At 46.8% G+C, this 72,089-nt stretch overlaps 1 protein-coding gene, 3 long non-coding RNA genes and 1 pseudogene across 6 annotated transcripts in view; 3 read left to right on the top strand and 2 right to left on the bottom strand.

Moving 5' to 3' along the window:
• Window positions 1–1,232, top strand: part of LOC143109593 (uncharacterized) — a 12,117-nt gene extending 10,885 nt beyond the window's left edge. Inside the window, exon 3 of the long non-coding RNA XR_012983908.1 lies at window positions 898–1,232. This is a non-coding gene — a long non-coding RNA (uncharacterized LOC143109593). The remainder of the gene's footprint in view (window positions 1–897) is intronic.
• A 5,909-nt stretch (window positions 1,233–7,141) lies between these two features.
• LOC143109286 (interferon-induced GTP-binding protein Mx2-like) lies at window positions 7,142–15,044 on the top strand (annotated as a pseudogene).
• An 8,996-nt stretch (window positions 15,045–24,040) lies between these two features.
• Window positions 24,041–32,029, top strand: LOC143110179 (interferon-induced GTP-binding protein Mx1-like). Of its 3 annotated transcripts, none has more exons than XM_076273051.1 (14): window positions 24,041–24,088; window positions 24,213–24,287; window positions 24,374–24,576; window positions 24,853–24,990; window positions 25,363–25,517; window positions 26,107–26,245; window positions 26,392–26,590; window positions 26,800–26,878; window positions 27,443–27,565; window positions 27,714–27,846; window positions 28,350–28,508; window positions 30,668–30,744; window positions 30,882–31,085; window positions 31,284–32,029. In XM_076273051.1, the coding sequence occupies exons 2-14, from the start codon at window positions 24,217–24,219 to the stop codon at window positions 31,446–31,448; spliced, it is 1,845 nt and encodes a 614-aa protein (XP_076129166.1). In that variant the 5' UTR covers window positions 24,041–24,088; window positions 24,213–24,216; the 3' UTR covers window positions 31,449–32,029. The 3 variants fall into 3 exon arrangements, with proteins under 3 accessions (XP_076129166.1, XP_076129164.1, XP_076129165.1); XM_076273049.1 differs by having other exon boundaries at window positions 31,224–32,029; XM_076273050.1 differs by having other exon boundaries at window positions 24,046–24,079; window positions 31,224–32,029.
• An 11,890-nt stretch (window positions 32,030–43,919) lies between these two features.
• LOC143109081 (uncharacterized) lies at window positions 43,920–45,470 on the bottom strand. The gene is made up of 3 exons (XR_012983812.1): window positions 45,324–45,470; window positions 44,993–45,101; window positions 43,920–43,986 (listed from the first exon to the last, which is right to left on the bottom strand). It is a non-coding gene; the product is annotated as an uncharacterized LOC143109081 (long non-coding RNA).
• Window positions 45,471–45,647: 177 nt separating this feature from the next.
• Window positions 45,648–46,350, bottom strand: LOC143110171 (uncharacterized). Its single transcript, XR_012984083.1, has 3 exons — window positions 46,137–46,350; window positions 45,876–45,960; window positions 45,648–45,735 (listed from the first exon to the last, which is right to left on the bottom strand). It is a non-coding gene; the product is annotated as an uncharacterized LOC143110171 (long non-coding RNA).
• Window positions 46,351–72,089: the final 25,739 nt, after the last annotated feature.

Genomic DNA, 72,089 nt, shown 5'->3' with positions numbered 1-72,089 from the left:
AGGTAGACGTAGCCCGAGCCCTAGCGACAGTACGTCACGGTCGTGTCCCTGTGCGAGTGCGTAACACTAAGCCCTATCCAGTCCACCTTCATTGTCATCAAGGTCTGGCTCGCGTTACTGTCGCGAGGCCATCACAGGTGAGAGAGGGAAGGGATGTTCGTTTCACTAGGGTAAGCTCAGGGGTGGTGGAAGTCGGCATTGTTCAGGCCGGGCAAGGGACAGATGCCTCGATTGGGGAAAAACCTGACCATATGTCTTGTGAGTCTCTGCAGGGGGATGGCCTAAATGAGGACCAACAACACCAGCTCCAGTGTTTCCTGTCCAAGTGGCGGCACATGTTCTCTACACACGACGAGGACTATGGGTGCACAGACATTGTTAAACACCAGATCCCCACAGGGGATGCTGCGCCCAGCCGTGAGCGGTACCGACCCGTGCCTCCCACACTCTATCATGAGGTCCGTACCCTACTGCAAGGTATGTTGGAGGGGGGTATCATCCGGGAGAGTAGCAGCCCCTGGGCAGCCCCAATAGTATTGGTGCAAAAGAAGGGGGGAGCCTGGAGATTCTGTGTGGATTATCGTAAGTTGAACAGTGTGACTAAGAAGGATGCTTTTCCCCTCCCCCGCATAGAAGACTCTCTATCCAGCTTAACCCAGGCCGCCTGGTACTCCACCCTGGATTTGGCCAGTGGATACTAGCAGGTCCGGGTGGAAGACAGAGACAGAGAGAAGACAGCCTTCACCACCCCATTCGGGCTCTTTGAGTGGGACAGGATGCCCTTTGGTCTCTGTAATGCCCCAGCCACCTTCCAGAGGCTGATGCAGAGGTGTCTGGGGGGGCAGTTAGTCGATTCTACCCTTGTTTATCTTGACGATGTCATTGTGTTTTCCCCAGATTTCCCTTCTCATCTGCACCACCTTGAGGAAGTGTTCCGGGCGATGGAGAGATATGGCTTGAAGTTACGCCCAGCCAAATGCCATCTGTTCCGGAAAAGGGTCAAGTTCCTGGGCCACTGCGTCAGCCACCAGGGGGTTGCCCCCGACCCAGAAAAAGTGTCTGCAGTACAGGACTGGCAAACCCCAAAGACTGTCAGGCAAGTGCGATCTTTTTTGGGTTTTGTGGGGTATTACAGACGTTTTATTAAGGACTTTTCAAAGGTTGCGAAACCCCTGAACGAACTCCTGGTGGGAACTGGACGTCCCCGTGGCCGGGGATCCCCCTCCGTTGTGTGGAGCTCCGAATGTGACTCTGCCTTCCAAAGACTTAAGATGCAGCTTCTGTAGGCACCCATCCTGGCCTATGCGGACTTTTCCCAGCCCTTTAAACTATACACGGATGCCAGCAATTCTGGCCTAGGTGCAGTACTGGCCCAGCAACAACAAGGGGTAGAGAGGGTTATTGCTTATGCAAGCCGGAGTCTTCACCCGGCAGAGAGGAACGATTCCAACTACAGCCAACTACTAGTTCCTTTAAACTCGAACTCTTGGCCATGAAATGGGCCCTGAGTGAAAAGTTTAAAGACTACCTGTGGGGTGCTAAGGTAACTGTAATAACTGACAACAACCCTCTGGTCCATTTACATACAGCCAAGTTGGGGGCCGTAGAACAGCGTTGGGTAGCCCAACTGGCCAATTATGACTATGAGATCCAGTACCGTCCTGGTAAAGACCATACTAATGCGGATGTGCTGTCCAGACTCCCTGTTGCAGACACAGCTGATCCAGCGCCAACTCCATCCATTGAACCTGAGGACGGACTCCTGGTGGGAGTAGTGGAGGCCCCAGGAGCAAGTGCACATACTGCCCCCATCAGTTGGGGCTGGGACCCAATTCGATGGGAAGAGCTACAAGGGAGGGACGACGACCTGGTGGCAGTCCGTGCCTATCTGAAGCGCCACACATTACCCCCACCAGCTGAGAGGAAGACCAAGACACGAGTGGTGAGGCAACTGCTAAGCCATTGGGGAAGACTGAGTCTACGGGAAGGGGTGATCTGCCGTTCCGTCCAAGATGCTCAGACTCATGAAGAGGTGTTCCAGGTCATTGTGCCACAGGCACGGATCCAAGGTCTTTTAAGGGCCTATCATGACCAGATGGGCCACCAGGGTAAAGAGAGGACCCTGTCTCTGCTAAGGAGGAACTTTTATTGGCCCAATATGGAAGCGTCAGTGTGTACTTTCATCCAGGGCTGTCCACGCTGTACTCAAGGGGAAACCAGACTGCAAAGCCCCTTTGGTACCCATGCAGCCCAAAGCCCCCTTCCACATCGTTGCTATGGACTTCCTGACATTAAGCCGGCCAACCGACCGTTACCAGAATATCTTGGTGGTCACCGACTTGTTCACCAAGTATGCGTGGGCTATCCCCACCACAGACCAGACGGCGTCCACCACCGCTAGGGCCCTTTGGAACGCAGTGGTACAGCCTTTTGGGTGCCCAGAAGTCCTTCACTCAGATCAGGGTCCGAACTTCGAGTCCAAGCTGATACAGGAGCTGTGCCAGCTCTATGGATGTCGCAAGACTCACACCACGCCGTATCACCCCCAAGGGAACGGAGGATGCGAGTGGTTGAACCAGACCCTATTGAGCCTACTTGGGACGCTGGAAGAAGAACAACACAATAGGTGGGTAGACCATCTCCCCTACATGATTCAAGCCTACAACAATAGCGTCCACAGCACCACTGGCTATGCACCCTCCTATTTGATGTTTGGGAGACATGTACGGTTGCCCATAGATCTACTCCTGGGCACTGCACCACCGGATGGAGCCCAGAGCACGACGGAGTGGGTCCAGCAACACCATCAACGACTCCACTATGCCTATGGAAGGGTTACCAAACACCTGGGCGCTGCCGCAGAGAAGAACAAACGCCTGTACGACAGGACTGCCCGAGAGTCCCCACTGTTGCCTGGCGAACGGGTTCTGGTCTGGGACAACCGGAGGCAGGGAAAGGGGAAACTGAGTGGCCGCTGGGAGCGGCAACCCTATGTCATCCTAGAACAACGTCAACCCAATCTACCTGTCTACATTGTGAGACCTGAAGGGAAGCCGGGCCCAGAGCGGGTGCTACACCGGAACCTGCTGCGCCCATGCCCTCACTACCCTGTAGCTAATGGGGAAGCAACAGAAGTGTCCGAAACACCACCCAGGCCACCGATGGGGTGGGCTTGGACTCCTGTGGGCCCAGGGCACCCTTTGGGAGATGGGGACCCTGGACTAGATCCTGGACCAGATCTTCGGCGCTCTCAGAGATACACCCAGGGTAGGCCTCCTGCAAGGTATGGGGATTGGGGGCCCTAGTCACTGGTTCTCGGGGCTAGAACCAATTAAGTGGGGGAGGGTGTCACGGGGTAGAATAGTAAGGGGAAAAAGGGGGGAGGGAACCAAAACAGGGAAACCTCGGTTTACACGGGGACTAAGTCTGGATGCACTCTTTGATTACAAAGTGGGTTCAGGTGTGTAGCGGGAGAAAAACGGGTTGGTGATTGGTGCACGGGGTGTATGCTTGGACTTTTAAGCCTCCAGTTGCAGCCGAGAGGAAGTCGTTGGGGGAACGCAGAGGCACAGGATAGCCGAGCCCCACAGAAGCGTGGCTGGACTGCAGACGGCCTGTTCGTGAGTGGAGTCGGCAAGAGTCTGCACCGGTGTCTGCGAAGTCGGCTGGAATCCGCTCTTGTGAGCACTGCTACATTGGATTTCAGGGGGGTGAAAACGTTCACCCCTCGCAGAGTTAAGTTGCTGTTTTCTTCTGCTATGTGTGTGGTCATCACGTAAAGGAATTATCATTGTCAAGTAATCAGCTTGTGACGAAGCGTTGCCTCTGGTGCCGTAACTAAACATCCCCGTGACTGTAACAACTTTTCCGGCTATTAAGAACTTTGATCGTCCAGGACTGAAACTAAAATACCCTCTGGTTGGACTACTGTAACCCCCCTCTCTACGACGGCGAAATTGTTTTGTGCCTTGACTGGAACTGCTCTCCTCTGAAACCTAACTAAACTCCAGTGCCTAACTCCTCCCTCCGGCCTCCACCGGGTTTGCTGCTCTGTCCTCGTTTAGGATGAACTGTGGTCCAGCGTCTGGCTGTCATGTTGAACTAGCTAGTAGCCTAGCCCTCCTACGTAGTAGCCTCCTTTGTGGTGACTGTGATGTAATTGTGCAGTGATTATTATATAGAGGGGAGATTGGGTGTGCAACTGTTTGTGGTGGCTGTGAGCTATATATTGTGCAGTGATTAATATACATGGGAGAGGTGTTGTGTGCAATTACTTGTGGTTACTGTGTGCTGTGCTGTGACTTACTACATGGACTGTTAGGCTGGGCAAGCCAACCACCACCTAGCAGCTAATTATCTGCCCTTTTACAGCAGCGACCACTAGGAGGGGCACCGGCTCATGGGCCAACTACACCTCTGGCCAGTTGGGGAGGATCTGAGGCACGACAGCGGCCGTGGCGGGTCCACTGGTACTCTTTACCTGCTAGCGACGGAACAGAGTTCAGCCTGAATTTACTGCAGACCTCTTGTGGCCACACAGAGGAATTCTACTCAAGGACCACGTCACTCTTGTGACCATAGGACTTGTGTTATTAAAAATACCTTTTCTAATAAACAAACTTTTTATGGAACATTTGAGTGTCCTGACATATTTGGAGGTTTGTGGTTGCTCCTCAGAGTAGTTTATGAAAGAGGTGGCCGCACAGGCGCCCCCACCTGGTGACAACTACATTAAAGAAAGAGATGAATTGTTAAACAATGCAATGGAAAATAAGTGGTTATCGAAGAACCAATATGAATTTTTGAAAATAGCTCATCCTGTCACCCCAGTATTTTACTTGCTCCCAAAGATCCATAAACGGCTACAAAATCCTCCAGGCAGACCAATTTTTGCCAGCAAAAATTCCTTGACAGAACCCTTGAGTCAGTTTGTAGACATAGTGATAAAAGATATTGTAAAAACACTCCCAAGTTATATTGCTGACACTAGAGATGTTCTTAAACTGTTGGCTGATATTTCCATCCCAGATAATGCTTATCTTGTAACATTTGATGTGGAGAGTCTTTATACGAATATCCCTCATGAAGATGGCTTGGAGGCCATGAGCTTCTACCTTACAACTCAAAATGATTTATTTCAAAAGGAACTGTTAGTAATGATGACTAAGTTTATTCTCAAATCGAATTATTTCATTTTTAACAACAAGTACTACTTACAAATTCAAGGGACGAGTATGGGATCCCCATTTGCACCCAACTACGCAAATCTATTTATGGGCCTATGGGAGGATAGACATATATTCAACAGCAATCCTTTTAGACAAAACATCCTGTTCTTTAAGCGGTTCATTGATGACATCCTTTTGATTTTCACTGGTTCTGAAGATGAATTGAGCCATTTTAATGAACACATAAATGGGACATATCCTACTTTGAGGTTCACTATGGAGTATAGCTCTAAAAGTGTCCATTTCCTAGATCTAGAAATTACAGTCAATAACCATAAATTAGAGACCTCTATTTATAGGAAAGAAACAGATAGGAATACTATACTTCATTCATCAAGTTTTCACCCTGACCATCTAATCAAGAATATTCCTTATGGTCAGTTTGTAAGGCTAAGAAGAATCTGTAGCGATGATGAAGATTTTAAGGTTAAAGCCAAGGAAATGTCTCAAAGATTCATAGAACGAGGATATAACCAGGCAGTGATTAATCAGGCAAGTGAAAAGGCAGGCCAGAAAAATAGGAATGAGCTGTTGAATCCTACTCCTAAGAAATCAGAGAGTAGAGTAACTTTTGTAACCGAATACTCCACAAATTCCACACAGGTGAAAAGAATAATCAACAAACATTGGAAACTCCTTGAATGCGACCCGAGTCTGAGCCACTTACCAACTAAACCACGATATTGCTTCAAACGAGGCAAGAATATCAAAGATTTAGTAGTCAGTTCTATGTACCAAGAACCTCCAGTTACAAATTGGCTGACTAAACAAGTTTATGGTAATTATAGGTGTGGCCAGTGTGCACACTGCTCAAATACTGTTGACATCAAAACATTCACCCATCCACACTCGGGTGAAAAGTATGGCATCAAACAGTTTATCAATTGTCTCTCTACACATGTAGTGTACATGTTAAAATGCCCTTGTGGCTTGATGTATATAGGCCAAACAAAAAGAAATGTGAAGTTAAGAATTGCTGAACACAAAGCCTCTATTAGAAACAACAATATGGATTACGCTATCGCCAGACATTACAAGGACAGAAATCATGGTTCAGCCACTACATTGAGATTCATTGGCATTGAGAGGGTTGAACCTAATGTAAGAGGTGGTGATTTGATAAAACAATTGCTTAAAAGGGAGGCTTACTGGATTCACAAATTGAATACAGTCGAACCATATGGACTTAATGAAAAACAAGACTTGAGTGTTTTTTTGTGAACAGAATAACTGGCTTGTAAAAATTATTTTCTATATTCAAACTAATAAGGTATTGTCTTATGCACATCTTGATATTTTGGTTGATATTTTGATGAACTGTTGATGTTGATGATGAACTGTTGAATTTATGAACAAAATTATTAGGTGGATTTTATAAATTGATGGATTACTATTCACTGAATTACTGATGTTATTTGATTGATGCTGATAATGAACTTATGTACTAAATGATTAGGTGTTTATGAATTACTGGTGTCACCTAAACATATGAACTAATTTCTAGGTGTTTTAAGAATTTATTAACTACTGATGTTGTATGTGAACTTATTAATTCTGTGTTGTTTAAGAAGTATATTGATGTTAATGAAATTATGAACTAATTGATATGTAGCCTAAACATCTCCCAACAAGGTCATGTGACATTACCTGATTTATTCACCTGTGGAAAGGAAGGGGGGATGGTACAGAGCGAACCTGATGAAGCGCTAGGCGAAACGCGTTGTTCGTTCTAAAATAAATATGAAGTTTACAGTGATCAGTGTGCGGTGATTTTTGATCTTTCACTCTTGGATTATACTTACTTGCCTCACCTGCACCTGTTCAACTGAAGGTTTGTGCACAGGGACATCTATGGACATGGATAAATTAATATTTCTGTCTGTCCTCTATGAAATCCAAACCATTCATTTGTCTTCAGTACAATGGATGAGTGGAACCCTGTGGATAGTGAAGAGGAAATCCAATCTCTCTCTGAGGAGGAGATAGGGAAAGGGTATGTATCTCAATCAGTAACACAACAGTGCATACATTGTGATTAACCTGCTTCTGATAGAGTGGTGATTCTTCCCTTTCTCTAGCATCAGTAAAGAAATGGATGGGGTATTCCACAGTTATTTGAGTGGACGGGTACGGCCCTATTTGGACCTCATCGACTCACTGCACCTGATGGGCATCAATCAGGATCTGACTCTGCCTGCCATAGCTGTGATCGAAGACCAGAGCTCAGGGAAGAGCTCCGTGTTGGAGGCGCTGTCTGGAGTAGCTCTCCCCAGAGGCAGTGGTGAGATCATATTGCCAGACTTCACACTTTGTATTAACACATATACTCTGCACACAGTTGGAGGGATAATTAGAGACCCTTTGCCCACAGAGAATGTCCTATTGTTTTTTGTTTGTTTAGGGAGAATGTCCTTGATTTGGCCTAGTTTGTTAGCCTGGAAAATCCAGACCCTGATAATCTAGAAAGATTAAGGGTCTGGCAAAGAGCAATGTAATGGTCCAACTTGAGGGGCGGCAACAAGCATGCATTTAAAAATCTCATTGCATGCAATTGGATAATACTAGACCATGTTTACTGTCCTCCAATGTTTCAGCGCTGTCTTCATCAGTTTAGCTGGTTCCCCGGAATGCAAGGGGAAAAAGTAACGTGCATCATTGCTCTTTGCCAGAGTGTCTCGCAGAGACAATTCCATTGTGCTCTCGCGAGAACTCTGGATTTCCAGGGTATTAGTTTGTGAGGTCTGCTATCAAACATTCTATTAAAAAAAACACTAACCCATCACCCTTATTTTATTTTCCTATGAGAGAAATGTTTTATGCTGTATCTGTCATCTGTACCATCATGTTTTTGCTTGCTCACTACTCGTTTATAGGATGGTGGGCATGCACTCATTTCCAGTAGCATAATCACAAGTGGCTCAATCAGAAAACTCTTTCCCCTCAGGTATTGTAACTCGATGCCCGCTGATGCTGAAGTTGAGGAAGTTGAAGGGAGGTGTGCAGTGGAAAGCCATCATCTCCTACAAAGACACGACTACTGAATTCACTGACCCCACTATGGTTGAGGGCTATGTCGTTGAGGGTAGGATGGAAAGTGTATTGCACATTGATCCTGTTCGCTTGTTCTACAAATATAATGTGTTTGTGTGTTAGACCAGTAGAGATGCACTCACACTGTACATGCCTTTTTGATGACTAACTGATAGAGGGTTGTGGCATGTCTAATAGATCATTATGAAGATAATTGCATGTTATCTCTTTAATTTATAAATGTTATGATCATGGCACTGCCTTGTAATATTGGGTAATTTGTCCAAGAAGTCAAGAATTATTTTGTAAAAGTGAATTTAAATTTCCGTTACATAATTAAACCCTTTCATGTCAGTTATGGAAACTGTTTATTATACTGTCACTCTAAGCTTCCCTTCATCAATGTGTCCATTAGCCCAGAACGAGCTGTCTGGAAATGGTGTTGGGATCTGTGACGAGCTGATCAGTCTGGAGATCATGTCTCCTGAAGTGTGTGACCTCACTCTGATTGATTTACCCGGCATTGCCCGGGTGCCTGTCAAAGGACAACCTGACGACATTGGAGATCAGGTGAGAGAAATAATTTAGGTCTAATAGGCACTTTTTCAACTTTTGAATATTTTTTGATCATTTGAGACCAGGTTAAGGAAAAAACTACACATTAAAAAAACACATCTAATATGATGGAAGGTCTCCAAACCTTTGTTGTTTATTAACTTCATAATAAAGCAATACATATTCCTGTTTGAATTGTAGTTATAAAACTATAAAGCCCTTCTCAATCTTGTCTGTTGAAGATTAAAAGGCTCATTTTAAGCTTTATTGAGAAGAGTGAAACCATCAACTTGGTGGTGGTTCCATGTAATGTCGACATAGCAACAACTGAAGCTCGAAAAATGGCCCAAGAAGTTGACCCAGAAGGGAAAAGAACTTTGGGTAATACTTTTCTCAAACTGGTTATCAATATTCCCTCCAAAAGATGTTAATATCTTGTAATCCAAACATACATTTCTTAAACTAATATTTAGCATCCCCTCCAAATGACATGAATGTACCCTATAATCAGAATATTTTTGTTTTTACAGCTATTCTGACCAAGCCAGACCTTGTAGATCGTGGCACAGAAAAGAACATTTTGGAGATTGTTCACAATGAAGTCATTCCGCTGAGCAAAGGCTACATAGTTGTGAAATGCCGTGGTCAGCAGCAAATTCAGGACAAGATATCTCTTGCAGAGGCTACCAGGATGGAGAGAGATTTCTTTAGACAACACAAGTACTTCAGGTAAATGGGCACATACTTTTGTATAAGAACAATTCTATTAGACTTCTATTAGACTAGAGATGAAATTGGGTAATTAGATATCTCTCCAAGACACAATCTACTACAAAATAATATATTGACTTAATGTTTGGGTCCCGTGTGCCCTTATTTTTACGACAATGACTAGCATACTCCCTTTTTTGGTATGTTTTATCTTCTTATTTTTTGCAATCTGTAATCTATTTTTGCATTTTTCCCATATAGCTGTCTTCTCAATGAGGAAAAGGCCACAACCCAGTGCCTTGCCACTAAACTAACCCAAGACCTGGTGGGCCACATCAAAGTAAGTACTTTTAGATCAGAACAAAACTAACACCTGATGTGATATTGCCTGTGGTAATATTGCCATCTGATGTAATATTGCCTATATATCTTTTTAAATATATCTTTAGAAGCTAGAAAGTTCTGTTTTTTCTTGTCCTGTATATGTTTGTGCCGGTCTGAAAATGGGCAAAACACCATTCCTAAAACAGGCAAATAACTAAAACCTTTCAATCACAGAATACTTATAGTTTAATGATGACTATAATATGTAATATTGATACAATTTGTATTGTACTGTGTGGCAAAAACACTATTAATTTAAAATGGAATTGACATTTTCATGTCATAAATGCTTTAGATATCCCTGCAACTTAGTCTATACTTGTAGTGCCATCTAGTGGTTGTAGCTAGTAAAGCACTGCATCATAAAGAGCAGCTGGTCTGTGATCTTGTCGTCCCCCTCCCCCCCCACAAACATACAGATTACTTTTTGTAATGGTGTTTGAATTTATTTTTGTCCTTGTTTGGAACTGTTTGGAAGTCAGCATGGATTGATGTGTGTGTGTGTGTGTGTGTGTGTGTTTTTTAGAACTCTCTACCAACACTGTCAGAGCAGATTAAAAAAAGAGCTATGGGAGTCAAGGAAAAGCTTGAGTCAGTGTGTGGGAGGTCCTCCCATAGACCCCCCACAAAGAAAACACTTCCTTGTGGACGTGAGTATTAACAGTAGGCCACTTTTTTATCTATTAAAAAATCTTTCTGAAAAATAATTAAATCAGACTGAAAATTAATCAACCATGGTCAGTCCAGATTGCATTGCTGTGCCTCAAACAAACTCATTTTTAAAAAATCTCTTCACAGACTTTAATTCAGTTCAACGACAACATCAACCGGCTGTCAGCTGGTGAAGTTATTAATGACGACAACCTGTTTGTGCTCCTGCGACTCCATTTTCAGAAGTGGAAAGATGAACTTGAGAGTAGTCACTCATGTGAGTTTTGACTCATGTGCTATATACCAACAAAATCAATCTTTACATTAAAGGTGCTCTAAGCGATGTTACGCAGTTTCTAAGCTAAAACATTTTGGTAAGATACAGCAAACATCATCTCACCATCTGTTAGCTACCTATGCTCTGAATCACTGTAAAAAAAACACAGTCTTTGTGGACAGCCCAGGCTCCAAAAACGGCAACAAAAACAACTTGGTCCAACCTGGACCATAAAAACATAATCTGTTCCAGCCAATCACAGACGAGATGCACATTCACATAGGAGAGTTTCCATTGCATGGGAGGAAGGGGGAGTGAGTAGAGAGCTAGTTCTCTTTTTTGTTTGAACGTCAACAGAAGTGACATTACCCAACATCGCTAAGAGCACCTTTAAAAAATGTCTTGAAATTTTCTCCATGACAAAGAACAACAAAAAGAAAAATAGAAAAAAATGTAGTATTCCAAAACCTAAAGCATTTTCTTTAATGTATGAATGATTTGGTGTTCTTCTTACAACAGATTCTAAAATGGTACAGGATGTGGTGGAAGAGTATGACTTAAAGCACAGAGGAAGAGAGCTCCCTGGTTTCAGCAACTACAAAGTGTTTGAGTTGGTCGTACAGAGACTGATGAATCTACAAGGTCCTGCTCTTGACACTTTGAAGGTCATCAGAGGTAACCGAACAAAGCCTCAATGATTCATGTTCACATTACAAGTAGTGAATCTGTGTCACCTTAATAACTAGTTATTTTTTTAAGTGGTCCTTAATAAATGTAACAGTAATACACTTAAAAACATTTAGTTTTAGAAGTCTGTCAATTGTCATACATGAAATATTAGACATTATACTTATTTTTGGTAGAAACCATCGAGAAGCAGTTCAGCGATGTCTCAAAAACCTGCTTCTCAAACTACCCTTTCCTCCAGTGTGTCACAATGGTAAATCTATTTCAATTACCTTTTCACATAGTTTTACTGTTATTGGTAAGACCTCAGTCAGTCATGAATTTATTATATTCCCTGCTTTTCCCTTCTGTTCAAAAACTGACAGTCCTGTCACACAAATGCCCTGATTTGCTTTTGTTTTCTGTGCACTCCCAGAACAAGATTGACAAAATTCAGTCGAGTCAGGAGGCCAAAGTGGAGGAGAGAATCAAGGAGCAGTTTAAGATGGAGCAGCTGGTCTACACACAGGACAGCATCTACTTCAAGACCCTGAAGAAGGAGGGAGATCCGTCTACTGTGAACTGCGCTGAATATGACAGCAGGAGCAAGTATCCTGAAATGCTTCAGGCGTACTATGAGGTGACGATTCAACCTTGCGTTTGAAAATAAAATTAATGTTAAAGTTAAACTGAAGGGATAGCCTATCTGCTTCTGGAAACATCTGAAAAAGTCAGGCCAGCTCAGCTAACTCCAGTTGCTTCTCTGTTTCTCTCTCAGATAGTGATTCAGCGCTTGTCGGACCAGATTCCCATGCTGATCCAGTTCTTCTTGTTGAAGGAGTCGGCTCGGGTGCTGTGCAGTGAGATGCTTGGCCTCATCGAGGGGGTGGACGTGGACAAGGCTCTGTGCGAGGGCTCGGACTGCAGCCGTCGCCGTAACGACCTGCAGGGCCGCATCGAGCGTCTCAGCCTGGCTCAGGAGAAACTCAGCCATTTCCTCTAAATGGCCGAACCATTGACATGCAGCTGTTACAAGAAGTGTACAGTTGAGTTTATGTTATCAAAACATAAAAGTTATGTGCATAATATACTATGACTATGGATCACAAGCCCATAAATTAAACTGGTGCTAGATTGTTTGCAATTCAGACATGGATATGAACAACTACAGTAGCTTTTTTAATCAGGGATAGCATAACTATACACAATACAGCTTTTTTGTTATCATTCTTATTTTTTAGATTTTATCAAAAACACTAAACAGTTTTCACAGGTTACAAAATTTGTCCAAACTGGTAATGTAGTAGTTGTAGTTCATTTATGGACTGAAAAAACATTGTTCCAAATATATCTTAGTCTACATTAAAAACTACAATTTACAAGCCTGGTCGGTTGGTTCTGTGCATATAAACAGAGACGCCACATCCTATCTAATTTAAGGGTAAATAAAGACAGAATACATTAAAACTAAAGCCACAAGGTGATTCTGTCACAGGTTTAGTATCTTGGTTACGCCACCTTAGAATTAACTTGACTTCCTTCCATAATTAGGTCACTCTTTGCTGTAATGAATCACCCCCCTGCACCCACACCAACTCAGGGAAGGATTTAGAAAAATACAAAATGCTGGTGGCGTCATCGGATCACTCCGTCTGAGATTCCACCAGACACCTATCCATAGGACTGTTGCTTTTCTTCACAGGCGATATATCCGCGTCCGACAACTCCTTAGTGATCCACCACCACACCACTAAAACACACACAAACACACCAGAGCCAAGACAGGAATCGCCCCACACATGTATGCTTACATCGGCTTATAAAAGTGCCTCTCGCCTCTACAATTGTGATCCAATAACACAGTGTAATCAGTCATCAGTAAATAGGCTACAGCTAGTTTGTTTACATGTTGGTTCCACATGACATTACCCCTCCCTCACTATGCAGGTTTAGGTATTTTTGATGACTGTAGAGCTTCCTCTCGAATCACAATATATTTATATATAAACTTCTCATGACTTATCCCTCCTGTACACAATGAAAATGCTTTTGTTGTGGAGGTGAAGGATTAACAAAAGGACGTTAGACATTCTGGTGTCCATTCTACTGGAACACTCTTTTCCCATACTTAGTTGTATTTTGTAAGAGGGCATTAAGAGGCCGGGCTATCTGAGAATCCTCCGATGAACCGTCGGTAATACCCGACAAATCCTAGAAATCTCACATCATAGACGGTTGTTGGGATGTTTTTTTTCCGGATCAGGCCGAACTCCTTCTGAATCCACCAGGTGTCCTAGGATCCTGAACAGTTTCAGGGTTTTTTTTGTCCAAAGGACCTCATCCTATGACATACCTCTTCTAGATGTTGTACATGGCTTTCAAAGCTGGGAAAAATATAATCACATCATCAAAATAGAATAATACAGTATCTAAATTCAGGTCCCCCAAGCATTGCTGCATCAGTCTTTGAAATGTTACAGGTCCATTACGTAACCCAAAAGTCAATCTTTGGAATTCATACAGGCCCATGGGTGTGGCAAAGGCTGTTTACATGTTTATCCCTTTTTATCACCAACCTACAGTACATCTGCCAATATCCAGAGGCCAGGTCCAATGTTGAGTGCCATGCCTCTTCAGTTCTAGGGAGTGGGTACACATCTTTGTAGGTTACAGTTTAATTTCTGGTAGTCTACATAAAAAATGAAGACCACCCCCCTTCTTTTGGACCATGTCTTGGCCGGTCTGAAGTGTAATTTAACTATGACCTTACCATAAGTAAAGTTGATGAATTTATTCTGATCGTTTTTCAACTCAATTCTGATGTTCTCTATATGTGACTGGCTGACGGGCATGTGCGGGCGATCGTATTGAATGTTGACGATATCATGCTGCTGACCTTTAATTTCTACTGTTCTGAGGAGAGGGGCAAAAGTGTCACCGACTCTATGGCTATGTACAACGTCGCTGTACACATACAAGTTGTACATTTCGCCTCTTATATCCGCGGGATAGGGTGCGTCGACCAGGCCGGTGCCGATAAGTCCCAAGTCTTGCAACCCGAGAATATGCCGCAAGGTCGTGGAGAGTTGCAGGAATAGGTCGCCATTACCTCTGAAATGAAGTACCTCTGAAATTTTCAGTTAATCTCCAAATTCGCGGATAACTCAACTCCCACAAAGCCGCATCCCATCGTCCAGAGGCTAGGTCATGAGCGAGGTGCATCACATAGTTGGAGCTCGTATTGTTCGGGTAAGTGCCCTGGCTACTGTTGGAGGGTAATGTTAAATAAAAACCGTCATATTCTTCACCCATAACTCGCCCTTCAAAATGTATTTTACCCCACGTCCTTGAGCTCTTTGGCTAGAATCCACGAATTGAATTTGTCAGGCCAGTTTTGCCATTTTACAAAGCAATAACGTTTTCCAGCCCTGGTGGTGGTCTGTAGAACTTTATCCACGTAAAACACTTTGTTGGCCCCCACCATGACTTTCTGCAGCTCTGGCTCGTAAAAAGTACCTTTGATCTCTTCACCGTCAAAATCCTGGATTTTATACGGAGGCTGGCGCTCGTGTCTCTCATTGACAGTAAATAGCTCGGAGGTGAACGTCTGTTTGTAGCGTTTATCAAACACGCCCCTTAATTTAGACAGACGCACTGTGTCACCTCGGAGGAATTTAAACTTTGTTTTTTTTAGCAGGCCCCCTGTCCACACCATACAGCGTTTGAAATACCTCGAGAGTGTTGAGATCTGCCTGGAACTGGTAGAGCGGTCGAGGTGCAAACACTCTGTTGCGCGGAAATTTGAGGCGCGCTGGTCTGTGTAATGTATAAGCATCTTGTTCAGCTAGCCAGCAGGCCACTCGCTGCCCATCCACTTTATGCCCGAGTTTTGCTTCCAAGGCATTTTGCAGGCATTCTTTACCACCGTAGGCGCCGCTGTCGCCCGGCGTGTAATATGTTTGACTCATTAATCTGGGGGTTAGCCGCTAGGGCTTTTTACCCTTAACACCTCCCCCGTCCATGGTCCGGTGTGTAATGATTTTATTGCAACGCTGATACACATGAATGTAAGGAGGCGTGTCATTAGTTTAACACATATTTTATTTTTATCCAGTTTATCCACATCATCAGAGGTAGCACCCCCTGATTTTAATTGGGCCCGGGTCACATCTACAATTAAGACATACAAACACAACAGATGCCCTTGGTTGAAATTGGTTAAATGGTCCAGTAATTCATCAAATGCTCTCTCCAAAACAACACCCCGCCTCTCCGCCATTTTGGACACATGCCCCCTCCACTCCTCTGACTTCAAGTGATGTCTCGTTTCGGCCAGCAAAAGCCTGAGATGCTTCACATTAGCCGAGTCTGACTCAGAACAGTGACCGGCAGAGTACACTGCGCTGTCATTCGTTTCCTGGGCTAAACACATTTTCAATGGGCGAATTAAACGTCCCACAGCGAGCTGGCTAAAAGCCAAGTGGAAAATGGAAGACAGTAGGCAACACATGTTTAATACTCCAGGGTACCAACAACGTCCTGGGTGGAGATCTCCCCCTCCTCCACCTCCACCTCCTCCTCATGCACAATCAGGGGTGTAGCCAGGATTGTTTTATAGCTGGGTCCATACTTTTTTTTTGGGGTGGCACTTGGGAATCAAAACTACTATTTGAAAACTACTCAAAAACTACTCAAGAAGATTAGGATAGCCTATTTTAATAATGGCAATAAATTGTGTAAAGCCAACACTGATACACAGGTCAGTTTGTTGTCCACTCCAACACATTTTCCATAAATAGGCAAATGCTATAAAAAAGTACATTATGATAATGCACCTTACTTAAAGGAACCGTATGTAAGAAATGTATTTCAATTAATCATAAAATGGCCCTGATATGTCACTAGACATTAAGAAATCATGTTCATTTCAAATACTTATATCATTGACAACAGTAGTCCGGCCAGGATATTGTTATTTCAAAAGTGAAGTTGCAGCCCTCAACTGATGTTGATGTTGTGTTTTGTAATGTCATGTTGTGTTTTGGCCTGATGCGCCACCCTCCACCTATCTACTAATCACAAAGTCAGTAGTGTTTCGGCATCCGGGTTGGCAACTTTGAGTCAAGGGGGAGGGGGAGGGGATACACCGCTCTACAGTAATTTGAAAGTGATTGCAGTACCAGTTTTGGCCACAATCTTACATATGGTTCCTTTAATCAGTTTTATTCAAATTACAAAAAGTGTATTATAAAAATTCTTGACATGTATCTCACCACTGCAAGCTGTCAGCTGGCACATGTGTGTGTAGGGCAGACTATCCTGAATCTGGCAATATCATTGCCATGGTGGAGGGATTCTCTGGGGCTGAGCAAATGTGAAAAATATGTGGCATATGCCTTACGGAAATAAATGCCATTTTTTTTATTTAGCCCTATGAGCCCTACTCTATATTTGGCCATTCTCACTAACTTTAGTTATAAGCATTTATCCTGGTCATTGTAAGTGCCATTTACACATGCTATATATTTTTTAGAACAGTCTAGGCTACCCAGATCTGCCACCAATTTCTATTAATACTTGCATTGATTTGATTTTGATTTTTAAATAATACAAAGACAAAAAGCGTATTATACCATTCTTATTTTGAAATGTACATGACAGCTGGACATGACTTTCATGTATGTGTAGGGCAGACTGTCCTGAATCTGGCAATATAAGAACCATGGTGGAGGGGGGCTTTGGGGCTGAGCAATTTACAGACACGTGGTGTGCGCCTTACAGAAATAAATGCCATTTTTTTAATTTAGTAATGAAAAATTACCTTTCTGCGTTCTGTGACACGAACTGATCTGACCTGACTGAACCTGAGTTTGTGTGTTCTGTGTGTACACTCATGATGATTCTAGAACAACTTTTTACTGCATTGTCATGAACAAAGTGAAGGCAAAAAGGTGTTTCTTTGTCGAATAAATTGGGATGCAATGTGAGTTTCGAATTGGATGCCATGCAGGAATTTGCTAGGATCTCAAAACCGGATTATGAACATGCTTTGCCATAGAGAAACACATGATAGCGTTGGATTATGGACATGCTTTGCCACCACAACACACAAAAACATGGGGTAATTTCGTCTGTTTTATAACCTAGGTCCGGAGGATGTACGCGGTAGCTCTGTGTCTCCTCTTTCATCTGACATCACGGGTTCGTGAGTAGGGTCTAATTCAAACGAGAGTAATGGGTGTGCAGCGTTGGTTTTTGTACATGTTATTTTGCAGTCACGTTGTATGTTTTTATAGCCCAAAAGCATCGATATACTTGGTACCAATAGATAGCCCTGTGTCTCCTCTTTCTTCTGATATGCTTGCCATATGCGATCACAGGTTCGCGAGTTATTCAAACGAGAGTAATGGGTGCGCAGGTGAACTGTAAATAAATCAAGTTGATTTAATTTCATGATTTTTTTATTTTCATACTTGATCGCACAGACAAGTGTTTAGTCTCGTTGGAAAGCCCCACTTCTGCTCTGTCACACAATTAAGGTTTCATCTCGCTGCAATGAACAGTTCTGGAGCAATGTAACAAGAACTCAGGCAAAGCAGCCTGCCTCTGCCTGACCAGCTATAACCACACGCAGTCAGCAAATTATGTTTTTTTATAAAGTAGCCTAGGCTAGGCCCTATTAGCCTACTTTTATTGGAGCCATCCAGAGATCTGTGCCTAATATGCTTGCATTTCACCCAAATTTTATCGAAATATTTTTGTAACAAGTGTTACCGCGGGCATTCAATCATCAGATTTTTGATCAGCCCCCATGTCAGAGCCTACCTAACACGGACAGCCTGCCCAACGCAGCTCACTTGGCTATGATTCGTGACACTTTCTACCATCTTATTAGCACTAATGTTCCAACTCATCATAAACTCACCTGTTGTTACTGAGGTTAAGTAGTAGCCTACTGTCAAGTGTTTTTAACAGATGACTTGAATTGTCACACTGCTGCTGTTGCACTAGGCCTACTCACGATTTGATCAGAACCGTAGGCTACACTTCCTGACTGGGCCAATGGTCGTAGTCGTAGATAGAGTGCAGTAATTGTTCAGTCAAAGGTTCAGTCCTTGCTTTGCAAAGTGTTGGCAAAGTGCCGTCGAAAACTGAACGGAGCTGGGGGGGCCAGCAGGGTGGCCAAGCTTTGACCAGTGGTGGCTGTGGCCCCCCCTGGCCACCACGTAGCTCCGCCCCTGTGCACAATTTCCAGAACAGGTGGTGAATTTTCTTTATCCGAAACCTCTGCACTGTCCTTCACGATGTCCTTGCTCTGTATAAGGCAGCGGGCACTGAGGAGTTTGCAATACTGATCGACGTTTTCGTCGTGCTTCAGAACCCTTTATCTGGCCACAGTCCACATACGCACAGCGGTACAACCTAGCTCTTTGATGTCAGGAACGGTTTTACCCAGAGTCTCCAGCTCCTCGAAGATCCTTTAAGCGATATGCGGCACCTCCTTTAGCTCATTGAGAATACATTCGGCCATACCGCGTACTCTGGACTCGTGAGGTTTAATGCCCCGAATCCCTAGTTGATGCATCAGATTAGACAGAAAGGAGGGGGTCCACATCTTCATGACCAGGTCTTCGAAATTGTTGTAGAAGTAATAAAGAGGGGGGTCCTGCAGACATTCATGACGCCTCTGACTAGGGTGTTTTATGGCACATCCCTGACAGTCATCTTTAAGACGTCGCCGTGTCACCACATCCACAATTGGCACGACGTAAGCTTTGATGGTATCAATCACCCGTTGGTTCACAGGCCACACCATATTCAGATGGTGAGGCTTGTTCTTTCTATACGCTTCAGGGTCGGCCATGGCGGTAGTTCTCTGTAGAGGCGGGCGTTGATGGATAATGAGTCTTTTTTCTTTAGGCCCTGAGTTCTTATATACGGTAGGTCGCATGTAGTGAGGGGTGGGGGGAGGGGTTAAGGAGGGGCTCATAGCATCAGTCTTCTACACCATCCTTCAGAATACACCGACTGATTTTCACCACACTGCGTAGAACGCGACTTTTCACAAATAAGGCTTGAATATGGTCACTATTGTGATGTATTGGTAATAGCCTACTATGGTTTATCACACCACACCAGTAGGGGACGCTATGCTACCTACGATTGTATTGATGTATGTATCAGTTAATAAAAACCAGTGTGGAATAATACCTAAGGTGGTCGGTCGTCACTCCAAGAGCTCAGCATACTATTGAAGTGTATTATATATTACTTGAATTATAGGCAAGCCATTACAACTATGCTGAACCACCATTTCGTGCCAAACACTCAGAGGCACCCGAATGCTGTCGGAGAATGGGGCCCTATCCAGCTCCTCGCCCGCCTGTCTGGAGACCACCACATAAGAACCCTCTCCGTCTCTCACGGTACAGAAACAGCGCACATATACTTTCTCACGGTCCTGGGGGCTAGTTTGCCACACAGATCCCACCGCCTCAGAGCGGCCTACTCGACCCGCCAATGTACACCGCACAAGCTCTTGACACATTTTCCAATCCGATGATTTCAACAGCAGCTTGCTCTCCAAAGGCTCAGTACCCAGTTCCACGTCCTCCGTGTAAAGATACAGCTGACCCAGCTGAAACAGAAATTTGTAACACAAAGCTTTACCCTCCCAACTCACACGACCGCATAACTGTGCAGGGGGTGGCTCCTGCGTGCGAGAAAGAATATTTTCAAAGCTTTTTCTCTTAGGGGCCCCACTTAGCCACTCGCTACTAGGACCCGCGTTTTCAGGAGTTGCTAAACTAGCCATGCTTACTTTGCTATCTTTACCCATATTTTTACACCGCTTTTATTCTCCCTAACAGCACCGCTCATAATTGCTCGCGCATGACACTCCCATGACATGCCCCAACAGGACACAACCCAACACATCCGTGTACACCCCCACACCCCTGTACACACACACACACATGACCAACACATCCGTGTACAACCCCCACACACCACACACACGGACACCCACACCCCTGTACACACCATGCACACCCACACACACCATGTACACACACCCATGCACAGACACACCCCTGCACACACACACCCATGCACACACACACCCATGCACACCCCACCCATGCACACACACACACACAAGCCCCCGCCCTGGCCAAAAAAACACGAAATTACTAAAAAAAACATACAAAATGATCATAAAAAGTAAATGACACTAAAACCTACAAAACTGTCAAATTCACTATTTCCCCGCAGACACACACACACACACACACACAGCCCCATGTACACACACACACACACACACACACGCACACAGCCCCCTCCCCCAGACACATGTCTCATACAAAAGCACCCCGCCACATTCAAACAACCTGTCAGACTCAATTGATGACAAGTTCAAAACCGGATGTCCCACCCTCACCGGAATTCAAATATCTTTGCCGGATGTCCCACCTTAATCAACCGGAAGTCCCGTCCACCTGTCACTTTTTAATTTAATTGAGTGATGAGGAAAGGTTTATACTATATTCTCGGACATGTTTGGGAGTTGGTGGGTGGTCGCTGTCGTCCTGTCCGCCACACACCTACCTGCACCAGGGCCAGTTGAAGAGGACGAGGAAGTTGAGAGAGAGCAGGATGAGGAGGAGGATGATGTTGTACAGAGGAGGGTGGAGTCATCTGAATCCGATGATTCAGAAAGCAGTGACTCAGAATGCTCTGATTCAGACTGATACGTGTTTTGGGTTGTTTCGGCTGTTGCCGTTATTGGTGACGATAACTACCTCTCCACATAATGCAGCAGGTGGTACCTCCGATGTGCATTAAAAAAAAAAAAGAAAAAAAAAAAACTCTCCGGAAACCGTCACCTTACCGTGGTGGAGGGGTTTGTGTGTCCCTATGACCCGAGAGCTATGTTGTCTGGAGCCTTGTGCTCCTGGTAGGGCCTCCCATGACAAACTGGTCTCTGGTGAGGGGCCTGATGAAGAATGCTTCAGGGCAGGACGGCAGGCCCTAAAGGGGGCAGTCGCCACCAGCTGGCTATCTGGCTATTTTCACTCTACTGAATGCCAGCCATCTTGAATTTAAATGTCAAAACTAGGTTTGATGATTAAAATGATGTCAGATTTGGAATCCTCATGGTTGACTTGTATGAAAAAGTGCCTTCATACATGATTCTAGGTCATCCAGATCAAAAGTTATTTTTTAGAGATGGCGTCGGGCGCCATTTTGAATTTGGCTCTCTAGCAAAAAATGCCGGGATTTTTGGGAGGAACATGGGGGCTAAATCTTTTCTAAAGGGTCCATAGAGGTCAAATTAATCATCAAAGCATGGTTGCCAGAGGATGGTCACAGAATCTCACATTATGACCCGACTATGTGTTTCATTTACCTGATAAAATAATGAAATTACACAATAAATAAATGGACAAACTTGTTTTTCCTGATATTTTTAATCATATGACACTGGCTGGATCAGTGCCCCCACCCCATAACCCCACTGTTTACCAGACTGGGTTTTCAGAGACCACTCCCTGGGAAATCCCTTGGATTTTCACAGATGTCTAAACCATTCTTTCAGTTTCAGTGTTACACCGTGCTAGTTGCTCAAGAGTGCACTGCCTATTGACTGGTGATATAGACACAGGAGGAATGTATAGATTTCAGTGAAGTTGCAACAATGTTTTTCAGATCAAGTCTCTTAAAAAAGAAATCGGTCTATTTAAATATGGACAAATTAACTTTACACTGTGTAGGCCTACACTTACACACCTTACATGCAGCAAAAGTATCTAAAACCATAGCATTAATGCTTCTTGAGGTATCCATGTCTCCAGTACTCTTGTGTGTACAGGGAGAGTGAAGTCAAGTGAGATACCCTGAACAGGGTGGAACAGCTTTTGATATTGTTCTTCTTCTTCAGGCCTTAAGGGCATTATGGTAGGCTATACAAGGAAATTCCCATCCGTCAAAATCACACAAGGCAGCATTTTAAACGCTGCTCCGTCTGACATCTTTTGTCTTGTGCGTCATTTTTAAAAATGATTTATTCATTTGTTTGTTTAAGTCTTGGTGTCACGGGAACGTTGGCGAGTAGCCTATGCCGCTCCGTCCGGTATATTTTTGTCGTGTGTAGCCTATCAATGTCTGATAACGTTAATCTATTATTGAGCGGCGTGAATGCGGGACTGGACGGACCAACTTCTGACTTGAATCGAACGTAACCCCATGCAGAGAGACACGCATGCAGAGAGCCATTTTGCAGGTGCTTCTAGATCTCGCAACAGGACTTTTCACCGCTAAAGGCAAATTATGGTGCTTCGATCTACATCAACTGCTTCTCAGGAAAAGAAAACTAAGGTTTAGCGATCAGGAACTGTCAAGAATTTTGCAAACACAGAAAGATTACATAGAGTGAGACGCGAGGGAACATTGACGTGTTCGCTATTTGAGGGACGTAATCAATTGCGGACGTGCACAGACATCTACAGACAGAACGCTATAGCCTACGTTCACGTTTAGAAATATATGCATTTGACAGCTAAAAATTTATTGAGACAAGGTAGCATCCCATCAGGATTATCTCAGCATGTAGCCTACTATATCCTAGGGCCTACCATACACCATAACTCGTAATAAACTAAGTGCATGCTGATCAATAGGCTATAGACCCCTCTTGAAAGTCCCAAAACTATCATTTTACATAGTAAGATACCTTGAGTCTCACATTTATAAAATCTCAATGTGTCCATTAGTTTACACAGAATCCACTAGAAGTCATATGGGGTTATTTTTCAAATGTTCTGTCGGGGGGGACCTTCCTGTGTGTGACACTGGGCTAGCTCCGCCCCTGGTAGCCTATAGGGAAATTCCCATCCGTCAAAAACACACAAGGCAGCATTTTAAACGCTGACATACTTTGTTTTGTGTGTCATTTTTAAAAAATCATTTATTAATTGGTTTGTTTAAGTCTTGGTGTCACGGGAACGCTGGCGAGTACACCGCTCCGAGTTGCACTTTGTGCATTGAAAAAGAGATAGCCTATTTGTTTGTCTGTAAAGCACTTTGCTATATGCTGGACAAGTTCTATATAAATCAATGTTATTATCATTATATTTATTATTAAAGCAGATTGAGCAGCATCTGCAGACATCAGAGTAAGATAGTGCTGCATCTCCCCCAATACTGCAACACAAAGGAACAAACAAATACATACCTTCAATTTCAATGGATGAACAACCAGCTGTGTTTGTAAATGAAGGATAACAACATAGTTTATACCCTACTATCACCTCTGGACTTTTCAGGGATGTACCACATTTCCGAGCTTTAACAGTCTGCCAGACATGTTGCCTCTTGTTTGGCTTGACAGGGATCAGATGATAATGAATATTGACAGAAGGGGAAAAGAATAGCTTTTTTATGTGAAGTCACTGTGTGAGTCAACACTGGAAGTTCCTCCAAGAGCTCTTTCAGTTTCAGTATTACACAATGGGATATAAATATGAGTTAGCAAAACTGCCTCTCTGCACTGGTTGTTGCACACAGAGCTGGGAGGGTAAGTAGGGTAAGTTTAATCAGTTTTGCTAAAATAATAAGCTGATGGGGCCAGTTCATAAAATCCAAACATGGATAAATTAATATTTCTGTCTGTCCTATATGAAATGCAAACCATTCATTCATTCATTCAGAACAATGGATAAGTGGAACCCTGTGGATAGTGACGAGGAAATCCAATCTCTCTCTGAGGAGGAGATAGGGAAAGGGTATGTATCTCAATCAGTAACACAACAGTGCATACATTGTGATTTATTCTGCTTCTGATAGAATAGTGATTCTACCCTTTCTTTAGCATCAGTAAAGAAATGGATGGGGTATTCCACAGTCATTTGAGTGGACGGGTACGGCCCTATTTGGACCTCATCGACTCACTGCGTCTGATGGGCATCGATGAGGATCTGCCATTGCCTGCGATAACAGTGATTGGAGACCAGAGCTCAGGGAAGAGCTCCGTGTTGGAGGCTCTGTCTGGAGTAGCTCTCCCCAGAGGCAGTGGTGAGATCATATTGCCAGACTTCACAGTTTTAATAAACACATACTCTGCACACAGTTGGAGGGATAATTTGAGACACTTTGCCCACAGAGAATGTTCTATTGGTTTTTTTTGTTAAGCAAGAATGTCCTTGATTTGAGAGGAATGTTTTATGCTGTATTTGTCATCCGTACCATCATGTTTTTGCTTGCTCACTACTCGTTTATAGGATGGTGACATGCACTCATTTCCAGCAGCATAATCACAAGTGGCTCAATCAGAAATCTCTTTCTCCTCAGGTATTGTAACTCGATGCCCGCTGATGCTGAAGTTGAGGAAGTTGAAGGGAGGTGTGCAGTGGAAGGCCATCATCTCCTACAAAGACACGACTACTGAATTCACTGACCCCACTCTTGTTGAGGGTTATGTCAATGAGGGTAGGATGGAAAGTGTATTGCACATTGATCCTCTTCGCTTGTTCTACAAATATAATGTGTTTGTGTGTTAAACCAGTAGAGATGCACGCACACTGTACATGCCTTTTTGATGACTAACTGATAGAGGGTTGTGGCATGTCTAATAGATCATAACAAAGATGATTGCATGTTATCTCTTCTTTAATTTATAAATGTTATAATCATGGCACTGCCTTGTAATATTCAACTTGGCTAATTTGTCCAAGAAGTCAAGTATTATTTTGTAAAAGTGAATTTAAGTTTCCGTTACATAATTAAACCCTTTCATGTCAGTTATGGAAACTGTTTATTACACTGTCACTCTAAGCTTCCCTTCTTCAATGTGTCCATCAGCCCAGAATAATCTGGCTGGAGATGGTGTTGGGATCTGTGACGAGCTGATCAGTCTGGAGATCATGTCTCCTGAAGTGTGTGACCTCACTCTGATTGATTTACCCGGCATTGCCCGAGTGCCTGTTAAAGGACAACCTGACGACATTGGAGATCAGGTGAGGGAAATAATTTAGGTCTAATAGGCACTTTTTCAACTTTTGAATATGTTTTGATCATTTGAGACCAGGTTAAGGGAAAACTACACATTAAAAAACCCTTCTAATATGATGGAAGGTCTCCAAACTGATTTTTGTTTGATTAACCTCATAATAATGCAATACATTTTCCTGTTTGAATTGTAGTTATTAAAGGTACCATGTGTAATGTCAGCCAAAAAATCAATTCATACTCCACATTCCATATAAGATGGGGGCAGTATACCTCCAGAAAGTGAGTTGGTCTACCCTGGAGTAACAACTGTGAAACGTGTATTGCAGTTTGGCTGCGATTATGTTGCCTGCATACTGCCTCCCATGGCTGAAACTGGTATTATGACACCTGTCGGGCTGTGGCTAGTAATTTAGCATGCTAATTCAGGTTGATATCTCTGCAGCACTATACCTTGTTAATGTTTTAATGACATAATCGCCCTTATTTCTTCTCATTCTTTTGATGCGTGTAGCTCATTTTTTGGATATTTTCACCTCAATTCTTACACGTGGCACCTTTAAACTATAAACCCCTTCTCAATCTTGTCTGTTGAAGATTAAAAGGCTCATTCTAAGCTTTATTGAGAAGAGTGAAACCATCAACTTGGTGGTGGTTCCATGTAATGTCGACATAGCAACAACTGAAGCTCTAAAAATGGCCCAAGAAGTTGACCCAGAAGGGAAAAGAACTTTGGGTAATACTTTTCTCAAACTGGTTATCAATATTCCCTCCAAAAGATATTAATATGTAATCCAAACATACATTTCTTAAACTAATATTTAGCATCCCCTCCAAATGACATGAATGTACCCTATAATCTGAATATTTTTGTTTTTACAGCTATTCTGACCAAGCCAGACCTTGTAGATCGTGGAACAGAAAAGAACATTTTGGAGATTGTTCAAAATCAAGTCATTCCGCTGAGCAAAGGCTACATAGTTGTGAAATGCCGTGGTCAGCAGCAAATTCAGGACAAGATATCTCTAGCAGAAGCCACCAGGATGGAGAGAGATTTCTTTAGACAACACAAGTACTTCAGGTAAATGGGCACATATTTTTGTATAAAAACAATTATATTAGACTTGATGAAATTGAGTAATTAGATATCTCTCCAAGACACAATCTACTGCAAAATAATATATTGACTTAATGTTTGGGTCCCATGTGCCCTTTTTACGACAATGACTAGCATAATCCCTTTTTTGGTATGTTTTACCTCTAATCTATTTTTGCATTTTTACCTAATAGCTGTCTTCTCAATGAGGAAAAGGCCACAACCCAGTGCCTTGCCACTAAACTAACCCAAGACCTGGTGGGCCACATCAAAGTAAGTACTTTTAGATCAGAACAAAACTAACATCTGATGTAATATTGCCTGTGGTAATATTGACATCTGATGTAATATTGCCTATATATATTTTTAAATATATTTTTAAAAAGAAGCCAGTCTGAAAATGGGCAAATCACCATTCCTAAAACAGGCAAATTACTAAAACCTTTCAATCACAGAATATTTATAGTATAATGATGACTATAATATGTAATATTGATACAATTTGTATTGTACTGTGTGGCAAAAACACAATTAATTTACAATGAAATTGATATTTTCATGTCATAAATGCTTTAGATATCCCTGCAACTTAGTTTATACTTGTAGTGCCATCTAGTGGTTGTAAGCTAGTAAAGCACTGCATCATAAAGAGCAGCTGGTCTGTGATCTTGTTTTCCCCCCCACAAACATGCAGATTACTTGTTGTAATGTTGTTTTAATGTTGTAAATTAATTGCACTGATTTTGAATGTGTTTGAATTTAATTTTGTCCTTGTTTGGAACTGTTGTGGATGTCAGCATGGATTGATTTGTGTGTGTGTGTGTGTGTGTGTTTTAGAACTCTCTACCAACACTGTCAGAGCAGATTAAAAAAGAGCTATGGGAGTCAAGGAAAAGCTTGAGTCAGTGTGTGGGAGGTCCTCCCATAGACCCTCCACAAAGAAAAAACTTCCTTGTGGACGTGAGTATTAACAGTAGGCCACTTTTTTATCTATGACAAATCTTTCTGAAAAATAATTAAATCAGACTGAAAATTAATCAACCATGGTCAATCCAGATGGCATGGCTGTGCCTTAAATAAACTCAATTTTAAAAAAATCTCTTCACAGACTTTAACTCAGTTCAATGACAACATCAACCGGCTGTCAGCTGGTGAAGTTGTCAATGACGACAACCTGTTTGTGCTCCTGCGACTCCATTTTCAGAAGTGGAAAGATGAACTTGAGAGTAGTCAAAACTCATGTGAGTGCTATATACCAACAAAATCAATCTCTACATTAATGGTGCTCTAAGCGATGTTACGCAGCTAAAACATTTTGGTCACATACAGCAAACATCACCTCACCATCTACTGTAGCTACCTGTGTTAGCTACCTGTGCTCTGAATACACTGTAAAAAAAACGCAGTCTCTGTGGACAGCCTAGGCTCCAAAATCGGCAACAAAAACAACTTGGTCCAACCTGGACCATAAAAACATAATCTGTTCCAGCCAATCACAGACGAGATGCACATTCACATAGGAGAGTTTCCATTGCATGGGAGGAAGGGGAAGTGAGTAGAGAGCTAGTTCTCTGTTTTGTTTGAACGTCAACAGAAGGGACATTACCCAACATCGCTAAGAGCACCTTTAAAAAATGTCTTGAAATTTTCTCCATGACAAAGAACAACAAAAAAAAATGTAGTATTCCAAAACCTAAAGCATTTTCTTTAATGTATGAATTATTTGGTGTTCTTCTTACAACAGATTCTAAAATGGTACAGGATGTGGTGGACGAGTATGACTTAAAGCACAGAGGAAGAGAGCTCCCTGGTTTCAGTGACTATAAAGTGTTTGAGTTGGTCGTACAGAGACTGGTGATGAATCTACAAGGTCCTGCTCTTGACACGTTGAGGGTCATCAGAGGTAACTGAACAAAGCCTCAATGATTCATGTTCACATTACAAGTAGTGAATCTGTGTCACCTAACACAGTGTTTCCCAAAGTCTGGGTCGCGACCCACGGGTGGGTCGCAGGAGAATTTATTTGGGTCGCCAGCCCAGCACAATTTATGTTGTGTTATAGGTCTAACTGATACCATTTGTCATTTGATACCAGGAAAGTTAACAGTTTTCTATTAGGATGTAGTTTGTTAACTACCACAGTTACGGTTTTGTCATAAAAGCTCATGAAACTGGCGCATGAAACTGGGGGACGAACGCATCGCAGAGGGGGAGCCAGAGCATGGATATCTACCTCTCAAAATGAAACCGTTCTGTGGGGCGCCTGCCATGACCTGTACCTCGCAGTTGCAAACTGCAAGGGACATGAATCCGCCTATTTGCACGAACATTTACAGATACCAGTTCCTCAACTTTACCGATTAAAATCTAGTGACCGTGCTGTCAACTAAAGCAGACATCCATAGACCGGATAAGGATATTCAATTTGCATGTAGATAGTTTCGATTGTAGATGCAATCTTTAAAGTTAATAGCAACCTCCTCACATTCTTATTTCTGATTTAAAATGCACAACAGTGCATTAGGCCTATATTAGGCTACAATTTAAATAGACATTTTAAACACAATTTCTCTCGTTTTCTACCTCGCGAACTCCAAAGTAAAGGCGCATTCTTCCGGCTATTGCCCAAAAGCCTCTTGTTCTGATATAGCGACTATATAATATAATACAACAATACAATATAACGACTTGAGTTATTTGCTGTTTACATAGGAATTGACGTCCACAGTGTTATGGACCCATTTGTCTGCAACGCAACGTAGCCTACAACATTTTTTTTAGAAATACAGAAACAGCTTTACTATGCTGACGAATGCGCAACATGCGAGAATTTCCCCAAACTCTCGGATGCGCATTAAAACGTATCTTTTCAGTAGTCATTTCCAACTTTTCACGCTGATGGTGCTCAAAATGCAACACTACCGTGTTCAAAGCAGGATCTATCTATTTAGATCCTATAGCAATGTATGGTTGGGGGAGGCATAGAAAAGTTGGAGAACCTGTGGCCTAAAACAATGTTGGTGGTTGCAGGGTAGATTTGAAGTGAAATGGGTCGCGATGGTCTGTCATTTTTAAAAAGTGGGTCGCCAGAAGAAAAAGTTTGGGAAACACTGACCTAACACACCTTAATAGCTTGTTATTATTATGACCGCCGCGCAGCGAAGCGGCGGTCATATAGGTTTAGTCAGATTTTTTTTTTTTTTTTTTTTTTCTTTTTCGCATGCCCAAATTTCCGTCAATGAGTCCCGGGACACTGAAAGACCGGGGTACACGAAACTTGGTGGGCATGTAACCCCACATGGATAGCATGGAACCGTCATTTTTCGTTTTGATCTGTAGCCCCCCCGCTGGACTGGACCCCCCGAAAGGAGGGTAGGGCAGACACAGTTCTCTGTGAATATCTTGAGAACTGTAGGGCCTAGGATGACCATTTTTTTCCGTATGTTTGCCTCCAGGGGTCATGTTAACCCATTTCATGTGCACACATGTGCACAAACAGATACACACACACACACACACACATACATTCACAGTAATCATACGTATGACACATACTCACACAGTAGACATATGTACGCTTGCATGCACAGGCACATACGCAGGCACACACACAAGCACGCACACACACACACACCCACACACACACACACTCACACACACACACCCACACACATAACATAAACATACTGTAACACAAACAATCAAGAATTTCTCAGAATTATGCAAGATGGAGGTGGGGTTGTATAAAATTAATTTTACATGTAAAATCTATGAACTAATCATGTTTTGGTACTTGTTGTCTAGCAGATACCAGTGAGAATTGAGTGTGGATAATGCAATTTAGTGAGACAGTTAGAATCATATAGGCCTTTCAGCGTGATTTCTTTTTGTGGAAAAAATGTGCTGGACTGGGCGGCGGTCATAATTTGTACCGCTCTGCGGTACATCTAGTTTTAAGTGGTCCTTAATAGATGTAACAGTAATAAACTTAAAAACATTTAGTTTTAGAAGTCTGTCAATTGTCATACATGAAATATAAGACATTATACTTTTTTTTGGTAGAAACCATCGAGAAGCAGTTCAGCGATGTCTCAAAAACCTGCTTCTCAAACTACCCTTTCCTCCAGTGTGTCACAATGGTAAATCTATTTCAATTACCTTTTCACATAGTTTTACTGTTATTGGTAAGACCTCAGGCAGACATGAAAAAAACATCAAAAACTGACAGTCCTGTCACACAAATGCCCTGATTTGCTTTTGTTTTGTGTGCACTCAGAACAAGATTGACAAAATTCAGTCGAGTCAGGAGGCCAAAGTGGAGGAGAGAATCAAGGAGCAGTTTAAGATGGAGCAGCTGGTCTACACACAGGACAGCATCTACTTCAAGACCCTGAAGAAGGAGGGAGATCCGTCTACTGTGAACTGCGCTGAATATGACAGCAGGAGCAAGTATCCTGAAATGCTTCAGGCGTACTATGAGGTGACGATTCAACCTTGCGTTTGAAAATAAAATTAATGTTAAAGTTAAACTGAAGGGATAGCCTATCTGCTTCTGGAAACATCTGAAAAAGTCAGGCCAGCTCAGCTAACTCCAGTTGCTTCTCTGTTTCTCTCTCAGATAGTGATTCAGCGCTTGTCGGACCAGATTCCCATGCTGATCCAGTTCTTCTTGTTGAAGGAGTCGGCTCGGGTGCTGTGCAGTGAGATGCTTGGCCTCATCGAGGGGGTGGACGTGGACAAGGCTCTGTGCGAGGGCTCGGACTGCAGCCGTCGCCGTAACGACCTGCAGGGCCGCATCGAGCGTCTCAGCCTGGCTCAGGAGAAACTCAGCCATTTCCTCTAAATGGCCGAACCATTGACATGCAGCTGTTACAAGAAGTGGTACAGTTTATGTTATCAAAACATAAAAGTTATGTGCATACTACAGTATACTATGACTATGGATCACAAGCCCATAAATTAAACTGGTGCTAGATAGTTTGCAATTCAGACATGGATATGAGTTACACAACTACAGTAGCTTTTTTAATCAGGGATAGCATAACTACATGTTTTTATACACAATACAGCTTTTTGTTATCATTCTTATTTATTGGATTTTATCAAAAACATTAAGCAGTTTTCACAGGTCACACATTTTGTCCGATCTGGCTCATTTATTATCTGAAAAAAACATTGTTCCAAATATATCTTAGTCTACATTATAAAAACTGCCATTTAGGGGCGGGGGTGCTGTGGCACAGCAGGCTGCAGCGTCCGTACCATATACGGGTCCGAGTGCCCACGGGGACACAGGTTCAAATCTGACCTGCAGTCATTTCCCGATCCCACCCCATCTCTCTCTCATCTCTCTTGCTTCCTGTCTCACTCTCCACTGTCCTGTCCAAATAAAGGCAAAAAAGCCCCAAAAATTGCGATTTACAAGCCTGGTCTGTTCATTCTGTGCATATAAACAGGGATGGCACATCCTATATAATCTAAGGGTAAACTAGATGTACCGCGTAGCGGTACAAAATATGACCGCCGCTCAGTCCTGCACATCCATTCCGCGAAAATAAATCATATTAATGAATTTGTCTCAGTCTTCTACTCCATCCCCCACTCTTGAAACTTTTGTGTGTATGCTTGTTTGGAATGTGTGTTTGCACACATTCCGCACACAAAGTAGCCTACTGGCGCTGCAAAGGTGAATAGATTTGTTTCTGGGCCAAAAAATCTGTAACATTGTTATAAAATCTCTAAACAATCACAAGTAGGGCAGTTCATCACAGTCCATCCATTGCAACTGGACTGATGAAAGGTACACCTGTAGGCTACATTGTATTTGGGAAAAGCAGAAGGTAGCAGCATAATGTATTTATTTATTTATTATTAAACAAAACAATCCCTGTCAGTTCCATGCAGTTTTCAACAGCTATCAAGAAGAGAGGTCATGTCATGGATTTTTGTGAATGTTTCTTCTTCTACATATGCATAAGTTTAGTCATCTAGTTCAAATGATATTCAGCTTTATTGTCAATGCACAAAGTAAATACCAGTAGTCTAAAACAAAATGCCGTTTTACCCAGTGGTGCAAATAACTGACATGTCCAAAAGGGCCTTCATGAAATGCGTTGCGAGACTGTTCATACACATTTTAACGGGCAAAGTTGAAGAGCTACTGTCCGTTATTGTTTGTGCAAATAATATGCTGATTCATGTTCCCTTGCATTTTGCAACTATGAGGTCCATGGTTAAGCTCAACCTTTTGACGCAATCTATTGATTTTCACCCAGCCTAGTCCATGGTAGGCGCCCGATAGAAATATTGTTTAATTTTGCGATTGAGATATCCACGCACTGGCGCCCCCCCTGTGACGTGTTCGCCCCCCGGTTTTAGAGCTATTCTAAATGCAAAAATGCATAGAGGGAGTTATGACAAAACCGTGACTGTTAACAAACTATAAGCTATATAAGGTAGGCCCTATGCTAGCCTATTACACAACACAAATTATCACTAGGCTATGCTGGCGACCCAAATAAAATCTCCTTTGGAACCAATGGCTTACACCTTACAGTATCAAGCTGCCACCTCTTGGCGAAAAGTTAATAGTTTTGCATATCAGTAGTAATACATTTCACGTATCTGTGAATCACGGAAAGGGCGAATGAAGTGGACACTTCTAAATGGAACCCAACCCACTGTACAGTAGCTCAAGGTCTGTGGCTAAAGCAGCCATAATGAAAGCGTTATCATTGTTTGGATACTTCACACACACGTGTTTTTTAATCGCATAGACTACAACTACCAAGCTGGAATCAAAGCACATCGACTCCCCTCTCACACCCTAAACACGCACTTCGAACAAACAAAAAGCGCCTCAGTATCACGGAATAGCCATAGGCAAAACTGTATCTGACCGGTGTAACGTTGTAGTCTGAGCGAATTAGCCTAGAAAAGGGTCAAAGGTGGAAGTAAATACAGCAAAAGCATATTTGGTATCATTTGAATCATAATTTTCTGTAGATTAAGAATTTGTGGTGCCTACAGCGCAGATTTGTACCGAAAAAAATATATAGGGCTTTGAATGGAGCATGGCACAATGATTTTTGGGCCAAAAACTTATGTAAGTACATCTTGATAATAGCTGATATCTCTTAAGCCAATTGAAAGATATTCATCAAACTTGGTCTACTTTCCCACTATAAGTTGTCAAAGAACTGGCAAGACAATTTAGGTCTTGAGGTCAAAGGTCAAGGTTACAAGGGGTCACACAAATAACTCACATGCAGTATTTGGTTCATATCTCCAAAGCAGACTGTTGGATCTTCATTAACTCTAGTACATTTATTGTCTATACAAGTTAGATGAACTTAGGGACTCAGGGCCATGGGGTCAAAGGTTAAGGTCAGTTTTATCCCCTGACATACAAGGTTATAGACGGTGGAGACATGCTAATCAACATGCCATGTTCAATTCAATTACTGTAAATATAGTGATTTCTTTTTTTTATGTTGCACAACATAGACTTGGTTGTTTTTGACATGGGGAGTCCCTATCTACAGCACAATGAATTTAATACCCCTTCTTTGTATATAAGAATCAAGAATCTGATTGCAATTACTAGGCAAATGTGCTTAGCAGTTACATACAGTAACAGTGAAATACGTCCACTAGCATAGTCATGACCTGACCAATATCTCTTTCAATATTGCCCTTGCAGTCCTTTCCACAGTACAAGCAGTGCTACTTCCAGCTTTAAATTATAGCTTTCTGTGCTGTTGTAACTTTCCATACGTTAGTATGACTGTTAACTGTGGCCCTTGCTATTTTTCCCTTCGTGGACAAGGTGTGGTCCACTTTCTCCTGGTAATTTCTGTGACCCTGAAGGCAGCATTGTCTTCCAGTTTTGATGTTAGTAATGTGGCATGTCTGTTATTTGCAATGGATGATGAGACAGCACTTGAAGAGGAACCTGGCATATGCGCAGATCTTTGTGTTATCTGCCAATGTGGAGGTGAGCTGTCATCTTGTAGCACTGGCTTGCAAAAGCTGATTTACTATAGCATTGCTATAGGCAACAACACATTTTTAAAGGGGTGGTTCAGGATTTTGGACATAGGACCTCATTACCAAGTTAGCATGTGTGATATTTATCAGTGGAGACCGTTTTCAACACGTTTGATCCAGTCCTTATAGTTGCAGAGTTTGCAGGTGCCAAGCTAGCGCAAGTCATCAGTATGTGTCAGCCTGCCACTAAATATTACCCACTCCACAGTACACCCAGGCAAATACATTATAATGGCAGACAAATAAATTATAACGGCAGACTCAATGTAAATGTCTGTGTTGATCATTTTATTTCTAACATTATTCTATGCATTTCAATGATCGCATAACATTTTAAGGGACTAGTTTTTTAGCAGCGGTTAGTAGTACTGCGTCGAAAAGTAAACAGACAAGCGCACTCCAATCAGGATACTGTCGTGGAAAATGTCTACCCTGGAAATCCAGAGTTCTCGCGAGAGCACAATGGAATGAGCAATGATGCACGTTACTTTTACCCCTTGCATCCCGGGGAGCCAATCAAATCGGCGTATCTGATATATGCGGGCCAGAGGCGAGCTAAGTTGATGACGACAACGCTGCAACGTTGGAGGTCAGTAAACATTGGTCATAGTGTTATCCAATTGTGTCGAAGTCCGGAATCATTCAGAGTAAACATTGGTCTAGTGTTATCCAATTGCTTGCAGTGAGATTTTCAAATGCATGCTTGGTGCCGCCGCTCGAGTTGGGCCATTACATTGTTCGTGGCCAGACCCTTAATCTTTTGAGATTACCAGGGTCTGGATTTTCCAGGCTAGAAAATGTCCACTTCCAAATCCAATTGTCCAATTAACAATTACCACATGACTATTTAGTAATTTAGCACTCTGGAACAAGGCGTCCGAAGGAGACAATGTAGATAGAAGATTTTCCGAAGACTGTTGATCTTTATTCACCGTATTGCAATGATAGTACAGCCCAACCAAAGTCCAGACCAACCATCAAAGCAATAGGGAGGAGATGTCATCAGCTGGGGCCCCCGACAAGATCTCCCCTACGGATGGCTATACACTATATTTTATACCCCTCAGCCCTTGAGAAATGCCACCCTCTCACGCCATCTCCATCAACACCCTTCACCAATTAGTATCAAGCAGGGTCGCTTACATTGGTGGAAACCATCTCCCCATCATGCATCCTATGTAATGCATAGATAACATATGTAAAATAGTGTAACTTTTTCTGGTTCCTTCCAGTTTGGTGAAATAAGGCCTTCTTATCTTATTCTTTTCCTAGCTAGACAGGCACAGTGGCCTCCTCATCCCTGTCCTGTCCAGTCCTCACCAGCTTGATAACACCCCCTCTCCCTTAACCATATAAGGAGGAGATCCTCTCATCCTGGTACCCCCAGTACTTTTCTACTCACCCCACTCCGCTGACAGTCGGTCTGGCCTACACAAGATACAATGACCTCACACTGCTCACAGCAAAGGCAGTGGCATTAAGACTTATGACACTCATGACTACATTCTTCTAAAACATGAAAACCCATGCAATAGTACAAACCCTTATGAAACCCATGATTACATCCCTTCACATCCTGAAAACCCACCATAATAGTACAATCCTAGGTAATATCAGTCCACTGCTGCCGTTGCTTATATGCCTACTACCAACTTCAGGGAACAAAGTATAACTATTGCAATGCGATGCAAGGGTAGTTTTTATTTCTAACACTATTCTATCAAGATAGACATTTACATCGATTGTCTGGCGTTTTGACTCTGAAGAAGACGCATGGGCGTCGAAACGTTAGTCAGTTTGCACAAATAAAAACACGTTAAAGCATTGAGTGCCCCGGTCCTGCTCCTTGGCTCCTGTTAGACCTTGGATCTCCCTTTTTGACTTCTGCGTCCTGTTCCGTGAGCACCAACCAGGCTGAAGCGCAAGTGACCCCCTTCTACTGTCTGGCGTTATAATTTAAGTTAAAGAAGCCCTATGCAGGTCTGGTTATTCCTTCGCTGTTTCTGGGTTTTCGCCTGATTTGGGCTCGCATTATTCACGACATAGCTCCCCCTGCAGCTTCGGTAGCAAGTGACTGCTACGCTAAACCCCCAATAGCTAGCGAGCTAGCATCAATAAACCAAGCTAAACACATAGGGCTCACAATAAAACGGTCGAGCAAAAATCACATTACAAAAACGAAGTTCACCCAAAGGTAGGCTACTTACAATTTCAACAGCAACAAAGCCAAGTCGGAGTCCGTTTTGCAGTCTTCTTAGAAACTACAATCTGACTAAATCTGACTACATTTTCGAGTATTTCCGCCGAGTTACATCCGGATGTGTTCCGACCGTGACCAGAAAGTTGCATATTCGTTTTTTCCGCGGAGAAGCACTAGGGGGAGACGAAGCACCCACCAAACGACCCAAAAAGTGTTGTAGAACCATCAGAACGACTGTCAACCTGCATAATTAAGGTCATTTTTGCTAAAATTGTTGCATAGGGCCTCTTTAAAGGAAATAGCTCTAGATGACAATGTTTATCAGAAGTTTGACAGAAATGGTTTGGATTTAATCTACAACTTCTGCTATTCAGCTTGTCTAAATGAACTACAATGTTGTTATTGATGTACTGAATGTTATGTAATAGTACTTTGTTTTTACTCCAATATCATTTATGAACTAAAACAGTTATTTTAAAACAGGTATTCACACAGATGTTTGCATTTTTTTAAAACAGCAAATTTTTTAGATTTCCCCTGATTTCAGAGAGGCTATTACTACAATACTAAAATAAGATGTGGAGGTTGAAACAACTGTTTTTATACAGAAAATAAAGTTTGTTTTGCTTTAATGAATGTCTTTATCTTTTTTAATGTCAATTCAGATAGTTGATTCTATGCCTCAGCCAGCTATAGCCTCATGACCTTTAACCTCTACCTGTGACCCCATGATCTTTAATGCCTTATCAGTTAATTTAGGCTTAATTAACTGTGTTGGGTTTTAATGAGGATCCTTCAATCTGCTTGAGAGGTATAAAACAAACATTGCATGTCAAGTATGACCTCACATGACTTTGACCTTTGACCCCAAGACATTAAACACCTACTAATTTTAATGAAGAACTTATGGTGATTAAGTACACCAAGTTTGGTAAAGATCCTTTTACCAGTATGGGAGATATCAGCTAATATCTATATGTTATAATATACGTTTTTGGCCCAATAATCATTATACCATGGTCCATTCAAAGCTGTACATCTTTTTTCTGGTACAAATCTGCGCTGTAGGCACCTAAAATTCTTAATCTACATGAAATTACGGTTCGATTGATACCAAATATCCTTTTGCTGTATTTACTTCCACCTTCAACCCTATTTCGCTCAGACTATTGGTACTAAATCATCCATCGCAAGAATGATTTTTGTAGCACGTGCAACAAATATGTGTAGGTACAGCCCTGCCCTGAATACATCTCAACGTGCGCTCTAAAACATCTGGTTTAAATGGAGATGTAGATCATCACGGGTGCGTTAATAAATCTACATTGCGGCGAGTTGACACAAATTATTCACTTTGACGAATTTATGTAGTTTCAGTTACTTTACTTTGAGCCATGCTCTTCCTTACTTGAATCACCTTTGAAAATAGAGGATTGAAGTAGCCTATATGGGTGTTTGGGAATGAACGTTGACTCAGATGCTTTTTGAGACCTTGAGCAGAAATGTCCCAGTCCGGTGTTTAGGGTGCATCATAGACAGTCTTTCAGGTAGCCTATATATTTTCCATTAAAAAAACCATCACGTAGCGAACGTGTTGTGGCTAGCTCACTTAGCTCCTGTTAGTAGCCTAGGTTATGGTCATAAGCAAATGAGATGACAGTCGAAAGATACAATTAGTGGTGTTATCGATTTGCTTGGTAGCCTATAAACGCATTTATGGTTTTTTACAAATACATCAATAATCAAATTGGCCTCCATCACTCAACCATGCTAACGGTAACATTATTTTACCTACGTTCTGCTATTGATAGGATTAACGTAGCCTACCTGCAGTAAAAAACAAGCATGTCCGATAAACATTCTCAGATTTATTTCGGCTTCAAGAGGAAATGGGAATTACATGTCATGCAGAAATCATCCTACCCTTAGACGTTCTCTGCAGTAAACTACTGTAGCCTACAGTCTTATTTCGGCTTCAAGAGGAAATGGGAATTACATGTCATGCAGAAATCATCCTACCCTTAGACGTTCTCTGCAGTAAACTACTGTAGCCTACAGTCTTGTCCTTGTAGGAAGCGTAGTGTCTTTCCAACCCACTTTAGATTAACTTCCAACAAAATTACGTCTCACTGCAACGATGCGCCATCTAGTGGACAAACGACTACTTATCGACAATACTGGAAATGCAGCCATGATGATAATGATGAATATTTATTTTGGCTTTCTTTTAATCCTACTGAATTTGTAATTATGTATCGGCCGTTCTAATACCGATAGTATGTGGGTGCCTGTGTGTGTGTGCATGTGTATATGTGTGCACCACCATCTACAGGCCAATGAGTGTACAGTCACTAAATGTACACATAACTTAATTTTTTAGACCCCCCCCCATGGATGAAATTCTACGAAACTTGGCATACCCCCAGAGAATGTCAGGTTAATCATCCACATAAAATTTGGTGCAGTTCTGAACGTCTTTACTGAAGAGAGGGGCGATTAAAGCAGAATGATATTGCATTTTCATTTTTTACCGGGGGGGGTGCAAATCACAAATGAGTGCTTATGGGCTAGGTTGATGTGGGCTCTTGAGACCAACATACCATAAAAATTTCTTCATCCTCGGTGCCACGGTTCAGGTAGTTATTTAGGAAAAACTGCATTTTTTGGGTTTCGGGGGGCCCAGCGCGGAGGGGGAGTGGCCCCCGGGGACCAAACGAAATTTTTCCGTAAAAGTCTAGTGGGGCTACATACCCACCAAATTTCATGTGCCCCGGTGTTTCGGTGCCCCGGGTATCGTTGACCAACATTTCAGGAAGTAGATGACGGGGAAAAACTTTGACAATCCCTATATGACCGCTTCGCTAGCGGCGGTCATAATAAAGACAGAAGACATTAAAACTAAAGCCACAAGGTAATTCTGTCACAGGTTTAGTATCTTGGTTACACCTCCTTAGAATTAACTTGGCTTCCTTCCATAATTAAGTCACTCTTGGCTGTAATGAAGCACCTCCCTGCACCCACACCAACTCAGGGAAGGATTTAGAAAAATACAAAATGCTGGTGGCGACATCGGATCACTCCGTCTGTTTCTCTTCTTGAGATCCCAACAGACACCTATCCATAGGACTGTTGCTTTTCTTCACAGGCAATATATCCGCGTCCACCAGCTCCTTAGTGATCCACCACCACACCACTAAAACACACACAAACACACCAGAGCCAAGGCAGGAATCGCCCCACACATGTATGCTTACATCGGCTTATAAAAGTGCATCTCGCCTCTACAATTGTGATCCAATAACACAGTGTAATCAGTCATCAGTAAATAAGCTACAGCTGGTTTGTTTACATGTTGGTTCCACATGACATTACCCCATGCACTATGCAGGTTTAGATATTTTTGGTGACTGTAGAGCTCCCTCTAGAATCACAATATATTTATATTTTACTCTGCTGTAAAAAGCAAACTTCTCATGACTTATCCTCCCTGTACACAATGAAAATGCTTTTGTTGTGGAGGTGAAGGATTAACAAAAGGACGTTAGACATTCTGGTGTCCATTCTACTGGAACACTCTTTTCCCATACTTAGTTGTATTTTGTAAGAGGGCATTAAGAGGCCGGGCTATCTGAGAATCCTCCGATGAACCGTCGGTAATACCCGACAAATCCTAGAAATCTCACATCATGGATGGTTGATGGGATTTTCCAGTTTTGCACTGCAGATGTTTTTTTTTCCAGATCAGGCCGAACTCCTGAATCCACCAGGTGTCCTAGGAACCTAGATCCTAACCTGCTTTTGGCAGAGTGAACAGTTTTCAAGGTTTTTTCTGTCCAAAGTACCTCATACTATGACATACCTCTTCTAGATGTTGTACATGGCTTTCAAAGCTGGGACATGACACATCATCAAGATAGATTAATACAGTATCTAAATTCAGGTCCCCCAAGCATTGCTGCATCAGTCTTTGAAATGTTGCCGGTCCATTACGTAACCCAAAAGTCAATCTTTGGAATTCATACAGGCCCATGGGTGTGGCAAAGGCTGTTTACTTTTTATCCCTTTTTATCACCAACCTACATCTGCCAATATCCAGAGGCCAGGTCCAATGTTGAGTATACCATGCCTCTTCAGTTCTAGGGAGTGGGTACACATCTTTGTAGGTTACAGAGTTTAATTTCTGGTAGTCTACATAAAAAATGAAGACCATCCCCCTTCTTTTGGACCAATACCACCAGGGCTGTTCACATGCTACTGCTTTCCCTGATGACCCATGTATCCAACATACCTTTAAGCAAGGATTGCATCTCCTTATACAGTGTGGGTGGGACTGGGCGTTATCACTTTCTGAAGGGGGCTGCATCTCCTTTGGAATTGAGTGGCAGACTATATTTGTGTACCCATGGTCATGATGGCTTAAGGAGAACACATCTTGCCATTGCTGCAGAGTCCTCTCTTCCCGGCCTTCCTGCTGAGGAGTCAGCTAAACACTTTGCTGGACCAGACAGTGCAAAGCCTCATGTAGGGCTAAGGGATCAAGGGTACTCACATGCAGTGACGGACTGGCCATCTGAATTTTGGGCAAATGCCAGAAGGGCCGCCCGTCTAATGGGCCGCTGTATCACTCACAAAAGCAGCTTACCATCGGCTATCAAAACATAGGCCTTCTACAAGGATACAAGGATTTTTATTCGTCACATACATAAAGATACTTAGAGCTAAAACATGTAGTAAAATTGGATTTAGCTGCTCAACCTTCCTGTGCAGAGGCATCACTACTTTAAAAATTAAACAAGTATAAAGAAGAAAGATATAGAAAGATTTAATAAACAGATTGAGAGAGAAGGGGTAAAAAGTGCACTGTGGCAAGTCCATGTATTGTATTTAGAGTGTTATGTACTGTTCATACTCTTATATATCCTGCAGGGTAGAGAGAGGTGCTCTGATGGTGCTACATCCAAATGTTGGGGAGGTGCTGTTTTTTTTTTGGTGCTGTAGGCAGGACTGCAAAGATCCAGGACTTAGCCAAAAAATTCAAACATTGACAACTTCTCAGTCTCTCCCCCCTTTCACAAAATGGTCTCCCAAACCCCTCCCCCGAGAGAGCTGTGCATGCTAGAGCGGGTACACCTGAACTCTCTGGTGCACAAGCTTTCTTTTGCTGTCTACATGCACGAATGTAGACTAGTATGAAGCCTATCCTTAACAACCGGGAATCAGGGAATAATAAATAAGTAGAACACATGTAAGAACGATTCTAGCTGGATATAACCGTAGCCTACTACTTTATCTGATAGACAGGTGATATTTTTGAGATATGTGCTTCCTAGAGGCATTTTTTAGTAAAAGTTGGGAACAGGACTTGTTAACATAATTAAGGTGTGCTGAATCCAACTAGCCCTGTTCCCAAGCTGAATTTTGAGTTTATGACCATCGAATTAGCATAAACAAAATGGTTGCCAAAATGGCGATTTTGGGCACTTTCATTGGGCGGATGTCATTATACCATGTAAATTAATTCATATTGTTCACAGAAATCTTCCTTGGCCAATAGATCAAGGATACAGGCTGTGAAAAAAAGAAAAAAAATCTAGTATTATGCCCATGTTAATTACCTGAAAAAACCTTTGAAAAATGTAATTGTTAAAATTTTATAACTGAGCAGGCACACGGTATTTGACAAATGAGACTTAAGTTTTTTGAGGGTCAAGAAAGATGTGTAGTGATGAAATGTAAAAGTTTAAAATTGTGGCCTGATTAGGTCTTCGGGCTTGAAACCAAAGGGTTGCCGGTTCGATCCCCGACCAGTAGGAAAAATGTGGGTGGTGGAAAGGTTGAGCACTAGTCTCCCATGCCCACATCCACGGCTGAAGTCGGAAGAAGGGTGATTACCCGAAACGTCACGGAAAAATAAAAACAAGTGGGAGCAGAAAACCCTGGTTGAAGCGGACTTTTTCTCTTTTTTGTCTGGTCGTTTGTTTGTCCTGCTCCCAGGTCAGACATTTGGATGTGCGGACTTTAAAACTTGCTCTTTGTTCATACATGAGGTCATCATGAATGAGAGTATCAGGTTTGCCAACTTTGGGATTTCGGCTGGAGTGAGACTCTGGAAAATACTAGTGACGACCCTGAAGAATAGAATATAGAATGGAAACACTTTTTCAAAATGTACAATTTATTTATTGATTGCACAAAAGCCCCCAGCTCCCCAGAGCTACGTGTGTACGTGTGTGTGTGTGTGTGTGTGTGTGTGTGTGTGTGCGGGTGTCAGCACAGGCAGAACACAGAACAGAGAAATTAGGCCTGTTGAACAATATACCACTACTCACAAATTCACACAGCAAAATCGCATTCACAAATTAGGCCTGTTGTATGCCACAGTGGCAGTTTTGGCCTGCTTCACAACATCTGCAGGAGGTTCATATCTAAAGCACGGTTCAAGGTTGCTCATTTTCATTGTCATGATTGATGACAGGGTGCCTTCAAGTGACAGTCTGTTTCTGGTGTCAGTCTTGTTTAGGCCAATCAATGAAAACGTTCGCTCAGCATCCGCATTTGAGTGTGGCATGCTCAACACAACTGGGCCACCTTGGATAATTTGGGGGATTCTTCAGATTTCCAAGATATACCCATAGATGGTCCATCCTGTGGTACTCCCCATCCTCATTTGTCCGGATGACCGCTTCCCCCCAGATGGATCATTTGATACTCTAGGAACTCTTCACTCAGAAGGTCTTGCTCCCTTGGTTGGTTGTAGGGCAGGAGATGGTTGAATCTCACACAATATATTGGTGTGAGAAAAGTATCTTTGCATATATTGATGTGAGAAAAGTATCTTTGCAGCAGATACAGAATGAACCAATATCACTACAGCCCAGATAGTTGCATACATGAACAAAGTAGAGCACGTCATCCAAGGTGCTATCCATTTTCTGTTTGAAGTCCACAAACCTTGAATGCTCCAGCACAGGGTCATGTAAAGGGAGCTTAGCTGTGGCATACTCGACTGCTTTCACAAAAAAGCTCCTGACTGCGAGATGGAAGTTTTTAGCCGAGTCCATGGAGACATCACCTGCTTCCACAAGGCGGTTTAACGTTGTCCTCGTTGTGAAGCCAACACCAAGCTGAGAATCTAAAACGTATGTATGGATAATTCAGTGCTTAGAGTAACAGAAGACCTGCATACAATGCAAACATTATGTAATGGAACCGAGCGGAAGTTACCATTAATGAATGTGGGTGTGGCCAAAGAAGCAGAGGCAGTAGTGAAGATGGACAGTAGTTTATTATTTGGCTTGGCTCAAACCACCAAGCAGAAGAGTCCATAGAAACATGCACAGAAAAATTTTAATAATATTCCAAAATTGCGATATTGAACCAGTATGAAAAATCTGCTTTAGCTTCTAATCAAAATACGGCAGCATTGTAACAGTCGTAGTACTCACAGTACCCTACACATCCCACAGGCCAGTTAAGACAAGACTTCAGACTAGACAGAGGGGAAAATATACCTGGCAGCCAGCACCATTTAACATGACAGGTAAACACTAAACAATCAATTAACACACAATAGACAAGACAGACCCTGGGCCACAAGCATAAATATATATCATTTGTCACTAGCAGAATGAGCTAAATACATTGTTAAATAACAGACTCGGTTACATATGGAAAGACTGAACATCGATCGGCTTGATCATGACCGTCTCGAAATCCCCCACAACCAATTGACATAATGGAACGGTCCAATACCGCCCGGAAACAATAAACAGTCTATGCGATCCAGTCGGCCCTCCTTTGCCACCGGACCTTCAGAAGCCGGAACGAGAGGACGACGCCATGAACGCGAATCGGTAGCTATCGGTTGACAAACATTCAAACTTGTGTCTAATTCAGACAAACAATAAATGTGCCACCATTGCTAATAGCTCCATGTTGTGTTGTTTCTTACACATCTTAAAAGTGCTAGCCACATAGCAATGGCCCATGTACGAGTGTGTGTTGTGTGTGTGTGTGTGTGTGTGCACAAATATCAGCTGATGTGTAGAGGACGAGTACTAACAGTTCACCAGTCATGTGCGGTCGTAGCTAGACCGTCACACATTATATAAAACCTTTTTGTCACTCCTAATATTCACCTGGCAATTGGCTCTCCTCATCTCTGAGGTCCACTGTGTCCACATTGACCCCTCTAAAAGCTCCTGGCTTCAGGAATTTGGAAAGGAGTTTCTTGACGAAAGACCTGATCTTGAATTCACAAATAGAAGTAAAAGTATGTTATCGTTAATACAGTCTCACATTACCCTAAACATACCCCCTTGTAAATTATCCCTATTTATACAATTACTTAAGACTCAAGGCTTAAGTAACTCTAAATAGTAAAGTGAAATCTAGCCTATAGTAGACAAATAACTATTTGTGAGTGCAACTACAAATAACAAAGTAAAAGCAACAATAAGTGGTATGTACTTGTTCATGAAGTAGATAGACACAAGGGTCTTGCCGCTGGAATAGCAGGTTGAAATGTGTGAATGTAATCAGTGTAGACTGGTAGAATAAGAGATGGATCTCAGTCATTGGGTCCTGGAAAGTTTCACGCAGCCGGACACACCTGGCTTGCTTCTCATCTGTGGAGTTAAAGAACAGGAACAGCAAAACAAACATAATAATTTTGAAACAGTCATCTTCCTATATCATATATCATTCATCAAATAGTCAAAATAATCTAAACTAGGCTTATACTTACGGATGCTTTCAAAATAACTCTTGAGTGCATTATAGAGACGTAGAATCCGATTGACCACCATCTCCAAACTAAGCCATCTTGTGCTCACATGCAGCAGTGTCTCCATGTAGCTTGTGTCACAAAACGTACAGAATTCTGTGATGAAAAAATGTAGATTACAGCAAATAAGCAGTTCAATGATGTAAGATTTTTTTTTTAAATGTATTATTAATAAAACAATGTATTACTATATCTGTATGTAAACTATATCTTCAGAAATTAAATGGGTGAATTACCATCCAATATGTTCTTACGCTTGGTACTAGCCTTAAACCAAAAGCCCACATCTACTGCCAGGTCCTCAACATCGAACCCTGTGATCTGGAAGAATGCATTTTCTTTTTAAAGAAGGAATTGCTAATGCAAATTGGACAGATTTCCTATGGAATACCAACTTAGACTTTTACAGGAAAGAAAATGTTATGTGATATTATGTGGTTTCTTATTTGAGCTTGAACTACATCATCTTTATAATGCTAATTAATTGAGCAATTTACCTCACCATACACGGCACCAGCAGCAGAGGCATTGTTGTGCACTATATGGCATGGGCAACCTAGGATAAACACTGAAGGGTTTTCTTTCAGCACCCTCGACTTGATAGAGTTCCTGTCTCCCATATTGACGCTGGCATTGTCAACAGAAAGAGCAATGCAATTCTGCCAAGGTATACTGTGTCATGAGCTCTCTCTCTGCCTGGTAACACGCACTGATTGAAGTCTGATGACCTCCACCTGTTCCTGCTCTGCTCTGCTCTGCCTCACCCTCGTTAACCTACCAGCTGCACTGCATTCACCACTCATCATGCCCTGTATATAAAGCCTTGCTTTTCAGTCCACACTTGTCAGATCGTCTGCAACCAGCACCAGTTACCTGCCTGTTTCGGAAAACGCCTCTGACTCTTTGCCTGTGATCCCGGACCCGTTCGACTACTTCTGTGTTCTCCAGCCCCGGTACTCTTGACCTGCCTTCTGTCTCTCTTCTACGAATAGCGCCTAGCCCTTGACTGTACTGCTGCTTCGGTTCAATTGCTGTTGTGTGTGTGTTTCCCCCAGGACTTCCCGGTTCATCCAGCTCCTGCCATCGCTGTTCGGCTACTGGGGGAACACACACACGCAGACTCTTGAAACCCCCGAAACTCCTGGAACTCCCGTACCTCCCCGGAACCTCTGAAACCCCCATTACCCCCAACCCTTAAATAAACTTTCGAACGTGACGCTTTTGTGGTCCTCGTCCTGTTTGGTGTCTGACAGAACGATCTGACCAAACATGGACCCAGCGCACGGCCGAACCAGCATGGAAACCGACGAACCAGAACCACCCACTGCCATGCAACGCTTGGAAGAGACAGAGAGAGAGGTAAACCGCAACACTGCTGACATTGCCTCCCTACTTCAAGCCAGCTACCAACAGCGTCAGCAGTTCCAGCAGCAACAGCAACAGCAACAACAACAGCTTCAGCAACAGCAACAACAACTTGCGATGATCATTCAACTTCTCACCAACCTTTCTCCTCTGCCTGCTCCTACCGGCCCAGCCCCAGCCAGCTTGCTCACCGGCCCAGCTCCCGAGTCTCCTGCTCAGTCCACTGCCGCTGCGGCTGCCGGAGCCCCAGAACCCAGGATCGGCAATCCAGAGCGGTTCAGCGGCGACCCAACCCAGGTACGGGCGTTCCTGACGAGCTGCCGTGTCCAGTTTGCCCTGCAACCCAGGACCTTTGCCACTGAAGGGGCGAGGGTTGGTTACGTGATCACTCACCTGACAGGCCGAGCTCGACTCTGGGGAACGGCGGAGTTCGAGCGTCAGACACCAGCATGTGCGACCTTCAGCCTATTCGCAGAGGAGATGCTCAAGGTATTCGATTTGGAATCCACAACAGCCGAGGCATCTCGGACCCTGATGAGTATTCGCCAAGGCAGAAGGACTGTTGCGGATTACTCCATCGACTTTCGAACTGTGGCAAGTCGGAGTTCCTGGAACGGGGAAGCATTGGTGGATGCCTTCCTCCACAGTCTGGCGGACTACATAAAGGACGAGCTGGTGTCCCATGATCAACCCCCCACTCTTGATGAAGCCATTGCTCTGGCTGTCCGCATCGACCGCAGGATCCAGGCCCGCCGTCGAGAGAGAGGGCGCCAGAGTCCATCCACCAGCACACGGAGCGTCCCAACTGCCCTTCTGTCCTCACCTGCCACACCATCTAGCCAGTCGGACCAGTCTGAACCGATGGAGATCGGCCGCGCCTCCTTAACCCCAGCAGAGCGCCAGCGACGCATCACCTCTAACTTGTGCCTGTACTGTGGTGGTGATGGCCATCGAGTCGCCACCTGTCCAGCAAAAGCCGGAGCTCACCAGATGTAGGAGGAATCCGGATGAGCTCAATGAACATTCAGCCCTCCATCAGCCGTAAACCCCTCATTCAAGTCTGTCTTCGCTTGTCTGATTCCACCCACACCCTGGCAGCCCTGGTGGACTCTGGCGCAGAAGCAAACATTATTGACACAAGACTGGCTCGTCAGCTGGGCTTGGAAAGCCACCGCTTGTCCACTCCTGTCCCAGCCCGGGCCCTGGACGGTCACGTAATTGCATCACAGCCCCAATCTCAATGATGGTGTCAGGAAACCACCGAGAGACCATCCGCTTCCACCTGCTCAGCTCTCCAGGCCAACCCCTAATCCTGGGCTACCCTTGGCTCCGTCTCCACAATCCTCACCTCGACTGGGCCTCCGGAACTGTGAAAGAGTGGGGGAATGCCTGCCACCTGACCTGTTTGCGTGCTGCCTCGCTGCCCCCTGGCTCAGTACCCCCCAGCACTGCCCCCGACATTTCTAATGTTCCTGAATGTTACCATGGCCTCCGAGAGGTGTTCAACAAGGCCAAAGCCACATCTCTGCCCCCACACCGTCCGTACGACTGTGCCATTGATCTCCTCCCTGGGACTGCTCCACCCAAAGGTCACCTCTACTCACTATCCCCTCCTGAAAGAAAAGCTATGGAGGATTACATCAGGGACTCCCTGGCAGCTGGACTCATCCGCCCGTCTTCCTCTCCTGCTGGTGCCGGGTTCTTCTTTGTAGGAAAGAAAGACGGGTCTCTTCGCCCCTGCATTGATTATCGAGGTCTGAATGATGTCACAGTGAAGAACCGGTATCCTCTGCCTTTACTCACCTCTGCTTTTGAGTTGCTCCAGGGATCCACTATTTTCACCAAACTAGACCTTAGAAATGCTTACCACCTTGTGCGAGTAAAGGAGGGTGACGAGTGGAAGACTGCATTCAACACCCACACCGGCCATTACGAGTACCTGGTAATGCCATTTGGCCTCACCAACGCCCCAGCGGTATTCCAGGCTCTGGTGAATGATGTGCTGCGGGACATGCTGAATAAATTCGTCTTTGTGTACCTGGACGACATCTTAATTTTCTCCAGAACTCTGTCCGAACACACCCGTCATGTCCAGCTGGTTCTTCGGCGGCTCCTGGAGAACTCTCTCTATGTCAAAGCGGAGAAATGCGAGTTCCATGCTCAGACTGTGTCATTCCTGGGATACATCATCGCTGAAGGCAATATCCAGATGGACCCCGCAAAGGTTTCAGCAGTTACCTCCTGGCCAGTTCCGGAGAATAGGAAGAAGTTGCAGCAATTTCTCGGTTTTGCCAACTTCTACCGGAGATTCATCCGGAACTACAGCTCCGTCGCCGCTCCCCTCACAGCCCTGACCAGCATCAAACACCCCTTTTTCTGGACCCCAGAGGCCAACACAGCCTTTCATACCCTCAAGGCCCGGTTCACCACTGCCCCCATCCTCCAGATGCCGGATTCAGACCGGCAGTTCGTTGTCGAGGTGGATGCCTCAGACGTGGGAGTCGGGGCCATACTCTCTCAACGTGCAGAGGAGGACAACAAGTTGCACCCCTGTGCATTTTTCTCTCGCCGACTTTCACCTGCAGAGCGCAATTATGATGTCGGAAACCGTGAGCTGTTGGCTGTCAAGCTTGCCCTGGAGGAGTGGCGTCACTGGCTGGAGGGGGCCACAGTTCCGTTCCTGGTCTGGACCGATCACAAAAACCTCGAATACATCCGCAATGCCAAACGTCTTAACCCCAGACAGTCCCGCTGGGCCTTGTTTTTCACCAGATTCAACTTCACCCTGTCATACCGCCCAGGTTCTCGGAACACCAAGCCGGACGCTCTCTCCCGTCAGTTTCAGAAGGATGACGCCCCTTCCCAGGAACCTGCATCAATTCTGCCCGATCCCTGCATCGTAGCTGCCCTGACCTGGGATATTGAGGAGGAGATTCAAGAGGCCCTCCGTGACCATCCCAGTCCCAGTGCGTGCCCAGACGGTCGTCTCTTCGTCCCAGAGAATTTGAGGTCCCGGGTCATACAGTGGGGACACAACTCCCGCCTTGCCTGCCACCCGGGCTCCGCCCGCACCTGCCATCTCCTTGCCCAGCGATTCTGGTGGTCTTCGTTAAGAAGGGATGTCCGAGAATTTGTCCGTGCCTGCCCCACCTGCAATCAGAACAAGTCCTCCACTCGGCCCCCTGCTGGTTTACTCCAGTCCTTGCCTGTGCCCACACGACCCTGGTCCCACGTCTCCTTGGACTTTGTAACTGGCCTCCCACCATCAGGTGGAATGACTGTCATTCTCACTGTGGTTGACCGGTTCAGCAAGATGGCACACTTCATTCCCCTCCCTAAATTGCCATCTGCCAGAGAGACTGCCCAGGCTGTTCTTGATCATGTCTTCCGTCTACACGGGCTGCCCAGGGATGTTGTCTCTGACCGAGGCCCACAATTCACCTCTACATTCTGGAAGGAGTTCTGCCGTCTTCTAGGGGCCACAGTGAGTCTCACCTCTGGGTTCCACCCCCAGTCCAATGGTCAGTCCGAGCGGGCAAACCAGGAGCTGGAGAAGGCACTGCGGTGCATGGTTTCTCACAAACCCCAGGCTTGGGCGCAACAACTGGTGTGGATAGAGTATGCTCACAACTCCCTCACCTGCTCTGCCACTGGTATATCACCTTTCCAGTGTGTGTATGGCTACCAGCCCCCCCTGTTCCCCAGCCAGGAAGGAGATGTGTCCTGCCCGTCTGCCCTCGCCTATGCCCGCCGTTGCCGCCGTACCTGGTCACAAGCTCGTGCCACGCTACTCAGGTCAGCTGCCAGCTATGCCACTGGGGCTAATCGCCGAAGATCGCCGGCACCCGCCTACCGGGTTGGCCAGAAGGTGTGGCTGTCAGCCAAGGATCGATCTCCCACTGCGAGTGGAATCGCGTAAGCTGGCACCTCGGTTCCTCGGCCCGTTCCCAATCCAGAGGGTCATCAGCCCAACCGCAGTCCGGCTCCGGTTGCCAACATCCATGAGGGTGCATCCTACTTTCCATGTTTCGAAAGTCAAGCCGGCGCATGAAAGCCCGCTGGTCCCCGTGGCGCCTCCTCCTCCTCCTCCTCGCCTCGTTGACGGTGGGCTGGTGTACACCGTTCGACGCCTGCTTCGGTCCAGACGGCGAGGTAGGGGCCTCCAGTATCTCGTCGACTGGGAGGGCTATGGACCTGAGGAGAGAACCTGGGTGCCAGCCAGCCGGATTGTGGACCGGACACTCATCGCCGACTTCCACCGTCTGCATCCTGATCAACCTGCAATCCGTAGGGGCCGTCCCAGAGGGGTCCCTAACCGTCCTGCCCGTCCGGTTTCCTGTCCTGTGCCTGACCCTGACCCGGTCTCGGTACCTGTCCCGTCTTCTGTCCACGACCCTCCAGCTCCCTCCGAGGATGAGGATGTTCACTCGGACCGCTCGGAGGAGTTCTAGCCCTCCACCGGCTCCCCTCCGCCCTCCCGACGTGGTGTCATTCTTGGGGACTTCTGGGGCCGTCCCTTAGGGGGGGGGTTCTGTCATGAGCTCTCTCTCTGCCTGGTAACACGCACTGATTGAAGTCTGATGACCTCCACCTGTTCCTGCTCTGCTCTGCTCTGCCTCACCCTCGTTAACCTACCAGCTGCACTGCATTCACCACTCATCATGCCCTGTATATAAAGCCTTGCTTTTCAGTCCACACTTGTCAGATCGTCTGCAACCAGCACCAGTTACCTGCCTGTTTCGGAAAACGCCTCTGACTCTTTGCCTGTGATCCCGGACCCGTTCGACTACTTCTGTGTTCTCCAGCCCCGGTACTCTTGACCTGCCTTCTGTCTCTCTTCTACGAATAGCGCCTAGCCCTTGACTGTACTGCTGCTTCGGTTCAATTGCTGTTGTGTGTGTGTTTCCCCCAGGACTTCCCGGTTCATCCAGCTCCTGCCATCGCTGTTCGGCTACTGGGGGAACACACACACGCAGACTCTTGAAACCCCCGAAACTCCTGGAACTCCCGTACCTCCCCGGAACCTCTGAAACCCCCATTACCCCCAACCCTTAAATAAACTTTCGAACGTGACGCTTTTGTGGTCCTCGTCCTGTTTGGTGTCTGACAGAACGATCTGACCAAACATGGACCCAGCGCACGGCCGAACCAGCATGGAAACCGACGAACCAGAACCACCCACTGCCATGCAACGCTTGGAAGAGACAGAGAGAGAGGTAAACCGCAACACTGCTGACATTGCCTCCCTACTTCAAGCCAGCTACCAACAGCGTCAGCAGTTCCAGCAGCAACAGCAACAGCAACAACAACAGCTTCAGCAACAGCAACAACAACTTGCGATGATCATTCAACTTCTCACCAACCTTTCTCCTCTGCCTGCTCCTACCGGCCCAGCCCCAGCCAGCTTGCTCACCGGCCCAGCTCCCGAGTCTCCTGCTCAGTCCACTGCCGCTGCGGCTGCCGGAGCCCCAGAACCCAGGATCGGCAATCCAGAGCGGTTCAGCGGCGACCCAACCCAGGTACGGGCGTTCCTGACGAGCTGCCGTGTCCAGTTTGCCCTGCAACCCAGGACCTTTGCCACTGAAGGGGCGAGGGTTGGTTACGTGATCACTCACCTGACAGGCCGAGCTCGACTCTGGGGAACGGCGGAGTTCGAGCGTCAGACACCAGCATGTGCGACCTTCAGCCTATTCGCAGAGGAGATGCTCAAGGTATTCGATTTGGAATCCACAACAGCCGAGGCATCTCGGACCCTGATGAGTATTCGCCAAGGCAGAAGGACTGTTGCGGATTACTCCATCGACTTTCGAACTGTGGCAAGTCGGAGTTCCTGGAACGGGGAAGCATTGGTGGATGCCTTCCTCCACAGTCTGGCGGACTACATAAAGGACGAGCTGGTGTCCCATGATCAACCCCCCACTCTTGATGAAGCCATTGCTCTGGCTGTCCGCATCGACCGCAGGATCCAGGCCCGCCGTCGAGAGAGAGGGCGCCAGAGTCCATCCACCAGCACACGGAGCGTCCCAACTGCCCTTCTGTCCTCACCTGCCACACCATCTAGCCAGTCGGACCAGTCTGAACCGATGGAGATCGGCCGCGCCTCCTTAACCCCAGCAGAGCGCCAGCGACGCATCACCTCTAACTTGTGCCTGTACTGTGGTGGTGATGGCCATCGAGTCGCCACCTGTCCAGCAAAAGCCGGAGCTCACCAGATGTAGGAGGAATCCGGATGAGCTCAATGAACATTCAGCCCTCCATCAGCCGTAAACCCCTCATTCAAGTCTGTCTTCGCTTGTCTGATTCCACCCACACCCTGGCAGCCCTGGTGGACTCTGGCGCAGAAGCAAACATTATTGACACAAGACTGGCTCGTCAGCTGGGCTTGGAAAGCCACCGCTTGTCCACTCCTGTCCCAGCCCGGGCCCTGGACGGTCACGTAATTGCATCACAGCCCCAATCTCAATGATGGTGTCAGGAAACCACCGAGAGACCATCCGCTTCCACCTGCTCAGCTCTCCAGGCCAACCCCTAATCCTGGGCTACCCTTGGCTCCGTCTCCACAATCCTCACCTCGACTGGGCCTCCGGAACTGTGAAAGAGTGGGGGAATGCCTGCCACCTGACCTGTTTGCGTGCTGCCTCGCTGCCCCCTGGCTCAGTACCCCCCAGCACTGCCCCCGACATTTCTAATGTTCCTGAATGTTACCATGGCCTCCGAGAGGTGTTCAACAAGGCCAAAGCCACATCTCTGCCCCCACACCGTCCGTACGACTGTGCCATTGATCTCCTCCCTGGGACTGCTCCACCCAAAGGTCACCTCTACTCACTATCCCCTCCTGAAAGAAAAGCTATGGAGGATTACATCAGGGACTCCCTGGCAGCTGGACTCATCCGCCCGTCTTCCTCTCCTGCTGGTGCCGGGTTCTTCTTTGTAGGAAAGAAAGACGGGTCTCTTCGCCCCTGCATTGATTATCGAGGTCTGAATGATGTCACAGTGAAGAACCGGTATCCTCTGCCTTTACTCACCTCTGCTTTTGAGTTGCTCCAGGGATCCACTATTTTCACCAAACTAGACCTTAGAAATGCTTACCACCTTGTGCGAGTAAAGGAGGGTGACGAGTGGAAGACTGCATTCAACACCCACACCGGCCATTACGAGTACCTGGTAATGCCATTTGGCCTCACCAACGCCCCAGCGGTATTCCAGGCTCTGGTGAATGATGTGCTGCGGGACATGCTGAATAAATTCGTCTTTGTGTACCTGGACGACATCTTAATTTTCTCCAGAACTCTGTCCGAACACACCCGTCATGTCCAGCTGGTTCTTCGGCGGCTCCTGGAGAACTCTCTCTATGTCAAAGCGGAGAAATGCGAGTTCCATGCTCAGACTGTGTCATTCCTGGGATACATCATCGCTGAAGGCAATATCCAGATGGACCCCGCAAAGGTTTCAGCAGTTACCTCCTGGCCAGTTCCGGAGAATAGGAAGAAGTTGCAGCAATTTCTCGGTTTTGCCAACTTCTACCGGAGATTCATCCGGAACTACAGCTCCGTCGCCGCTCCCCTCACAGCCCTGACCAGCATCAAACACCCCTTTTTCTGGACCCCAGAGGCCAACACAGCCTTTCATACCCTCAAGGCCCGGTTCACCACTGCCCCCATCCTCCAGATGCCGGATTCAGACCGGCAGTTCGTTGTCGAGGTGGATGCCTCAGACGTGGGAGTCGGGGCCATACTCTCTCAACGTGCAGAGGAGGACAACAAGTTGCACCCCTGTGCATTTTTCTCTCGCCGACTTTCACCTGCAGAGCGCAATTATGATGTCGGAAACCGTGAGCTGTTGGCTGTCAAGCTTGCCCTGGAGGAGTGGCGTCACTGGCTGGAGGGGGCCACAGTTTCGTTCCTGGTCTGGACCGATCACAAAAACCTCGAATACATCCGCAATGCCAAACGTCTTAACCCCAGACAGTCCCGCTGGGCCTTGTTTTTCACCAGATTCAACTTCACCCTGTCATACCGCCCAGGTTCTCGGAACACCAAGCCGGACGCTCTCTCCCGTCAGTTTCAGAAGGATGACGCCCCTTCCCAGGAACCTGCATCAATTCTGCCCGATCCCTGCATCGTAGCTGCCCTGACCTGGGATATTGAGGAGGAGATTCAAGAGGCCCTCCGTGACCATCCCAGTCCCAGTGCGTGCCCAGACGGTCGTCTCTTCGTCCCAGAGAATTTGAGGTCCCGGGTCATACAGTGGGGACACAACTCCCGCCTTGCCTGCCACCCGGGCTCCGCCCGCACCTGCCATCTCCTTGCCCAGCGATTCTGGTGGTCTTCGTTAAGAAGGGATGTCCGAGAATTTGTCCGTGCCTGCCCCACCTGCAATCAGAACAAGTCCTCCACTCGGCCCCCTGCTGGTTTACTCCAGTCCTTGCCTGTGCCCACACGACCCTGGTCCCACGTCTCCTTGGACTTTGTAACTGGCCTCCCACCATCAGGTGGAATGACTGTCATTCTCACTGTGGTTGACCGGTTCAGCAAGATGGCACACTTCATTCCCCTCCCTAAATTGCCATCTGCCAGAGAGACTGCCCAGGCTGTTCTTGATCATGTCTTCCGTCTACACGGGCTGCCCAGGGATGTTGTCTCTGACCGAGGCCCACAATTCACCTCTACATTCTGGAAGGAGTTCTGCCGTCTTCTAGGGGCCACAGTGAGTCTCACCTCTGGGTTCCACCCCCAGTCCAATGGTCAGTCCGAGCGGGCAAACCAGGAGCTGGAGAAGGCACTGCGGTGCATGGTTTCTCACAAACCCCAGGCTTGGGCGCAACAACTGGTGTGGATAGAGTATGCTCACAACTCCCTCACCTGCTCTGCCACTGGTATGTCACCTTTCCAGTGTGTGTATGGCTACCAGCCCCCCCTGTTCCCCAGCCAGGAAGGAGATGTGTCCTGCCCGTCTGCCCTCGCCTATGCCCGCCGTTGCCGCCGTACCTGGTCACAAGCTCGTGCCACGCTACTCAGGTCAGCTGCCAGCTATGCCACTGGGGCTAATCGCCGAAGATCGCCGGCACCCGCCTACCGGGTTGGCCAGAAGGTGTGGCTGTCAGCCAAGGATCTCCCACTGCGAGTGGAATCGCGTAAGCTGGCACCTCGGTTCCTCGGCCCGTTCCCAATCCAGAGGGTCATCAGCCCAACCGCAGTCCGGCTCCGGTTGCCAACATCCATGAGGGTGCATCCTACTTTCCATGTTTCGAAAGTCAAGCCGGCGCATGAAAGCCCGCTGGTCCCCGTGGCGCCTCCTCCTCCTCCTCCTCGCCTCGTTGACGGTGGGCTGGTGTACACCGTTCGACGCCTGCTTCGGTCCAGACGGCGAGGTAGGGGCCTCCAGTATCTCGTCGACTGGGAGGGCTATGGACCTGAGGAGAGAACCTGGGTGCCAGCCAGCCGGATTGTGGACCGGACACTCATCGCCGACTTCCACCGTCTGCATCCTGATCAACCTGCAATCCGTAGGGGCCGTCCCAGAGGGGTCCCTAACCGTCCTGCCCGTCCGGTTTCCTGTCCTGTGCCTGACCCTGACCCGGTCTCGGTACCTGTCCCGTCTTCTGTCCACGACCCTCCAGCTCCCTCCGAGGATGAGGATGTTCACTCGGACCGCTCGGAGGAGTTCTAGCCCTCCACCGGCTCCCCTCCGCCCTCCCGACGTGGTGTCATTCTTGGGGACTTCTGGGGCCGTCCCTTAGGGGGGGGGTTCTGTCATGAGCTCTCTCTCTGCCTGGTAACACGCACTGATTGAAGTCTGATGACCTCCACCTGTTCCTGCTCTGCTCTGCTCTGCCTCACCCTCGTTAACCTACCAGCTGCACTGCATTCACCACTCATCATGCCCTGTATATAAAGCCTTGCTTTTCAGTCCACACTTGTCAGATCGTCTGCAACCAGCACCAGTTACCTGCCTGTTTCGGAAAACGCCTCTGACTCTTTGCCTGTGATCCCGGACCCGTTCGACTACTTCTGTGTTCTCCAGCCCCGGTACTCTTGACCTGCCTTCTGTCTCTCTTCTACGAATAGCGCCTAGCCCTTGACTGTACTGCTGCTTCGGTTCAATTGCTGTTGTGTGTGTGTTTCCCCCAGGACTTCCCGGTTCATCCAGCTCCTGCCATCGCTGTTCGGCTACTGGGGGAACACACACACGCAGACTCTTGAAACCCCCGAAACTCCTGGAACTCCCGTACCTCCCCGGAACCTCTGAAACCCCCATTACCCCCAACCCTTAAATAAACTTTCGAACGTGACGCTTTTGTGGTCCTCGTCCTGTTTGGTGTCTGACAGAACGATCTGACCAAACATGGACCCAGCGCACGGCCGAACCAGCATGGAAACCGACGAACCAGAACCACCCACTGCCATGCAACGCTTGGAAGAGACAGAGAGAGAGGTAAACCGCAACACTGCTGACATTGCCTCCCTACTTCAAGCCAGCTACCAACAGCGTCAGCAGTTCCAGCAGCAACAGCAACAGCAACAACAACAGCTTCAGCAACAGCAACAACAACTTGCGATGATCATTCAACTTCTCACCAACCTTTCTCCTCTGCCTGCTCCTACCGGCCCAGCCCCAGCCAGCTTGCTCACCGGCCCAGCTCCCGAGTCTCCTGCTCAGTCCACTGCCGCTGCGGCTGCCGGAGCCCCAGAACCCAGGATCGGCAATCCAGAGCGGTTCAGCGGCGACCCAACCCAGGTACGGGCGTTCCTGACGAGCTGCCGTGTCCAGTTTGCCCTGCAACCCAGGACCTTTGCCACTGAAGGGGCGAGGGTTGGTTACGTGATCACTCACCTGACAGGCCGAGCTCGACTCTGGGGAACGGCGGAGTTCGAGCGTCAGACACCAGCATGTGCGACCTTCAGCCTATTCGCAGAGGAGATGCTCAAGGTATTCGATTTGGAATCCACAACAGCCGAGGCATCTCGGACCCTGATGAGTATTCGCCAAGGCAGAAGGACTGTTGCGGATTACTCCATCGACTTTCGAACTGTGGCAAGTCGGAGTTCCTGGAACGGGGAAGCATTGGTGGATGCCTTCCTCCACAGTCTGGCGGACTACATAAAGGACGAGCTGGTGTCCCATGATCAACCCCCCACTCTTGATGAAGCCATTGCTCTGGCTGTCCGCATCGACCGCAGGATCCAGGCCCGCCGTCGAGAGAGAGGGCGCCAGAGTCCATCCACCAGCACACGGAGCGTCCCAACTGCCCTTCTGTCCTCACCTGCCACACCATCTAGCCAGTCGGACCAGTCTGAACCGATGGAGATCGGCCGCGCCTCCTTAACCCCAGCAGAGCGCCAGCGACGCATCACCTCTAACTTGTGCCTGTACTGTGGTGGTGATGGCCATCGAGTCGCCACCTGTCCAGCAAAAGCCGGAGCTCACCAGATGTAGGAGGAATCCGGATGAGCTCAATGAACATTCAGCCCTCCATCAGCCGTAAACCCCTCATTCAAGTCTGTCTTCGCTTGTCTGATTCCACCCACACCCTGGCAGCCCTGGTGGACTCTGGCGCAGAAGCAAACATTATTGACACAAGACTGGCTCGTCAGCTGGGCTTGGAAAGCCACCGCTTGTCCACTCCTGTCCCAGCCCGGGCCCTGGACGGTCACGTAATTGCATCACAGCCCCAATCTCAATGATGGTGTCAGGAAACCACCGAGAGACCATCCGCTTCCACCTGCTCAGCTCTCCAGGCCAACCCCTAATCCTGGGCTACCCTTGGCTCCGTCTCCACAATCCTCACCTCGACTGGGCCTCCGGAACTGTGAAAGAGTGGGGGAATGCCTGCCACCTGACCTGTTTGCGTGCTGCCTCGCTGCCCCCTGGCTCAGTACCCCCCAGCACTGCCCCCGACATTTCTAATGTTCCTGAATGTTACCATGGCCTCCGAGAGGTGTTCAACAAGGCCAAAGCCACATCTCTGCCCCCACACCGTCCGTACGACTGTGCCATTGATCTCCTCCCTGGGACTGCTCCACCCAAAGGTCACCTCTACTCACTATCCCCTCCTGAAAGAAAAGCTATGGAGGATTACATCAGGGACTCCCTGGCAGCTGGACTCATCCGCCCGTCTTCCTCTCCTGCTGGTGCCGGGTTCTTCTTTGTAGGAAAGAAAGACGGGTCTCTTCGCCCCTGCATTGATTATCGAGGTCTGAATGATGTCACAGTGAAGAACCGGTATCCTCTGCCTTTACTCACCTCTGCTTTTGAGTTGCTCCAGGGATCCACTATTTTCACCAAACTAGACCTTAGAAATGCTTACCACCTTGTGCGAGTAAAGGAGGGTGACGAGTGGAAGACTGCATTCAACACCCACACCGGCCATTACGAGTACCTGGTAATGCCATTTGGCCTCACCAACGCCCCAGCGGTATTCCAGGCTCTGGTGAATGATGTGCTGCGGGACATGCTGAATAAATTCGTCTTTGTGTACCTGGACGACATCTTAATTTTCTCCAGAACTCTGTCCGAACACACCCGTCATGTCCAGCTGGTTCTTCGGCGGCTCCTGGAGAACTCTCTCTATGTCAAAGCGGAGAAATGCGAGTTCCATGCTCAGACTGTGTCATTCCTGGGATACATCATCGCTGAAGGCAATATCCAGATGGACCCCGCAAAGGTTTCAGCAGTTACCTCCTGGCCAGTTCCGGAGAATAGGAAGAAGTTGCAGCAATTTCTCGGTTTTGCCAACTTCTACCGGAGATTCATCCGGAACTACAGCTCCGTCGCCGCTCCCCTCACAGCCCTGACCAGCATCAAACACCCCTTTTTCTGGACCCCAGAGGCCAACACAGCCTTTCATACCCTCAAGGCCCGGTTCACCACTGCCCCCATCCTCCAGATGCCGGATTCAGACCGGCAGTTCGTTGTCGAGGTGGATGCCTCAGACGTGGGAGTCGGGGCCATACTCTCTCAACGTGCAGAGGAGGACAACAAGTTGCACCCCTGTGCATTTTTCTCTCGCCGACTTTCACCTGCAGAGCGCAATTATGATGTCGGAAACCGTGAGCTGTTGGCTGTCAAGCTTGCCCTGGAGGAGTGGCGTCACTGGCTGGAGGGGGCCACAGTTCCGTTCCTGGTCTGGACCGATCACAAAAACCTCGAATACATCCGCAATGCCAAACGTCTTAACCCCAGACAGTCCCGCTGGGCCTTGTTTTTCACCAGATTCAACTTCACCCTGTCATACCGCCCAGGTTCTCGGAACACCAAGCCGGACGCTCTCTCCCGTCAGTTTCAGAAGGATGACGCCCCTTCCCAGGAACCTGCATCAATTCTGCCCGATCCCTGCATCGTAGCTGCCCTGACCTGGGATATTGAGGAGGAGATTCAAGAGGCCCTCCGTGACCATCCCAGTCCCAGTGCGTGCCCAGACGGTCGTCTCTTCGTCCCAGAGAATTTGAGGTCCCGGGTCATACAGTGGGGACACAACTCCCGCCTTGCCTGCCACCCGGGCTCCGCCCGCACCTGCCATCTCCTTGCCCAGCGATTCTGGTGGTCTTCGTTAAGAAGGGATGTCCGAGAATTTGTCCGTGCCTGCCCCACCTGCAATCAGAACAAGTCCTCCACTCGGCCCCCTGCTGGTTTACTCCAGTCCTTGCCTGTGCCCACACGACCCTGGTCCCACGTCTCCTTGGACTTTGTAACTGGCCTCCCACCATCAGGTGGAATGACTGTCATTCTCACTGTGGTTGACCGGTTCAGCAAGATGGCACACTTCATTCCCCTCCCTAAATTGCCATCTGCCAGAGAGACTGCCCAGGCTGTTCTTGATCATGTCTTCCGTCTACACGGGCTGCCCAGGGATGTTGTCTCTGACCGAGGCCCACAATTCACCTCTACATTCTGGAAGGAGTTCTGCCGTCTTCTAGGGGCCACAGTGAGTCTCACCTCTGGGTTCCACCCCCAGTCCAATGGTCAGTCCGAGCGGGCAAACCAGGAGCTGGAGAAGGCACTGCGGTGCATGGTTTCTCACAAACCCCAGGCTTGGGCGCAACAACTGGTGTGGATAGAGTATGCTCACAACTCCCTCACCTGCTCTGCCACTGGTATGTCACCTTTCCAGTGTGTGTATGGCTACCAGCCCCCCCTGTTCCCCAGCCAGGAAGGAGATGTGTCCTGCCCGTCTGCCCTCGCCTATGCCCGCCGTTGCCGCCGTACCTGGTCACAAGCTCGTGCCACGCTACTCAGGTCAGCTGCCAGCTATGCCACTGGGGCTAATCGCCGAAGATCGCCGGCACCCGCCTACCGGGTTGGCCAGAAGGTGTGGCTGTCAGCCAAGGATCTCCCACTGCGAGTGGAATCGCGTAAGCTGGCACCTCGGTTCCTCGGCCCGTTCCCAATCCAGAGGGTCATCAGCCCAACCGCAGTCCGGCTCCGGTTGCCAACATCCATGAGGGTGCATCCTACTTTCCATGTTTCGAAAGTCAAGCCGGCGCATGAAAGCCCGCTGGTCCCCGTGGCGCCTCCTCCTCCTCCTCCTCGCCTCGTTGACGGTGGGCTGGTGTACACCGTTCGACGCCTGCTTCGGTCCAGACGGCGAGGTAGGGGCCTCCAGTATCTCGTCGACTGGGAGGGCTATGGACCTGAGGAGAGAACCTGGGTGCCAGCCAGCCGGATTGTGGACCGGACACTCATCGCCGACTTCCACCGTCTGCATCCTGATCAACCTGCAATCCGTAGGGGCCGTCCCAGAGGGGTCCCTAACCGTCCTGCCCGTCCGGTTTCCTGTCCTGTGCCTGACCCTGACCCGGTCTCGGTACCTGTCCCGTCTTCTGTCCACGACCCTCCAGCTCCCTCCGAGGATGAGGATGTTCACTCGGACCGCTCGGAGGAGTTCTAGCCCTCCACCGGCTCCCCTCCGCCCTCCCGACGTGGTGTCATTCTTGGGGACTTCTGGGGCCGTCCCTTAGGGGGGGGGTTCTGTCATGAGCTCTCTCTCTGCCTGGTAACACGCACTGATTGAAGTCTGATGACCTCCACCTGTTCCTGCTCTGCTCTGCTCTGCCTCACCCTCGTTAACCTACCAGCTGCACTGCATTCACCACTCATCATGCCCTGTATATAAAGCCTTGCTTTTCAGTCCACACTTGTCAGATCGTCTGCAACCAGCACCAGTTACCTGCCTGTTTCGGAAAACGCCTCTGACTCTTTGCCTGTGATCCCGGACCCGTTCGACTACTTCTGTGTTCTCCAGCCCCGGTACTCTTGACCTGCCTTCTGTCTCTCTTCTACGAATAGCGCCTAGCCCTTGACTGTACTGCTGCTTCGGTTCAATTGCTGTTGTGTGTGTGTTTCCCCCAGGACTTCCCGGTTCATCCAGCTCCTGCCATCGCTGTTCGGCTACTGGGGGAACACACACACGCAGACTCTTGAAACCCCCGAAACTCCTGGAACTCCCGTACCTCCCCGGAACCTCTGAAACCCCCATTACCCCCAACCCTTAAATAAACTTTCGAACGTGACGCTTTTGTGGTCCTCGTCCTGTTTGGTGTCTGACAGAACGATCTGACCAAACATGGACCCAGCGCACGGCCGAACCAGCATGGAAACCGACGAACCAGAACCACCCACTGCCATGCAACGCTTGGAAGAGACAGAGAGAGAGGTAAACCGCAACACTGCTGACATTGCCTCCCTACTTCAAGCCAGCTACCAACAGCGTCAGCAGTTCCAGCAGCAACAGCAACAGCAACAACAACAGCTTCAGCAACAGCAACAACAACTTGCGATGATCATTCAACTTCTCACCAACCTTTCTCCTCTGCCTGCTCCTACCGGCCCAGCCCCAGCCAGCTTGCTCACCGGCCCAGCTCCCGAGTCTCCTGCTCAGTCCACTGCCGCTGCGGCTGCCGGAGCCCCAGAACCCAGGATCGGCAATCCAGAGCGGTTCAGCGGCGACCCAACCCAGGTACGGGCGTTCCTGACGAGCTGCCGTGTCCAGTTTGCCCTGCAACCCAGGACCTTTGCCACTGAAGGGGCGAGGGTTGGTTACGTGATCACTCACCTGACAGGCCGAGCTCGACTCTGGGGAACGGCGGAGTTCGAGCGTCAGACACCAGCATGTGCGACCTTCAGCCTATTCGCAGAGGAGATGCTCAAGGTATTCGATTTGGAATCCACAACAGCCGAGGCATCTCGGACCCTGATGAGTATTCGCCAAGGCAGAAGGACTGTTGCGGATTACTCCATCGACTTTCGAACTGTGGCAAGTCGGAGTTCCTGGAACGGGGAAGCATTGGTGGATGCCTTCCTCCACAGTCTGGCGGACTACATAAAGGACGAGCTGGTGTCCCATGATCAACCCCCCACTCTTGATGAAGCCATTGCTCTGGCTGTCCGCATCGACCGCAGGATCCAGGCCCGCCGTCGAGAGAGAGGGCGCCAGAGTCCATCCACCAGCACACGGAGCGTCCCAACTGCCCTTCTGTCCTCACCTGCCACACCATCTAGCCAGTCGGACCAGTCTGAACCGATGGAGATCGGCCGCGCCTCCTTAACCCCAGCAGAGCGCCAGCGACGCATCACCTCTAACTTGTGCCTGTACTGTGGTGGTGATGGCCATCGAGTCGCCACCTGTCCAGCAAAAGCCGGAGCTCACCAGATGTAGGAGGAATCCGGATGAGCTCAATGAACATTCAGCCCTCCATCAGCCGTAAACCCCTCATTCAAGTCTGTCTTCGCTTGTCTGATTCCACCCACACCCTGGCAGCCCTGGTGGACTCTGGCGCAGAAGCAAACATTATTGACACAAGACTGGCTCGTCAGCTGGGCTTGGAAAGCCACCGCTTGTCCACTCCTGTCCCAGCCCGGGCCCTGGACGGTCACGTAATTGCATCACAGCCCCAATCTCAATGATGGTGTCAGGAAACCACCGAGAGACCATCCGCTTCCACCTGCTCAGCTCTCCAGGCCAACCCCTAATCCTGGGCTACCCTTGGCTCCGTCTCCACAATCCTCACCTCGACTGGGCCTCCGGAACTGTGAAAGAGTGGGGGAATGCCTGCCACCTGACCTGTTTGCGTGCTGCCTCGCTGCCCCCTGGCTCAGTACCCCCCAGCACTGCCCCCGACATTTCTAATGTTCCTGAATGTTACCATGGCCTCCGAGAGGTGTTCAACAAGGCCAAAGCCACATCTCTGCCCCCACACCGTCCGTACGACTGTGCCATTGATCTCCTCCCTGGGACTGCTCCACCCAAAGGTCACCTCTACTCACTATCCCCTCCTGAAAGAAAAGCTATGGAGGATTACATCAGGGACTCCCTGGCAGCTGGACTCATCCGCCCGTCTTCCTCTCCTGCTGGTGCCGGGTTCTTCTTTGTAGGAAAGAAAGACGGGTCTCTTCGCCCCTGCATTGATTATCGAGGTCTGAATGATGTCACAGTGAAGAACCGGTATCCTCTGCCTTTACTCACCTCTGCTTTTGAGTTGCTCCAGGGATCCACTATTTTCACCAAACTAGACCTTAGAAATGCTTACCACCTTGTGCGAGTAAAGGAGGGTGACGAGTGGAAGACTGCATTCAACACCCACACCGGCCATTACGAGTACCTGGTAATGCCATTTGGCCTCACCAACGCCCCAGCGGTATTCCAGGCTCTGGTGAATGATGTGCTGCGGGACATGCTGAATAAATTCGTCTTTGTGTACCTGGACGACATCTTAATTTTCTCCAGAACTCTGTCCGAACACACCCGTCATGTCCAGCTGGTTCTTCGGCGGCTCCTGGAGAACTCTCTCTATGTCAAAGCGGAGAAATGCGAGTTCCATGCTCAGACTGTGTCATTCCTGGGATACATCATCGCTGAAGGCAATATCCAGATGGACCCCGCAAAGGTTTCAGCAGTTACCTCCTGGCCAGTTCCGGAGAATAGGAAGAAGTTGCAGCAATTTCTCGGTTTTGCCAACTTCTACCGGAGATTCATCCGGAACTACAGCTCCGTCGCCGCTCCCCTCACAGCCCTGACCAGCATCAAACACCCCTTTTTCTGGACCCCAGAGGCCAACACAGCCTTTCATACCCTCAAGGCCCGGTTCACCACTGCCCCCATCCTCCAGATGCCGGATTCAGACCGGCAGTTCGTTGTCGAGGTGGATGCCTCAGACGTGGGAGTCGGGGCCATACTCTCTCAACGTGCAGAGGAGGACAACAAGTTGCACCCCTGTGCATTTTTCTCTCGCCGACTTTCACCTGCAGAGCGCAATTATGATGTCGGAAACCGTGAGCTGTTGGCTGTCAAGCTTGCCCTGGAGGAGTGGCGTCACTGGCTGGAGGGGGCCACAGTTCCGTTCCTGGTCTGGACCGATCACAAAAACCTCGAATACATCCGCAATGCCAAACGTCTTAACCCCAGACAGTCCCGCTGGGCCTTGTTTTTCACCAGATTCAACTTCACCCTGTCATACCGCCCAGGTTCTCGGAACACCAAGCCGGACGCTCTCTCCCGTCAGTTTCAGAAGGATGACGCCCCTTCCCAGGAACCTGCATCAATTCTGCCCGATCCCTGCATCGTAGCTGCCCTGACCTGGGATATTGAGGAGGAGATTCAAGAGGCCCTCCGTGACCATCCCAGTCCCAGTGCGTGCCCAGACGGTCGTCTCTTCGTCCCAGAGAATTTGAGGTCCCGGGTCATACAGTGGGGACACAACTCCCGCCTTGCCTGCCACCCGGGCTCCGCCCGCACCTGCCATCTCCTTGCCCAGCGATTCTGGTGGTCTTCGTTAAGAAGGGATGTCCGAGAATTTGTCCGTGCCTGCCCCACCTGCAATCAGAACAAGTCCTCCACTCGGCCCCCTGCTGGTTTACTCCAGTCCTTGCCTGTGCCCACACGACCCTGGTCCCACGTCTCCTTGGACTTTGTAACTGGCCTCCCACCATCAGGTGGAATGACTGTCATTCTCACTGTGGTTGACCGGTTCAGCAAGATGGCACACTTCATTCCCCTCCCTAAATTGCCATCTGCCAGAGAGACTGCCCAGGCTGTTCTTGATCATGTCTTCCGTCTACACGGGCTGCCCAGGGATGTTGTCTCTGACCGAGGCCCACAATTCACCTCTACATTCTGGAAGGAGTTCTGCCGTCTTCTAGGGGCCACAGTGAGTCTCACCTCTGGGTTCCACCCCCAGTCCAATGGTCAGTCCGAGCGGGCAAACCAGGAGCTGGAGAAGGCACTGCGGTGCATGGTTTCTCACAAACCCCAGGCTTGGGCGCAACAACTGGTGTGGATAGAGTATGCTCACAACTCCCTCACCTGCTCTGCCACTGGTATGTCACCTTTCCAGTGTGTGTATGGCTACCAGCCCCCCCTGTTCCCCAGCCAGGAAGGAGATGTGTCCTGCCCGTCTGCCCTCGCCTATGCCCGCCGTTGCCGCCGTACCTGGTCACAAGCTCGTGCCACGCTACTCAGGTCAGCTGCCAGCTATGCCACTGGGGCTAATCGCCGAAGATCGCCGGCACCCGCCTACCGGGTTGGCCAGAAGGTGTGGCTGTCAGCCAAGGATCTCCCACTGCGAGTGGAATCGCGTAAGCTGGCACCTCGGTTCCTCGGCCCGTTCCCAATCCAGAGGGTCATCAGCCCAACCGCAGTCCGGCTCCGGTTGCCAACATCCATGAGGGTGCATCCTACTTTCCATGTTTCGAAAGTCAAGCCGGCGCATGAAAGCCCGCTGGTCCCCGTGGCGCCTCCTCCTCCTCCTCCTCGCCTCGTTGACGGTGGGCTGGTGTACACCGTTCGACGCCTGCTTCGGTCCAGACGGCGAGGTAGGGGCCTCCAGTATCTCGTCGACTGGGAGGGCTATGGACCTGAGGAGAGAACCTGGGTGCCAGCCAGCCGGATTGTGGACCGGACACTCATCGCCGACTTCCACCGTCTGCATCCTGATCAACCTGCAATCCGTAGGGGCCGTCCCAGAGGGGTCCCTAACCGTCCTGCCCGCCCGGTTTCCTGTCCTGTGCCTGACCCTGACCCGGTCTCGGTACCTGTCCCGTCTTCTGTCCACGACCCTCCAGCTCCCTCCGAGGATGAGGATGTTCACTCGGACCGCTCGGAGGAGTTCTAGCCCTCCACCGGCTCCCCTCCGCCCTCCCGACGTGGTGTCATTCTTGGGGACTTCTGGGGCCGTCCCTTAGGGGGGGGGTTCTGTCATGAGCTCTCTCTCTGCCTGGTAACACGCACTGATTGAAGTCTGATGACCTCCACCTGTTCCTGCTCTGCTCTGCCTCACCCTCGTTAACCTACCAGCTGCACTGCATTCACCACTCATCATGCCCTGTATATAAAGCCTTGCTTTTCAGTCCACACTTGTCAGATCGTCTGCAACCAGCACCAGTTACCTGCCTGTTTCGGAAAACGCCTCTGACTCTTTGCCTGTGATCCCGGACCCGTTCGACTACTTCTGTGTTCTCCAGCCCCGGTACTCTTGACCTGCCTTCTGTCTCTCTTCTACGAATAGCGCCTAGCCCTTGACTGTACTGCTGCTTCGGTTCAATTGCTGTTGTGTGTGTGTTTCCCCCAGGACTTCCCGGTTCATCCAGCTCCTGCCATCGCTGTTCGGCTACTGGGGGAACACACACACGCAGACTCTTGAAACCCCCGAAACTCCTGGAACTCCCGTACCTCCCCGGAACCTCTGAAACCCCCATTACCCCCAACCCTTAAATAAACTTTCGAACGTGACGCTTTTGTGGTCCTCGTCCTGTTTGGTGTCTGACATACTGTGCCCTTTCAACACAGAGTCCATCTTGCTGAATATGGTTTCCGCAGTGCCACAGCCTTCTCCAGTTGTTATTCCCATATCCAAAAATCTATGGGCAACCCCATTGGTCTCCCAGATTTTGACAGTCAAAGGGTTCATCTTTGCCTTTCCTTAAGAAAAAGCCACAAGTCAGTAAACAGTAGAGCAGTAGTTCAAGCAATGCACAACTTGTCATTCTCTATACCTATTCTATGTTGGATTGATTAGATGTTGGATTCAAGCACCATGTAAAAACCTAATGGGAGAGAGAAAATTATATAAAAAAGGTCACCTGTATCATTGGAACCATCTGTTGACAGACTGAATGGGTTACTCTTCATGTTGCTCAATAGCTTGTTCAGTAAATAAGGACTTATTGCCTTGTTGATGATGGCTGTTGTCTTTGTTCTAGCAGAACAATACTTCTTGGCAATTTTAGAGTCTGGAAAGCATTCTTTAAATAGTGGGCTGAGGTGGTCTGTAAAGGCTATAGGAACATTGTGGCTGACCAGGCTCACTGCCACTTTGACCTCTGCCCTTCTAGCCTGTAAAAAAAAATGTTTACATCTGAGGTAGATTATGTGTAAATGCATAGCCAAAGCACACATATGAAGAGATTGGATTCAAATTTTCACCTGAGTGTCCAGATTCATCTCTTCAGCCCTCGAACAAACAAATCTATCTATTTTGTTGGTACCATCAAGGATTTTTTGTTTTTTGATGTGCCTCTCTGTTGATATGCCGCTGAACATCTAACCTGCCTTGATGTCTGCATTCCAACTCATGCCGGCAGACTTCACACCAAAAGTGAAACACAGTTGTGCCCTGTTTAATGAAAGGCCACTCATTAGTCCAGGCGTTGTTAAATTTGGAATTGTAAGCAGCAGCCCCTGATTTTGCCTTTTTCTTCTGCCTGACTGTGGGCTCTGTGCTTGTATCTTCCTCCTCCACCAGCACCTCATTCTCCTCCTCCACCAACACATCATCATCTTTCTCCACTCTTTCCTCTATCTAAAAGGTAGGCTGTGTTAAAAAAAAACCTGCAGCCTTATAATGACATGGTAGTCTAATCATAATGACATCTCCATTAAAATTACATGTAGGTCTAGACCTGTGCTAACATTGGTGAGAGTTGTTAGGCATCAGGTGGAGGGCACACTGTCCGTCTTTTAATGAAAGGTAGCCTAGTTTAAAATGTTCCTTTTTGCTAACAAACAACTGAACGTAAATCATTACGTGACTAGCTTACCTGCTGAAGCTCTGATTGATTCTTCTCCTCTCCATATGTCTATCTTCCTTTTTTCTTTTGAAATATTTCAGCAAGCTCATCTAACAAAACGTAATTTGCAATGAGCATTTTAGTTAGCAATTAAGCCTACCTAGCCCTCATAACGCACGCGAGACAATGTTTGTAACTAATTTAGTTTAACTCTGTACACAGTTAGACAAGGTTAAGTCTGTAGTGACAAAGCACACAATTGTATTCAACAGGTTATTCAATTTTTTAGACTATTTTATCTGCTTACCTTGACTGATTCTCATCCAAATTTCCAAACACGCATCAGTTGGCTCCAGTTCTATGGCAAGCGATTTTATCATTTACCCGCTAAGTTTGACTATCTCCAATACGTTAGACCGGCACATCCGGGAACTTGACTCGTGACAAACGTTCCCGCCCCTTTCGGGGGGAAAACAAACAGGGTTGCCAGATTGGGCAATTGGGCGGTTTTGCAATCTATTTTGCGGGCAAAAATGGGTTTGGGCGGGTGTATAAAAATTGGGCTGGTTTCGGATCAGTTCGGCGGGTTTTTGTAGCCGAAACACATAGGCACTTCAGACCCTTCTTCCAGCGACCCTCAGCAGGCAGCAGTCTCTCACTCACTCACTCACTCACACACCCTCTGGCTGACGTGCCCCCTAAACTCACAACAGACACTCTCAGCTCACGTCACCTTATGTATCGAAACATGCATTCTAGCTATAAATGGCATAGTGCATGGTATTTCCATAACCGCGAGATATGCGCTTCACAATGACGGCAATAAGTTGTTAGATATTCATAGCAGACAGTAAAGCCCAGCAGTAATTTATCTAAAATAACACATATTAAGTACCATTCATGATGTTGTCAAATATTGAAGTTGTGGGAAGTTTAAGCTGTATGTTTCTTTCGTCCCCCATGTCGTTTCATTTATCCCGGCCAGGAGGGACGAATGAAACAAAACGCACGTTCGATTTCTCCTTAAATAACTACTGAATGGTTTTGTTCAGACCTGAAAATGCAACTGTATTTGACAGAGGACAGATGTAGGTTGCTTGTGACAAAATATTAGCTTTCAGTGTTTTACGATGTCTTTGTAAATTACGTTTAATTAAAAAGTGTTTCAGTCTGGTTCTCCCCTACTGCGGCGCAAACCGCCCTTCAAACACACAGCTCGCGGGGTTTTCAAATTTAGCTAGCTGACTGACAATATCAATATGCCAAAGTGGGCAAAGATCATTTTCTCATTACAGTCAATCTCTTTATGAGGGTGCACACTGCTGAAAGATTACCTGCGAGACAGGATGGACTTTCCCCTTCTTTCAGGGTTGATGGATGTGCGCACAGGTCTTGCGCGAATGGCTTGACATAGGACTACGGCCCACGTTCCGTCCAGCCCGACAGTTGTTGAGGAAGTTTGACAAAGCCTACTAGAACTTTTTAATTATTTTTAGGCCTAATAACAATTGCTCATAGCAATTTTCACGAAGGGCCTAGGCCATAGGCCTATGTTTTTTGTGTAGAGATGGCCCGCCATGCATGAACGTTCTGCTTCTGCAGCGCACTGACACCCCTGTTCGTTCAACTCGACTTTCATGAAAACTCTAGGTTTAACTGCCTGTCAGGTAGGCCTACTAATTGTTCTAAATTACAGGTGTCAAACTCAAGTTTGCCTTTAACCTATATCTGGCGTATGAAAATATTTTTTGCGTGTATAGAGTTGCCATGCATGAACGCACTGCTTCTGCAAAGAGCGCACTGACACTGTCCTAAATAGCCTATGTTCAGCGCGATTTTCATGAAAACTCTAGGCCTAACTGCCTGTCTCAAGGAATAGATAGCGCCTATGTATTAATTAATTGTTCTAAATCACAGGTGTCAGACTCAAGTTTAACTCAAGCCTTTAGCCTACATTTGGCGTAGGCCTATGAAAATATTTTTTGTAGCCTAGAGCTGGCCCACCAGTTATGAACGCACTGCCTCTTCAAAGAGTCGACACCCCTGTTCTATAATCAATGCGATTTCATCTAATACATGAATATGCATGTCATGTTGCTATTATAAATAATTGAAATGTTGTGCGTTAGGCTATTTTGTATGTTCATATCCACTCAATGTTTGTATGTTAGGCTAGCCTACTGAATGCTTTTGTTCCAAGCGTCTATTGACACAAACAGACTCATTGATAGTCTACGTTTATTGCGTTATTTTCCGTAACATAAGCTTATAGAAGAATAGTCTGACTGAGGTCCGCCTACTTTTGCGTTCATTTGATTGAATATTGTTTCTGAAATTGGATAGGCTAAGTCCAAAAATGGGTAATTTTAAAGCTTGTTAATGATTTCAATGTGTTTAAATGAGAAACAAGCAAAAGCAAATTTGGGCGGTTTTTTGTGCATTCTCGCGGTTTTTGGCGAGGCTTTGGGCTGGAAAACCTTGCTGGCATCTGGCAACACTGAAAACAAACAACCCCTCTCATTAACTCCAACGCAAATTAGGGTCAATAAACGTAATTCGTACAGAAATCGCAGGAATAAATAATAACAAAAAATACTACAAATCAATATGACCACTCAATACATAACCACTTTGCCGGTCGTTGACCGTGAAAGATACCTACAAAAGCTTAATTCAATTAATATAAAAACATGTCCCTTCAGTCTCCCGAGTACGAAGTGGTGCTACAACCCCACTCAGTCATACCCGGACATTTACTCGTAGCCTATCTCATCGAGTCTCCAGGTAAGTAACTAAATTGTTTTCCTGTATTTTTGCCTTCATATTTGAATTTTAATGTAGTGTAGTTGACTCACAGGCTCAGATGTAAAGTATGTTAGTTAGATAATTCCGAGATATGATAATTTCTGTCATAGCCGTTAAGTGTTAGCCTAGATTTCTGTTTTCTTTGGTCTGATTCATTTTTGGTGTAACGTTAGTTGTTTGTGTTTTGAAGACTAATGAACGATATTATAATTTCATAAAGATTTAATAACTAGGCTAATATTTATTTGCCAGCAAAGCTGTAGCCTATCCCACCTGCAACT

The sequence above is a fragment of the Alosa pseudoharengus genome, unplaced genomic scaffold (genome assembly GCF_046254945.1).
Source record: "Alosa pseudoharengus isolate Yale_2024_CS ecotype anadromous, Long Island Sound unplaced genomic scaffold, YU_APseudo_1.1 YU_APseudo_1.1_scf_7, whole genome shotgun sequence".
Taxonomy (NCBI): Eukaryota; Metazoa; Chordata; class Actinopteri; order Clupeiformes; family Clupeidae; genus Alosa; species Alosa pseudoharengus.
This window is presented reverse-complemented; position numbering and strand designations above follow the sequence as displayed.

Bases quoted from the DNA above. Each gene is read 5' to 3' on its own strand.
- LOC143110179 (XM_076273049.1), top strand. From the start codon at position 24,217: ATGGATAAGTGGAACCCTGTGGATAGTGACGAGGAAATCCAATCTCTC. The intron at 27,847-28,349 runs GTGAGTGCTATA...TTCTTACAACAG, and splicing joins TGAGAGTAGTCAAAACTCAT to ATTCTAAAATGGTACAGGAT. The intron at 31,086-31,223 runs GTGACGATTCAA...TTTCTCTCTCAG, and splicing joins TGCTTCAGGCGTACTATGAG to ATAGTGATTCAGCGCTTGTC.